Here is a 72089-nt window from a genome sequence, read left to right on the forward strand (position 1 = left end):
TCAAGATGATTTCGAATCATCTGATGTTCTTGTGGTTTCAAGCAGTGACTATAAGAAGGAGTGGATTATGGATTCAGGTTGCACTTGGCACATGACTCCAAACAAAGACTTGTTCGAGGAATTATGTGATCAAGATGGTGGATCAGTATTGCTGGGAAACAACAAGGCCTGCAAGATTGCAGGTGTTGGATCTGTGAGATTCAAGCTCCATGATGAGTCAATAAGGTTGTTGACTGAAGTCAGGTATGTTCCTGATTTGAAGAGAAATCTGCTTTCTCTTGGTGAATTTGACAAGAAAGGATATGTTTTCCAAGGAGAGAAAAGTATCCTAAGAGTCATGAAGGGTTCGAAGGAAGTCTTGAGAGGCGTGAAGAAACAAGGCTTGTATACCCTTGAGGCTGAAGTTGTAAGTGGTTCGACAAATGTTGCATCCACGAAACCTTTGTCGAAAACAGAAATCTGGCACATGAGGTTGGGCCATGTCAGTGAAAGGGGTCTGGTCGAATTAGGGAAACAAAATCTGCTTGGTGGAGACAAAGTCGAAAAGCTGAAGTTTTGTGAACCCTGTGTACTTGGAAAATCTTGCAGAGCGAAGTTCAACAAAGGCAAACAAAAAACACATGGATCCCTTGATTACATCCATGCTGATCTTTGGGGGCCTGCAAGGTGTCCATCACATTCAGGAGCAAGGTATTTTCTATCCATAGTAGATGATTATTCCAGAAAATTATGGGTATTCATCCAGAAGACTAAGGATGAAACTTTTGAGAATTTCAAAAGTTGGAAGACTCTGGTTGAAAATCAGACTGGCAGAAAGGTCAAGAGGTTGAGAACCGACAATGGCCTTGAATTTTGCAATGAGGCATTCGACAGTTTTTGTGCTGCCTCTGGTATTGCAAGGCATAGAACTACTGCAGGTACTCCACAGCAAAATGGTTTGGCTGAAAGGTTTAATCGAACTATTTTGGAGAGAGTCAGATGCATGTTGACTAGTGCGGGGTTAACGAAGGTGTTCTGGGCTGAGGCTGTTTCGACAACAACATATCTGATAAACAGATGTCCTTCGACAGCGTTAGATATGAAGACACTTGAAGAAGTTTGGTCGGGACACCCACCAGATCTCGACAAACTGAGAGTATTTGGATGCGTAGCCTATGCTCACATTAGGCAAGACAAGGTCGAACCTAGAGCTCTGAAATGCATGTTCATGAGATACCCAGAAGGAGTCAAAGCTTATAAGCTATGGTGCCTAGAGCCAGGTCACAGGAGGTGTATCACCAGTCGAGATGTTGTTTTCAATGAAGCTGAAATGGCTTTTAAGAAAACTGATGATGTTGGTCGAAGTATAGAAACATCTGACGAAGAGCTGGAACAGGTAGAGATTCCTGTTGAGGTGGAGCATGTTGATACTGAATTGCATATCCCTGATGAAGTCGAAGAAGAAGCAGAAGATGGTGAGGAAGTTGAGGAAACTGACGATGACTACCTATTGTCAAGAGATAGGTCGAGAAGAGTCATAAAGGCACCTCAGAGGCTTGGGTATGCAGATCTTATAGCTTATGCCTTAATCTCTGCAAGTGAGGTTCTAGACGAAGAACCTAGAGACTATAGGAAGTTATGAGGAGTCGAAATAAGACTGAATGGTTGAAGGCCATGGATGATGAGATGAAATCTCTTCATGATAATCATACTTGGGAACTGATCAAGAAACCTGTTGGGGCAAGGTTAGTCAGCTGTAAATGGATTTTCAAAGTTAAGGAAGGAATTGAAGGAGTGACGTCGAAAAGATACAAGGCAAGGTTAGTTGCAAGGGGTTTCACTCAGAAAGAAGGTGTCGACTTCAATGATGTGTTTTCTCCTGTTGTGAAGCATAGGTCCATTCGAATGTTACTTGCCATGGTAGCACAGTTCGATCTTGAACTGGAACAGATGGATGTGAAGACTGCGTTCTTGTATGGTGACCTAGATGAAACAATCCTGATGAGGCAACCTGAAGGGTATGTCGAAAAGGGGAAGGAAGATTATGTGTGCAAGTTAAAGAGATCTTTGTATGGGCTGAAACAATCTCCTCGACAGTGGAATAGGAGATTTGACAAGTTCATGGCACGCATAAGTTTCATTAGAAGTCAGTTCGACCACTGCGTTTACTTCAGATTTCGACCTGGTAATTCATTTGTTATTTTGTTTCTTTATGTGGATGATATTCTCATAGCAAGCAACAATGTTGAAGATGTGACGAGGGTGAAGGCTGAACTCAATAAGGAGTTCGATATGAAGGATCTGGGAGCTGCTTCCAGAATTCTTGGAATTGACATTCGAAGAGATAGAAAGAAGTCTAAGTTATGTTTATCTCAAGAGACATGCCTACGGAAGATTCTTGAAAAGTTTGGTATGTCGAACTCGAAGCCAGTTGTGACTCCAACAAACCCTCAATTCAAGCTGAGTATTGATCAGTGTCCCAATACTGATGTGGAAAGAGCCTATATGAATAGCATCCCATATGCTAATATAGTTGGTTCTTTGATGTATGCTATGGTTTGTACTAGACCCGACATAGCATGCGCAGTAAGTCTTGTAAGCAAGTACATGGCGAATCCTGGAAAGGCTCACTGGCAAGCATTAAAGTGGATTTTAAGGTACATAAATGGGTCTCTGAAAAGAGTCTTAATTTATGGTGGAGCCTTGGGTGAAGATGGTAAAGCAGCAATTGGAGGATATGTCGACTCTGATTATGCAGGTTGTATGGATTCCAGAAAATCTATTTCTTGATATGTTTTCACTATGTTTGGCACAACAATTAGTTGGAAAGCAACACTTCAAAAGGTTGTTGCTCTATCAACCACTGAAGCGGAGTATATTGCATTAACTGAAGCTGTGAAAGAAGCATTGTGGCTTGAAGGTTTTGCGAAGGAGCTGAAACTTCAAGGTCGAGGTATCACTGTTAAATGTGATAGTCAAAGTGCAATACACCTGTCGAAGAATTCAGCCTATCATGAGCGAACTAAGCACATTGATGTGAGGCTGCATTTCGTCAGAGGAGTAATCGAGCGTGGAGAAGTCCAAGTGCTGAAGGTTTCGACTGAAGACAATGCTGCTGATATGATCACCAAGACATTACCGAGTTGCAAGTTTTTCCACTGTATGCAGTTGCTAAAGCTGCATGAAGAAAGCTAGTTTGTTCCCTTGATGTTGTAGAGTTTGATCCAAGGTGGAGATTTGTGAGATATTGGATTGAACTCTAGTATGGCCGAAGGGTAGCTTCTTGGTTCGACAGGGTTAAGCATGAAGTCGAAGGTTGTTCACATGCTTTTATCGAAGATGCTAGGGTTGTTAGCATGTTAAACTAGGTTTTAGTGTTTAAACCCTAATTTGTTAAGTTAGCTTGTTTATTAAGTTGGCTTGTGTAATGAGCCTTGTGGAAAAATCCCATTAGTTAGTATGTTAGGTTTTATTATAAATAGCATACTAGTCTCTCATCATTGCTAAGCTGCAAATCCTAATTTAGGTTGAGAGAGGTTATTTGTTATTCTTGTAAACTTGTAATCTTGTTTTAAGAGAAAGTAAAAGAATAGCAGTTATAACCAATTATTGTGTTTCTCTTCTTCCTTGTCCTTTATTCTTCCTTGGTTTATACTTTGTTCTTGGCATCGTATTTCACAACAGATTCAAATAATTTTGATAACGATACCTAAACAGAAATAATATTTGTACACGAGAATATGAAGTTATTGATCAAAATATTGATTATTAACGGGAACACGAAGTTACTGATCAAAATATTTTTCAATTAATTATACATTTAATTATTATTTTTTCACGGGTATCAGACATTTTTCTATTAAAAAATATACATCTGAAACAAATGCGTGTTTCATACCAGAAGCCGTGCTTCAATTTTTTTTTATTAATTATACAATCAATTATTATTTTTTCACGGGTACCTGACATTTTTCTATTAAAAATATACATCTGAAACAAATGCGCGTCCCGTACCAGAATCCATGCATTAACATATTTTCTTTATTAATTATACATTCAATTATTATTTTTTCACAAGTACCAGACATTTTTCTAATAAAAAATATTCATCTGAAACAAATGCCCGTCCCGTACCAGAACCCATGCATCAACATATTTTCTATATTAATTATACATTCAATTATTATTTTTTCATAGGTACCAAACATTTTTCTATTAAAAAATATACATCTGAAACAAATGCCCGTCCCGTACTAGAACCCGTGCATTAAAATATTTTTTATTAATTATAAATTCAATTATTATTTTTTCATGGTTACCAGACATTTTTCTATTAAAAATATATATTTAAGGCAAATGTGCGTCCTGTACCAGAACCCGTGCGAACGCATGGGTTTGTTACTAGTTTTAGTGTCAAAATAGCATTCATGTATTTATATATATGGATCCAGATGGAGTACATTGGAAAATTTATTAATTCCATTCAGAAATTTCTCATCATACACCTATTTAAACAAGCCTTCACAGTGCACTTAGGGGAGGAAGAAATACTACAAAACTCTACATAAATTTATCCAACTTCCTCCAACAAACTACTTACTTAGAGTTCTCCATCAGAGACCCTTAGGGCTTCCAATTGAAGAGCTCTCCATCAAAGACCCTTAGCGCTTCCAATTGAAGCTCTAAAGCTTGCTTAAGCTTGGCCTTCATTCCATGTAAATCAATTGGAACAATTTTCCAGAATCTGAGAGTGAATTTGAATCTTACCGGTACTATTTTTGCGTTGGACTAGCTCTAGTGAGGTTGGTGAATTTCATACTTTCCGCGTTATCTTTGTATCATCATGTTCACCTTGTTGCACTGGTCTATATTCCCATGCTAGTTGCTTGATTATGAGTCTGTATGCCATTTAATGTATTTTTCATAAATTAGGGTTGTGAGTTTAAATTGAAAATATTTCTCGTGGGTAATGATTTTGTGAAATTGGGGTTTAGAATCAATTTTAGATTGAAAAATCGAGTGAACTGTATTATATGTTTAGGCCGATGCTTGAACTTTCTCTCCATTTTTTTTCTTTTTCTATTTAATTATTCTTGAAAAAAATAGGGTTTTAGGAACCTTGAGCCTTTTTGGTTTGGAATTCTCTATTATACTTGAACACCAACATTTTGTTTAACACATCCACATCCTTTTTGATTACTTAATTTGATAGCTAAAATGGCGAGTGACAACAACGAATTTTGCCTCGATAATTGACAAGCTAAACACCCTCCTGGCCTCATGGAAGCATAAACTTTAAAATAAAGGTGGAAATTGTGCCTAGCCAAATCGGTTTTGTCTTCCCTGTCGGTTTACGTTATGCAATCGCTATGGCTTCCGGAATCCATTCTAGTTCATTGGTGCGATATCACTTGCCCGAAAATGTATGGTGGACTCGATATTCGAAGGGCTAGGATGAACAATGTGGTGCTTCTTGGAAATCTTTTAGATGATATTATTCGTCATCCGCATAAATTCTGGGTATAGGTATTGTCTCAAAAATACTTGGCAAGAGAGATTGTTTTTTAAGCCAACAAGAAGTCGCGGGACTCGTATATTTGGAAGGGAATTTTGAAAATTAAGGAGCGTTTGGGGAAGGGATTCCAGCCGCGGCTAGGCCTGGGGAATTCTTTATTTTGATATCACAATTGACTAGGGATAGGGAAGCTTTGTAATAGGGTTCCCTTTGTACATATCTCTGACACACAGTTGCAAGTGCATGATGTATGCGGAAATGGCTGTTGGAACTTGGGAATGTTGTACACATTGTTGCCCCCATATACTCGTGATGAAATTATGAAATTTCATATTCCGGCGGAATTCACAGGTGCGGATAGATTCGATAGAAGCATAACGCGGATGGGTCATATACAACAACATCAACTTATTACCTTTTAAAATGATCTAACATAATGGATATACGCTATAACTGGAGGAAGGTTTGAAGCTGTAATGTCCCGGAAAAAAATTAGATTCTTTCTTTGGTTGATTGAGAATGAAGCTTTCCATACCAATGAAAAGCAAAACCGACATCATCTCGCGGTCACACCAGCTTGTGCGATATGTTGAGGAGTTGTAGAAAATCTTGATCATTTATTTAGGGAATGCAGTAATGTGAAATGGATGTGGGAGTGAATCGCTCCTTCTACTATTTGATATGCAATCAATGTCCAGGACTTCCAACAGTGGTTTGCAAATACTTTAAGTTCCAAAAGTTATGTACTGAATCTTGATGTCATGTGGTGGATATGGAGATGGTGTAATCATGTAGTCTTAGGTGCAGGAAATTGGAACCTAAATTATGTTATGAGACAGGTTTGGCAGGACACTAGAGCTTGGAAAAATTGGATTCCGTTACCAGAACATGTAGCAAGTCTGCACGGTGTAATTCGGTCTAGACCTTTGCCACAAAATGCAGGACACACTATGGTCACTCTGATGGTGGACGGAAGCTGGAACCCGAATGTGAATCAGATGAGGGATGGTGCGATTATCCTTGATACAAGTGGACGATAGATCTCGTGAGTGTCTTCTAATTTTGGTGCCAGAATCATTTTCACTAAAGAGCTTTTGGCTTTTGGCTTTGGACATGGGGCTGGAACATGCGTGGTCTCATGGTTTAAATATTTGGTGTGTAAAAAGGATTGTTTGATGGCTACTAAGGTTCTCACCGTAGAGGTGGATGTTTTTAACTTCTGGGATCAAGATCTCATTATTCATATTTGACAAACTTTGGCTAAGGAGTGAACTATCCTCATTGAGCACACTACTAAGAATAGTAACACTACCGCGGATCTCATGGCTCGTCAAGTGTCGCGAGATGTTTCCCTTCGTCAAATTTAGCAATTACCTTCGTCCAATATTATTGCTACTTTGTGTCAGGATTCTGTTTTCTAGTTTTTCTGTATCTTCCTACTTGTACCAAAAAAACTAAAATTAATTAACTTGATTATTTAATTGAATTAAATTTTAGTCGATAATTCTAGATAATTAATTTTAATTAATCTAATTAATTGATTTAATCAACTTTCTTAATCAATTAACTTTGAAACTTAGCCATCATCCATGTGTTTAGTTTTTATTTGTTTCATTTTAGTTTTCATGTGACAGATGTACCCCTATCCTTTGGTTGTATTTTCACACTATTTTATTTTGATTCATTTAAGTTTGTTAGTGTAATCAAATTAACTAAAAACTTGACCCCTTAAAATCAACCTTTTCAAGAATACGAACGCTTGATTCAACGCAAAGCTCTTTCTCGATTCAAATTCAATCAAACGCAACGCGAGTGCTTGATCCAATGTCAAGTATATTTTTTCCATTCATTCAAATAATTTCAAGTCGTGTTTTCAAAATATTTTCGTAATAAATACTAGTCGAAAAAGGAATGGCATGGACGTACTTATCTTTTCCGTTTCTCGAGTACTTGGGTTGCTAGTCGTACCTAGCTTGTGGCCCAATGCTTGTCTTCCGTTTAAAATACATTAAATAAACGTGTTTAAACCAGCGCCTATGGGATGAAAAAGGAATGGTCTAGACGTGCTTTTCCTTTCCCCTTCCCGAGTGTTTTGATTGCTAGCCGTACTTAACTTATGGTTAAATGCTTGTCTCCCTCTAAGTACTTACGAATAAACTCGCCTCACAATTTTTTAATAAAACATTTGGGATGGAAAAGAAATGGTTTGGACGTACTTATCCTTTTTGTTTCTTGAGTACGTGAGTTGCTAGTTGTACTTAGCTCGTGGTTCAATGCTCGTCTCCCATATAAAATAAATCTCAACACATTTAAGCCTTTTTCCTTTTGGGCTTTTCAACTCAAAATCTTTTCATAAAACGAAAGACATTTCGTCCATTACACGATGATGCAAACAACACTTCAACATGAGAATATTAAACATTTTTTGCTCGAATGTGGTGATGGCAAAAATATGAGCTGATCTAGGTTAAGTAATCCATTATTGAAGTGACGCAAATGTTCAATTATCCATGGTTTAGGCAACAATGTTTTTTGTTCTCCAATCACTACTACGGAAAACACATACAATAACAGTAGCGAAACACATATAATAATGCTAGTGCATCCGTTGTTAGGTAGTGTGTGATTGTATGTATGCTGGTTACCACAACTGGCGTGTGATCGGTGTTATAAATTAGTTAGCACACTACTTATAACTCGGTTTACGGAAACAATCGTTATAAATAATGGAAAAGTGTTGGGTTTGAAACTCAACAAGACCATTAGTGAGTTTTATTATTTTGGATAACGCTCTTCTTATAACAGATGGATTAACAACGGTTGTGATATAATTTGTACTTTTTTTACTTCTTTTTTTTTTAATTTGACAAAATTCTCAATATGCAACTTGAATTTACTTTTTGGAGTCTTGTCTCTTGGTGTCTACACTTTACACACCTATAATTTTCAAATAATAATAGTTGTTAGAAATTAAATAACATAATTGGAAATTATAACAAACAATATATTATGAAATAAGAATATAAATACTTGTTTATTTTTCCATATTCCTTCTTGATGAATATTTCGCTTCCAGAAATGATTCTTCGAAGATAACGCGATTGATTGAGCCGCAACTCGGCAGCGGGGCTGCGGTAGGTGGCAGCGCACGAATGCTTGAACGGGCTGCTCGATAGAGCCGACGGCGCGCGGTGGATGTGCGGATGATCTGCAGCAAATTTTTGAGTAATTTTGATTGTAGTGACTTTTCGCTGTTGTTTTGAGTTAGTGTTGAAGGGTATTGAGTAATTGGAGTTAATTGGCTAATTAGAATTATAAATTTAAGTATTTAAGGTTGTCAGTAGAGTTGAGAGAAAAACCTTAAATCATATCAAAATCTTAATTTTTAGTTAAGGTGAGGGTACTTAGAAAAGTCTTGCAAAACCACAATGTTGACATATTTGATGAGTTTAGGGCGAGGTAACCCTTGCCAATGGCCATTTAAGGTGTTACACTTAGGCTATGTTTGGGAGTTTGGAGGAGAATGGAGGGAAGGGCTTTGAAAAATAGGAGGAATTGAGTGAAAAGGATAAAAAGATTTTGGGTGGGAGGGTTTTGGAGGGTTTGAGTTTATTCATAACACCAAAAACCCTATAAAATGGGGGAACTCAAAAATTGTATTGAAGGAGGGTTTTGGAGGGTTTTGAAGGGCTTACATAAATTTTCCAAATATCTTTTAGGTTGTTATACTATTTTGAAAATTAAAAATTTTATAATAATAATAACTCTTATCATTCTAAACAAATTCATTTTTTCACAAAATATCAAATATTTTCCTGCATTTTTTTATTATTTCATTTAGTTATAATTATACATAAGTTTGAATTAATTGAAGTGAGCCGCATAACTTTAAAAATAATAGTTATTAATAAATATAGAAACACTTAAAAAAACAAAAACAAAAAGTCACTCACACAAAACAAAAGACACTTGTTATTTATGAGATACTACTCAAGATAAACAGCAAAAAAAACATTCATCCAGAAACAATAGCCATGACATCTTTTCATGAGCTTACAAATTTTCACAACTACTCACTATATTTGACTATATTTGCTCAGTCAAATATAAATATAGATAATACAGATTCTGAAAAATACTGTTTCGACACAAAGAATTACATACTCTAATGCCGCAGATATATACTGTTTCGACATTAAGAATTACATACTTTAATAATGAAGTGTAAAATGCTCAGCAATTTCACTTTCTTGATGAAGATGATGATCTTCAAATAGTTCAGTTACAGAATCAGTATATTCAGTTACAACCATACAGTTAGAGTCTTATCCTATATACCTATGTTCACGTGCTTACAAATAGCAAAAGCAGAGGTGAACTTTAGTAAATCTAGGATGGGCCTTATATCATTAATGAGCCCAATACATTCATACACAGAATAGGCCCATGAGTTTTACCCCATATATTCTAATACTCCCCCTCAAGCTCAAGAGGGTTGCTGTGCTGAAACTTTGAGCTTGTCACGAAGATCCTTGAATGCTGAACTGGACAATGGCTTGGTCATTATATCTGCTATTTGTGCTGAGGCCGGGACATGCTGGATTCGAAGTTTGTGTGCTGCTACCCGCTCTCGTACAAAATGGATGTCAAGCTCAATGTGCTTGGTCCTAGCATGTAAAACTGGATTGTGACTTAGCAATACGGCACTCAGATTATCACATAGCAGTGTAGGAGGAAAACACTTCACTTTTAGCTCTGCAAGTAGTGATTGAAGCCATAGCAACTCGGATGTAGTGTGTGCCAAGGCTCTATACTCAGCTTCAGCACTTGATCTGGCTACTAGAGTTTGCTTTTTGGAGCTCCAGGAAATCAGATTTGGTCCAACAAATATACATGAGCCAGAGGTGGATCTGCGATCATCAGGGTCATTAGCCCAATCTGAGTCACTATAGGCTCTCATTGAAAGATCCTGGTTAGCTTTGGCTGGTGAGATCAATAGACCAAGAGTGCTTGTGCCACTGAGATACCTTAGAACTCTTTTAACCATGGACCAATGACTGTCTAAGGGATTTGACATGTACTGACAGGCTTTATTCACACAGTAGGATATGTCAGGTCTTGTTAAGGTGATGTACTGCAGGGCTCCAACAATGGATCTATACATCAAGGGATCCTTCATAACATCTATACCAAATTTGCTTGGTTTGTGGTGACTGAGCATAGGAACTGCTACTCCATTTGCTTCTTCCATGTTCACTTTGGCAAGTAAATCTCTGATGTACTTGGTTTGTGTGAGCAGTAGTGAACCATTGAGTTGGTAATTAACTTCGATGCCCAGGAAATAAGATGGTTTGCCAAGCTTTTTAAGAGCAAATTCTTGGTGCAGTTTGGAGATTACTTGATGAATCAGAGTAAGAGATGAGCCTGTTATAAGTATATCATCTACATATACTAGAACATAAAGGTTAATACCTTGATGACTGTAGAGAAAGAGAGAATGGTCACATTTGCTAGCCACAAAGCCAAGCTGAAAGAGTGTTTTGTATAGCTTCTCATACCAAGATCGAGGGGCCTGTTTGAGTCCATATAAGGCCCTGTTCAATTTGCATACTAGACTTTTGTTGTCACTTTCAAATCCTGGTGGTTGGCACATGTAGACTTCTTCCTCCAAAGATCCATTGAGGAAGGCATTATTGATGTCAACCTGTTGGATGTCCCACTGATAGGTTAAGGCCAAGGTAAGGAGAACTTTTATTGTTGCAGGTTTGATTACAGGAGAAAATGTTTCATTGTAGTCAAAGCCAAATTGTTGATTGAAGCCTTTGGCAACTAATCGAGCTTTGTATTTGTTGAGAGTCCCATCTGAGTTTTCTTTTGTTCTGAATACCCATTTGCATCCTATTGTTTTTCTATGAGGAGGAAGAGGAGTTAGAGTCCATGTGTGTTTGGACAGAAGGGCTTTGTATTCTTGTTGCATAGCCTCAAACCAATGAGGTTGTGATAGGGCCTGCTTTACAGTGGTAGGTTCAGTGTGAGCCAAGAATACTTTAGGCTTCAGACTGCCAGTTTTGCCCCTAGTCACCATGGGATGTCTATTTGATACAGGTGGGACATTAGAAACAGGGGTTTTTGAGGGTGACTTTTCAGGCACTGAGAGGGTGTGGGACCTACTAGGTGATGCAGAGTTAGCCCTTAGAGTGACCTCAGGATTTTCCAAGATTTGGGCAGACTCATTTTGAGACAGAGCTTGAGGAATATCATTTGTGTTAATAGGTGTTTGCCCTGCCAGATTTTCAGACATGGACTGTTGGTTATTGTTGAGTGGAGGATCAGAATTTTGTGTAGTGGACTGAGTGACTCTGGTGTGTTGATTTGTCAGGGTGTTTGACTGGGAGGACCTTGACTGGATATTGGTGTTGACTGCAGGATTAAAGAGGCAGCTCTGCTGCAACTTTAGTCTGGAAGATGTTTGTGAATTTGTACTTTCTGACTGGTTCTTGTTTCCTAATAGATTGTGGTATGGAAACTGATTTTCATCAAAGACAACATCCTTTGAGATGAAGATCTTACCTTCATGGTTCATGCATTTATGGCCCTTGTGATGTGGAGAGATGCCTAAATAAAGGCAAGGATCACTTCTAAACTGCAGCTTGTTCCTGTTAAAGGGTCTAAGATGGGGGAAGCAAAGGCATCCAAATGTTCTAATGCCATTATAATCAGGTAAGACTTTGAACAAGGCATGAAAAGGAGAAGAAAATTCAGGGAAGTTGGATGTAGGTAATCTGTTTAGAAGATAGACAACATGAGTAAAGCTATGGTCCCAATAGGTTACAGGAATTTTAGCATGTGCAAGAAGGGTGAGGCCCATCTCTACAATGCTCCTATGTTTTCTTTCCACAGTGCCATTTTGGTGTGAAGTGTGTGGACAAGTGAGTCTATGCACTATGCCTAGCTCATTTAAAAGTTTGGTGAGGGGTCTAAACTCACCTCCATAATCTGTTTGGGCAGCTTTAATGAGTGTATTAAACTGAGTTTGGACATATGTAAGAAACTGTTTAAAGAGACCTAAGGCTTCAGACTTTTGTTTCAAAAAGTATACCCAAGTGTACTTGGTGTATGTATCAACTATGGCCATATAATAAAGGTACCCTTGACTGGACAGTTCAGGAGAGGGCCCCCACAAGTCAATATGCACAAGTTCAAATGCAGCTTTATAGATTGTATTAGACAGAGGTGCATGTATCCTATGTGACTTTCCAATGCTACATGAATTACAGAAATCAATGCATTTATTATTTGTGAAAGAGATATTACACATATTCAGAATAGCCTTGAGAGAAGCAGAATTTACATGTCCTAACCTATTGTGCCAAAGGGGAAATTTATTTACAACAGTATTAGACAAAGCAATAAAGTGACCTTGGGAAGACAAATTGACATTGTTGGAAGTAGGAGAATGCACTTGTTGCTGAGGGAAGCAATATAGGCCACTGGTATCCAGGAATCCTTCTAGAAGAACCTCCTTAGATACCTGAGATTTAACAAGGCAGCTATTAGAATGAAACTTAAAGAACACATTGTTGTCTTTTGCAAATTTTGAAACAGACATTAGGTTTCTAGTGATGCCAGGGACATGAAGCAAGTGCTTCAAGGAAAGATTTACATTAGGAGTAATAGAGGACCTAAGATCTGCTGAGCCTACAGATTTGATGGAAAGGCCATGGCCATTACCTACTAGAACTTTATTTGAGCCAGTATAACTATATGCATTAGAAAGAAAGGAACTATTAGGAGTTAGGTGGTGAGAAGCACCTGAATCAGCAAACCATGCTTGTGACTCCAAATTGGAAGGGATTTGTAGGTCATCTTGGTGAGCTAGGAATGCTGAAGCTTGAATGGAGCTAGACTCGGGTTCCTTCTTTTCCTTTTGAGCTTGCTCAGTTTGAGTGGGAGCCTGGTTCTTTGACTGTGAAGGCTCGAAGGTTTCATCGTATCTATGCCAGCAATCCATGGCAGCATGGCCATATTTGCCACATAATTGGCATGTGGGCCTGTTTCCTGTAGTGTAGTTGGTTCTTGCTCTTCCTCTGGTTCTTCCTCTGAAGGATCCTCTGCCCCTGAAGTGCTGGGAACCACCTCTGGTGGATTTGGGAATGTCAGTGTCAGCAGAGTGAGCTAGATTTGCTGTGGCATTGGTGAGAGAAAGCTCTTGACGATATTTGTCAAGCTGAGCTTCTTGAACATACAACAGGGCTTCAATCTCATACAATGATGGTGGTTCAATTTTGCCATAAACCATCATAATGAATGGATTATACTCCTCAGGGAGCCCTTGAAGAATGGCATCTATTTGATCACGTTCAGATATGGGTTCACCCACCGCGAGGAGCGCATCAGATATAGCACGGATTCGAAGGACGAATTCAGAAATTGACCTGTTTGCTTTCTTTGTGATCTTCAATTCAGCTCGCAACTGGTGAACTCGGGCTCTCATAACAGCAGTGAAATATTTGTGGATTTGATCCCAAATTTGGTACGAGTGCTTGCAGGATAGTACCCGAGGTAGAACGGATTCTGAAATCGTGGATAGCAGCCAAGATCTTGGACAATCCAAGATTCGTATTCATCGGAATGGACATTAGCAAGACGATCTTCGTCTGTTTTGAACATGGGAGGAATCTGCGGATTGACAACAAAGCGATGAAGTTTGTGAGCTAGTATGATACCTTCAACTTGTTGATTCCACAGCAAAAAATTCTTCTCTTGGAGTTTGATGGACAATTTTGGACCAAACACGGTGTGGTTGGACGAGTTTCCAAACGGTGATGGCTGAGTTGCAGTGTTGTGCAGCGTTTCCGAATTTTCCGGTGATGCAGCCATTGATGATGCTTCTCTGAAGCTTGAAGAATGATTCTTGAACTGAAGAAGGTTGATGAAGCTTGCGATTGAGAAATCGATGAAGCTTCGTGCGACGATAAGCAGCGGAAGTTAGAGAGGATCGACGGCGATTGATACCATAATGAAGTGTAAAATGCTCAGCAATTTCACTTTCTTGATGAAGATGATGATCTTCAAATAGTTCAGTTACAGAATCAGTATATTCAGTTACAACCATACAGTTAGAGTCTTATCCTATATACCTATGTTCACGTGCTTACAAATAGCAAAAGCAGAGGTGAACTTTAGTAAATCTAGGATGGGCCTTATATCATTAATGAGCCCAATACATTCATACACAGAATAGGCCCATGAGTTTTACCCCATATATTCTAATATTTAATGCCGCGGATACATGGTAAACCATGTTTGAATGACAGTGAAAATAAGTGCATACATCGTAATGATAAGCGTAATGATACTCCAAGGATCGCCATTGAAAAGAGTGTTATGTAGCAACGTCATCCAAATACGATATACATTATAACACTCGTGTATTTTGGCTTTAACTTCATAATATGTTTCTGGGTTAAATACCAAGTCAGTACTTATGGTGTTGAAAAGATCCACAACTTTCTCATTACTCCCAAGTAAATTCACCAAAATACCTTTTGATCCCAATATCATGACATCTTCAGGATAGTCAATGAGCGAGTGCATGAAAACAACGAATGAACATATTCCGTAGTCATTCTCAAAATCTGAACACATCTCATACGCTGCCAGGTTTAGTAAAGAAGCAGCTGTGGTGTCGTCCACAACAATCTCAGGAAGAATCAGTTTCCAAGCCCATAGCCCTTGCTTCGAGAAATCTACGTCTTTTAGCCTTCGTGTCCCGCTTGATTTAGCAATTATTCCTACTGTACTTAGACTTTGTATGTTCCTGTATGTCATCACCTTGCTTTTTTCTTCCGAACATTTCCAACTAATATCTATCTTATATTCTTCATTGTTTCCTTCAACCTAAGTACAAAACAAATGGATTTCATCATTTTACTTATCATACATAATAAAATAACAAAACTAAATTTTTACCTTGGGATTAGATTTAGTGAGAAGGATTTCACGCTGAAGATCAAGAAGATGAGTTGGTGTTACCGGCTCATTCGGTAAATTCTCTGGCCTCCTCCAGGTCCTCTTAACTGGATATTTGAAAAAATTCTTCATAGTACCTATCAATTCATATTCGTTGTCATTTTTCCACAACAGCTTCAGTAATAGATAAGGAAGTTGATTCTCCAACAAAAGCACATCCTTTATCACAAGAACAAGTTGATCATACTTAATATCCGGATGTTTTGATCGATCAATTTGATCACCCACATACATCAAAATGAACAGCAAAAAACATCCATCCACGAACAACATCCATGACATCTTTTCATCGAGGCAATCGAAGCCTTTTAGAGACTCTCTGGTATCGGCTAAAACATCGTCGGCATAAAGACCCTTGAGTTCATCAATTTTTTCGGCAATCTTTTTGTGTAGAAGTTGTGGATTTTGTTGGGTGTTTTGGATGTATTTTGCTGCCCAGGTAAGCTTATAGTTCTCTCCTAACTTGAGATTTGGATTGTCGTTATGGATGGGACCTATTGGCACAAACTTGGGTGAGTAATGCTTCTCAAATTGTTTTCTATTTCGGAGATGCTCCGGAACCTTTTGGATCTTGGGGCGTGAGTTTTGGTAGGTTTGCTTTGCTTCTACAAGCTCCACAAATTCTATTAATTTGTTTTCAAGGGTAGTGTGGGATGCCATCATGCATGTAATGTGATGAATATGGTCATACAAAGTGAACATATATATATATATATATATATATATATATATATATATATATATATATATATATATATATATATATATATATATATATATATATATATATATATATATATATATATATATATATATATATATATATATATATATATATATATATTCTTTGCCTTATGAACAAGATAACTAAATATGCCTTAAAAAAATCATACGCCTCCACTTTAATTGACATTTATCCGTATCTTCTTCGGTACTAAAGGTTTTATTCTCACAACTAGCTAGACTAAACTTATGCACTTTACTCCATTGACAAGGAAAGTAAAATTCTTAGAATATTGAACATGTTGCTTACAGGCAGAAGGGAAAGAGAAAGAAGAGCGGAAGTTACACTTATATACATGAAGGAGAGAAATTAGTAATTCTGTAAGAAAAATGAAAAGAAAGTGAGCATGTTTGGTAAATTTCTAAATTTGTTAAATCGATGGTATACTATATTTATTAGTATAATAATTATTTAAACAAAAATTAATATCAACTTCACTGCGTCTATCTATAGTTCGACTTATTAGATACTAATTGAGTTACTCCATCTCCATTCTAATCACTACAATGTTTTCAAATACTTCATTTATTTTACTTTAATATACATAGATTCAACAAATTTTAAAAATATTAAAAAAATCATTTAAAGAATTAGTTTTTTAAATTTACTAAAAAACCATTCAAATATTTACAGGAATATTCTTGATGAACAAATTAAACCTAAGAACACTTTGAAATAGAAGATAAGAAATCTATTTAAACTTAACAAGAGATTATGGTTTGATGATAGTTTTGGACACACAACAATATTAAAATTTGTTGACAGAGAGCATTATCGTCCATTGTGATCATTCTCGACTCCTTTTGTGACATTCTAAATTTTTCGACAAATATCAATTTAAAATCAGAGTATTCTTTAAAATAATTAACAAACAATTAGGATGTCACATTTTCAAAACATAATAAACCTGCTCAATATATATATATATATATATATATATATATATATATATATATATATATATATATATATATATATATATATATATATATATATATATATATATATATATATATAACACAAATTAGAGATGAACTAAAGCAAAATCTCATAGTCCTCAACATCAATTTTATTACGCAGGGGAAAAGAATCATACTTGTTGTCAAAACAATTTTCATCATCCAACATAAAACAATGTTTACTCAAATAACATGTAGTTCATAAGACTCCAAACAAATCACCAAAAACAACGAAATAAATAAGCGTTCGTTCCCCCCCCCCCCCCCCCCCCCTCCCCCCTAATGCTACGTATCACAGCAATGACGCCAACTCGAATAAAATGAAGAGCAACCTCTTCCAAACTCCGCAATCTCGAAACTACTCTTGAATATCTGCACGATGCCGTATAAAGCATCATTCTAACAAAAGGGTGAGATATCACAAAGATCGCAACTTTATGTGTCTATTAGTCGGAAGACTGCAAGTGCACAGTTGTGTCGTGTAGTTTTAAAAGATATCGAATCCACATGGACTATGAATCGATCTACCGCTATCTAAAGTTACTATGTAAAGCTAAGGCTAGTGATATTTTAATTATGTTTTAGGGGGAAATAAGACTTAGACCTAGATAAAATATTAATAGGCGGATATCGGTATGTAATTCGTCAAATTTAAGGAATCCGAAGTTCCACTGGCCTAGTTTTTAATCTAACAAAAATTCTTCATTAAAACCGTTAATATAAAATTTCTCTTCTCAAACTCTCGCTCTGTTGAATAAGACTATGATTCTAACTCGTAATGTATGCTCTCGCTATTCCATTAGATTTAAAACCACTTTTTGAAAATAACAGAATTAATAGAATTCCTTTTTCAGAAAATATCTACTATCTACCCATTAATAAGAAATTGACCATACTACCTATTGTACCGTTTCCTAAAAAAATATTTGCACTGCAAAATAGACATTTTAGCAATTAGCAAAATAAGTCTCAACTTTAGCATCTTTTCTGACTAGATGTCCCAAATGTTCATTTTCCATTGGTGCAACTTAAATCTACCTCTCTCTTTCACGGGTTCTCTACAACCTGCTTCTCTTTCTCTCTCTTTCCACAGTTCTTTCATTTTCTCTCAACCCCTTTCTTTTTTCCCTTCAAACCCTAGCGGGTTCGTCACTATCATCGGTGCTTCCTGGTGTTGCACGACTATCTCCACCACAAACTGTCTCCTTTCCCTTTTAAATCGGTTTGCATTTGTTTTTATTTTGATTTTCTTTTGCATTTTAGTTATCGCTTTCGTTTTCGTTATTTGAATCCGGTTTAGGGTTTGGATAAAGTGTTTATTTCATTTATGATTGTTCCTGATTTCAACTTTGTATTTTGAAAGAAGATCTACAAATTTGTTTGTCACTAATTTGCAGATCTACGATTCATAATAATGAATATAAAGAGAAAGGAAAAGGTCTGTTAGAGACATGGATATGAGTTTTCTTATTCAAGTTACTAATGAAGGATAGAAAAACACTTAGAAAGGGGGGGTTTGAATAAGTGTAGTCTAAAAACTTGAACGATAAAAACAATTTGCACAGTTATTTTTATCCTGGTTCGTTGTTAACTAAACTACTCCAGTCCACCCCCACGGAGTGATTTACCTCACCTGAGCATTTAATCCACTAATCGCAACAGATTACAATGGTTTTCCACTTAGCCCATGACTAAGTCTTCTAGAGTATCCTGATCACAACCTGATCACTCTAGGAACAAATGCTTAGACACAAGCTAAGACTTTCTTAGAGTATCCTGACCACCACGTGATCACTCTAATTACAACTGCTTAGACACAAGCTAAGACTTCCTAGAGTATCCTGATCAACACTTGATCACTCTAGTTACTTACAAATTAATGTAATCAATTCTAAGAGTATTACAAATGCTTCTGAAAAGCTATAATCACAACAGTGATATTTCTCTTAACGTTTAAGCTTAATCTCACTAATATATTACAACAGCAATGTAGTGAGCTTTGATGAAGATGAAGTTTCTGAGCTTTGAGTTGAACAGCGTTTCAGCAAGTTTTTCAGAGTAAGTTCTTTCAGAATTGTTAACCTTGCTTCTCATCAGAACTTCATATTTATAGGCACTTGAGAAGATGACCGTTGGGAGCATTTAATGCTTTGCGTATTCCGTACAGCATTGCATTTAATGTTTCACGCTTTTGTCAACTACCTCGAGCCTTGTTCACGCTGTGTCTACTGACGTTGCCTTTAATATCTTCCAACGTTCCTTTTGTCAGTCAGCGTAGCCTGCCACCTGTACTTTCTTCTGATCTGATGTTTGTGTATACAGCGTTTGAATATCATCAGAGTCAAACAGCTTGGTGCATAACATCTTCTTGTCTTCTGACCTTGAAGTGCTTCTGAGCGTGATACCATGAGAACTTCAGTGCTTCTGCTTCTGATCTCAAGTACTTCTGATGCTTCCATAGACCCATGTTCTAATTCTGCTTTGACCATCTTCTGATGTCTTGCCAGACCATGTTCTGATGTTGCATGCTGAACCTTCTAAGACAGAGCTTCTGAGCGCTGATTTGTGCATACTCTTTATATATTTCCTGAAAGGGAAATTGCAATGTATTAGAGTACCACATTATCTCACACAAAATTCATATCCTTGTTATCATTAAAACTAAGAATATTGATCAGAACAAATCTTGTTCTAACAACTAAAAGGTTGTTAATTTATTTTTCTTATGTTGTAGGTTGTAAAAGTTTCATATTTGCTGAGCTATTTACAGTTTTAATGGCAGAACCCCTTTATGTAGTTTAAGTTTTGTGATATTTTAAGAACTTTATTATAAATTTATGGAATTATATTCTTTAATGTTTCGTCAGTTTTTGTACATGATGAGCATACTGTCTATCAATTTCCTCTACATACATAGAAGTGGCTTATATGGCTTGATTTTTGTTTTTCTTAATCTCCTGTTTATCTTGAATATTGTAGTAAATCATTCGTGCACGTCATAGATGTGAAAACAATGTCAGTCAAACCCTACTGTAATACCGTTTCTCCATCTCCAACCGATTCTGTAAGAACGGGCATCATTTCCCCATCTTTCTTATTCGTTTTTTCAAAATTTAAATTTCACTTTTTGTGCAGAAATCGCTCATCTGACAGTTTCAAAATCTATTTTCAATCTCTAACACGGTAAGCTTAATTTTTTGTGACTTAATGGTTTCATTATTCTTGCTAAAAAGTTGCTTTCAAGACCATTTTTTAGTGGCTATCGGTTTAATGACTTTTTGTTTCTTGTCTTGATTTTTCTCTTAAATTTTGCTTTCACTAACATGTTTTAATGACTTTCGGTTTAATTGCTATCATTTTAATGTTTATATTATGCCTATTTTCATTAAATAATTTTTCTTTTAATTTCAATGTTCTGTTTTCCTTTTCTTGACACTAATATGCCTATTTTCAGAAATTGTGTTTCCAGCACTTTTTGCTACCATGACTTTCTACTAAAGTATTCTGAATGTCAGGTTAATGGCCATATTTTTATGCCTTCGGTTCTTCCTATCACTTTTCTTTCATGACCATTATTGGTTATGAATGTCAGGTTAATTGTTGTCATTTTGGTTATGCTTTTATTGTTCTTGCCTTATTGTTCTTGCTCTCATTTTGCTTTCATTCTAATGGTTATATTGTCTCTGTTAATTGTTTCTTATCTTTTGTAACATTATGTTTTCAGAACAATCAACAATTATTTAAGGGAGATTCTTGCTATATCAATGCCCTGGACATGTATAGATTTTGTCTGTCCTTTAGCTTCAAGTATTGATTCGGTGGTCGACGTGGAAGGGAAGCGATTTCAGTTCTCAACAAAGTCAGGAGGGATTAGGAAAAGGTTGACGAGTTTTGTTATAGTGGACATACTGTCAGCATTTCGAGGAATTTTTTCAGGATATCAAAGTCATAGTGTTGTTTGATCTGCCGCAGCCGTAGTAGTAATTGGTCTGGAAAAGGTAATTGAGTTTGGATGTATTGGTTTTTTATAGGTTATTATTGTCGGCTTTAGTGGTTCAGTTAATTTGTTTAGGTTGGTACACTGATAAGATGTCTGGAGCATGGTGTAATTGTGTCATTCAAAAAAGCAATGCCTTTTAGGATTCAAGCGATCTAAGGATCTAGAAGTATGGAAATCGACTACTGGATTCTTCTTCACCTTCTCAAACTAGAGCTTTGCAAATTCATTCAAAACGTTCTAAGAAGCATTTGCCATGAAATAACATAAAAAACAAGGATCATTGAGTTCCATTAGTAAGTTTAAAGTCTCAACTTCTATTCTTGATGAATTTGTTGTTCCTTACCATTACTGCTATAGCCCTGCAGTTTGAGGCAATACATTGTTGTGAGTAATTTTCATTCATTTGGGAGCTCTTAGATTCAATCTATGAACAAGTGATATTTATTTTTATTCCCTAACCACCATTCATTTTGATTACAGATTTGATATTTTCAAGCCAATGCATGAAATGTGGAAAGACTATATTGTGTTGTTGCTTAAATCCATTGGGTATTGTTTTTGTATCTTTGCTCTTGAGGAATTCACAACTTCTAATCTTGATTTTTTTTACCGCTTTTCTTATATCATGGCTTTTATGATAAGAAACCTGTCTATTATTCATATTTCCATTTTCTTCTTTTGTTCAACAGGCTTTATCTGATATTGTTGGGAATTTGACAGGATTCAGAGTTAACTAGACAGTGATAAAGCTTGTCAGCTTTGATCACTGGCTTGACCTACTGACACTGAAAGAGAGTTTTCAGAGTTGGCTTACTATCTATTTGTGGCCTCTTACACTGCGAAGCTTTTCAAAAGGTAGTTTGGATTATGTATGTCCAAATACAAATTTAGCTTATTGCCACATTTCACTGAGCATTCATGTTTGTAGATGGAGAAAACTGTTGACATCAATAAACTAGAATTTAGTAACCATATGTTATAGGCAGACAAGTGAATATGAAATGGGATAGCTTATTTCTTCCTTTTTGGATTCAGGCCAACCTTCCTGATAATTTTCCTTCATATATTGAAGATATAGCTCATTCATTCATATTGACACTAATTGTTTTGCTCTTAAAGGTAGGTTTTCTTTGCACATTCAAACTAATTATTTTTATTATTTTTATTGTCATTCAGATTATTTTGATCTATAATAGGGTAATAGGATTATTTTTATTGTTGTGTTTTTCACTGGGATATGATTTGTGTCTGCAAAATATATCTGATCCATGAGCTGAATGATATGCTCGCTTTGTTAACAAAGATAATTTGGGTTTAATAAATGGTAAAACCTATTACAACTTGAATCATATACATATGCTCATCTATCTCTCTTTCTATTATGTTCTTAACTTGAAGTTTGATACTATGTTGCATCTATTCTTTTAGCAAACTCCTCCTTTTTCACCATGGCAAATATTAGTGCTGAAGTTGAAACCAAGATGCCACAGGAAGCAATTCTTTCTGTTTCAGCCGATGTAAGCTGCATTTGTAATTGTTTCCTTCTTTGAGGGAATCATTCTTTTGAAAAATCTAATAGATGCATTAGAATCTTTGAGAGGCGGTTTTATATGAAGAAATAAAGACGATGTGGACAAAGCTATCTCAATGGATTGCGATTTATGTTCTGTGTTTCTGACTGTAATACAACACATAACATGCATGAATAGTTCGTAAGTCATGATACTATTCTAGCTTTGATAAGTAAAATCATTTTCATAAGTATAATCATGATTTGCAATTACAAGATTAAATTACACTTATAGTAGATGGGTTTATATTTAAACAGAACAACTTTACTATGCCTGCAAAAAACTATCAACTTATGACTGAATGATTGTTTTTCCAAAGTGTGCTTTTAAAGTCAAAAGAAACATATGTTGCTTTGCGAAAAGTAATTATTAATATTTGGATGCTAAGTGTTGTTTACTGTAAAGACTTATATAAACTGTTGGTGTGAAGTCAAAGAGATTGATGGAAATGTCTTTAAAGGTATTGTTAGTGTTAGATGTGAATTATTAGAAAAAGAAAAGATCTCATCATAGAGTCAACTGATTTGTTTGGTGTCTTAGCCAAGAAAAAGAGAAGATTGTAGTCTATGATTTTTTATTATTTATTTATTCTAAGCTAGCTACTTGCATACCAATTTATAGTGTTGAGGTTAAAAAGTTACTCTTACCGGAAGCAAATTAACCAGGTTAAACTTTGGACATGCAATAGAGACCGTACATATGTGATTTTCTTATATTAAACATGCCAAATGGATAATGTAATTTAAATTTTAATATTGTTTGGTTATTTCATACTCATGTTCATGTGTTGTACTATTTCTTCATAGATAAACATAATCTAATATTCATGATGTGGATTACTCTTTCATTGACTAATTTTTATGATTCGTTAACTTTAACTATTCTAATATTTAGAAACAATTTATAAGAAATTCATTTGATGTGATTATTGTGTACCACTCTTAATACCACTCTTAATATATATCTAAAATTGTATTATACAATAAGATTTATTATTTCATATTTTATAATTACATTTAAATGAATTATATATCAATTAAAATGGAAAATTATTCATCTAAGAAGTTTTTACGGGACATTATCACTACAATACCTATTTTATTTTAATCAACAAAATATTTTAAATATTTATAATTAGCATAAACTCATTATTTTCACGGGACACTATCACCACAATACATTTTTTATTTAAATAACAAAATATTATAAATATTTATAATCATTAGTGATACTTGGACATATCTATAGTTATTAGTCATATTTGTAAATATTTATATTTATTAGACATATTAAATTTATCATGTTGGGTGATTTGATAAATATATATTTTTTAAATATTTTAAGTTATTAGTGATTTTATAATAATAATGATTGTATATCACCATCAACCTAACCTTATCTAATTACCTAACATACGAATGACTATTGCATTTCCATGTTTTTTTTTTTTGCATAACTACTATATATAGATTCATTTCATCTATATTATGTTTTGTTAATCTTAAATTAACATTTCTTATTCGAATTTTTAAACTTTTTCTTTGCGTTTGTAATACATTATTCATCTTAAGATTTGATTTACCCGTGCGGGAGCACGGGTCTCTTACTAGTTATTCATTTTAAAAACCCTTATCTCAAACTCTCTCTCTCTATTGACTTAGATTATGCTAGTAATCCCTAACGTACGCTCTCGTTGACCCACTGAGTTTAAAAACACTTTTTGAAAATGAATAAAAATCTAATTAGTTTTAATACGCTCTCGTTGTCCTTAAAACTAATGTCAAGTGTCCACTATCTGGTTAAATATCTCAAACTCTCGCTCTATTGATTTCTAACCAGTAAATCTTTTATGCAGGTACGCTTGTCAGAACCATGGCAGGTAATTCCTTTTATACAGGTACGCTTGTCAGAATCAATGGTTAACTCAAGGCACACTCTCTTAATCAAAGATCTCCTGAACTAGGGTTTTGCATTCTCTTAGGGAAATTGATGAATAAAGGTCTCCAAGGGATTTCATATGGCTCATTAGGTTTCAAACTATCTCCCTGTCAAAATTCAAGCCTCAATTCCAAAGGCCGCTCTTTCAATTGCTTAGATAGTCAACAGTCGGCTAATTTGACCTAAAAAGTCAACTATGGTCAAAGGGCAGTCAAAATTCATGATTTTTGGTCAACATCCTTATTTTAAAGTATCATTCATCATTTGATCAAAGGTTGATCATGATTTATCAAGGAAAGCTTCAAAATCAACAAGATTCAAAGTTGCTAAATTAGGGTTTTTGGTCTAAAAAGTCAACTGAACTTTGACTGGCCATAACTTTCACATGGAGTATCAAAAGTTTCCCAACCAAATCCTATTCTGAGGGAAATTGGATTCTCTTCAACTTTGTCTCTCACATGCCAAGGCCAGAATTACTTCATTTGAGATATATGGTACAAAAGATTACAGGTCCTTTTCAAAAGTCAACCAAAAGCAGTTTTTTGTCAAAGGCCATATCATCAGGATAAAATCTTCAAATGGAAAAAAGACTCCAAAGTGGCTTATAGAGGACACCTTGAGGTTTCCAAAAAGTCCTAGACCTCTTCCATATCTTAAAAATTGAGGGAGATATGCCTTGTCAAAGATGGACAATTTTGATGGCAAAATGTGAAACAAAAGTAGTTCAAATTGGATTTTCTTGCAAGTGGGCCTAACTTTTTAAGATCTAATCTTGATCCACGAGTTATCCAAGTCACCAAATTCATTTTCCACAAATTATTAGGTTTTATTTTATTTTTATATGGTTTTTATTCATTTAAATGGTAATTAAAGTCTTATAAATCAAGTGGAAAGTCAAATATTTGATTGAAGACATCATAAAGATCAATTTCAATCAGCAATTACACAATATTACAATATAATTTCGTGCATAAAAAGATTGGAAAGAGAAGGAGCAATATTGATCAAATTTGGAAAGAATAAATTCAAATTTCAATCAAAGTTTCAATTTCATAAATCATGGATATTTGATTCAATTCTTTAACCTAATTTGTTCCACTATAAATATAGAACCTAGAGCAACGCATTAGGGGACGAATTTCTGGAAAAGGAGCCATATTCAAGAAGCAAAAATTCATCAAGAACTTGAAATCGGTTTTGAAGAATTAAGGCGTTTCAAAAGGATCTTAAGCTGACAAAACGTTCCTTGGATCATCTTGAAACTATCTGGATTGTTGCACTACACCAACACCCCCAGAATCATCTCCATATAGGCCAAGGTAAGTCTCTTTAAAATTGAACTCGATTACGATAATTCATGCATCTCCATTGAATTTTGTTTGCATTGAATTTAATTATTTTATATAATTATACAATTAAAATCTTGATTACTAAAAATTAAATTAATAATATAATAAATATTAAGATTTTATTTATTATTCGTTTCGGTCGAATTAATCGGTCGCGATGGTTAATAATCGATTATTTAATTAATTAAAAAATCTAATTCAAATAGGTTTATTTGCTAAAAGGTTTTAACCGATTCAATTAATTACGATGATTAGTAATCTTCATAAATTCGTTATTTGTTTTAATCAAACCTATTGATTACGATAATTAACGATAATTAAAATCCTTCATTAACTTATTAATCGTTTTAATCAAACTAATTGGTTGCGATGGTTAATAACAAAATAATTCAATTCCCAAAACAATAATCTATTAAAACACATTTATTTGCTAATGATGATAATCGAACCAATCAATTAGAATAATTAGCAATTCTTTATTTAGTTTGTTAATTATGGTGATCAAACCTATTGATCATCGCGGTTAATGGAACATATTATAATTAGGGTTGTACGCCATCTTAAAATACAATTTCTTTTTACAAAATTACAAATTACGGATTTTCAAAACTGCGATAAGGTAACTCAAAATACCTTCAAACAACCTCATATTAATTCTAAGGCGTACAACCCTGCCTCGAACTACGTAGACTCTGATCCTCCATAAGGAGGTACGTAGGCACTTGGATAACCAAGGCGAATCCCCTTCCCCAAAATTCTAATTAGGTTCGAATTTTACCATTCACCCTTGAAAGCATAAACTTTGCCTTAATATTTTTATCCACAACCTTTGCCTTAAACTTAAAACCTCAAGAAAGGGTTAAGGGTGCCTAACACCTTCCTTTGACCTGAATATAATAACTTACCCAGAATTCTCTAAACTTCGTAGGGTTTCCTATTCGCCCTGGTAGAATAGGTGGCGACTCTAAATTTTAATTTTTAGGGCAGGTTAATACACTATCAACTTGAAGGTACCAACATTCATACCTTGGAAGATTTGGCCGCTGCTTTCTACAAGCAATATCAGTATAACGTTGACCTCGCGCCAACTTCTATGCAACTGCAGAGCATGACTATGGGTTCTAGTGAAAGCTTCAAGGAGTACGCCCAGAAATGGAGAGATCTGGCAGGCAGAGTCCAACCTCCTTTGGCTGACCGAGAGATAGTTGACATGTTCATGAGTACACTGACTAGTCCTTTCTACAGCCATCTACTTAGAAGCTCCTCATATGTTTTCACCGACCTCATATTGACTGGGGAATATGTTGAAAGTGGTATCCGAAGCGGAAAAATTCAGGTGGCTACATCTTCCGGTCCTGTAAAAAAGCCATACAATGGGAAGAATGAATCCAACACTGTTGGAGCAGTCTTGGTCTCTAGTCAAGGGCCAGCGTAACAGCAACAGAAAGATCAGCGTAAACAACAGGGTGGCCAACGTACTTGGAAATACAAACCTAAAAGGCCATTTACCCCGTTGCACATGCCGCTATCTCAAGCTTTGCAACAACTTCTCGACCCGAGTCTAATAACTCTTTTGCCTCCATACTCAGCTCTAGCTAACCTCGTTCCTGGGTACAAGCATAATGCAAGATGTGCTTATTATTCAAACAGTCCTGGTCATGATGCAGAGGATTGTGGGCTGTTGAAGCATAAAATTCAAGACTTGATTGATGAAGGGATCATTGAATTCGGCCATCTAGATGAGCCTCAGAAAGTCTAATGCAATAGACTGTGCTTTTAAACAGACTGTGCTGACGATTTACATGCATTGTTTCAATTCCTAAACAGTGGAGATATAAGTATGTTCATCCCTAGTCAACCTCTTTGAACCTAAGGTGTAGAAGTTTTCCTTCTTGTACAGATTAAAACCCTTAATCATAACCTAGGGCAGGGTAGTTACTCAGTTAACTTAGTTATGTCAGTGTTTCTTTTACACAATTAGAGATGAGTTCCTGTAATCATTAAATCAGGTAGTCAGTATCTATCAAAAGGAAAAAACTGTTAAGTCAGAACCTATGAAGGAGACTTACCAAAAATCGAGACATCCCGCTGACTGTAACCTCAAAATAAACAATTCAGACAAAAGTTAGGGATAACCAAAGTTAAAAAGAGGTCACTACAAACCCTCAACAAAAAAAGAATATTACGGAAAAAAAGGGAGAAAGATGACTACCTTTTAAACAAGCTTTAGGTTTTTGAACCATCACCAATGTCATTGTTACAACTTTAAACTCTGCTAGGACTTAAACGCAAGGTTAACTGCGCATAGGACCGAAGAACATCACGAATATTGGGTTGGGTACAAATATACTTCAAGCCATTATCTTTTTTTCTAAAACCGTGAACCAGGCCACGTTAGAACCCTTAAAAGTCCTAACTGAAGCATGGTTAGTTTGAAAGCGTACTGTTACAAAAAGGTATCCTGACTCCTTAAGGTTTGCCATAAATCCCGAGTTGATATCACGTTTTTACAAATATCACTTTCTTACATCTTTTGTTTTAAAAAAATTTTAAACTTTAAGATGGACATGTGCATCGCATTTTTATTAGTGTCATTATAAAACAATTTTGTCTACATAATTTCAAATGTTTGGCATCAAGGAGAATCTGCATGAGATATGACTAATGACTAAAAGTCCTCCCAACGGATAAAGTTGCTTCGAAAAGCAGAAACATCTCGTACGCCTATTTTAGTTGGCTAAAGGCTTGTGTATACAAGAGGCATGGCATATTATTATCCCATCTACCAGGGGCAATCTGGTCGTGATTCAGAGAATCTCTCAAAAGCACTGAACAACCATAAAGGCTAGTCCATCACTGGGGGCATGTTGCATTAGTCACAAATATCAGCCAAAGCTATTTAGCTACTAGTATCAGATGGTGTCAGTATCAGTCTCTCATTCGAAGTTCCAATCATTTCAAGCATCAGGTATACCAGGCTACTGACCCTAGGGGAAGGTAGACTCCCACAGGAAAAGGACCATATGTGGTTAAAAAGTGTTTTCCAACAGCAAGTACTCAAAGACATGGGTCAATGAAAAGTTGAAATCTCCGTGAATATTCCCCACAAAGCAGTTTTCACAATATATCCCTGTTGCACCCCAAAATTTGCCCACTTATTTATTCCCCAATTGGCCTTCACCTTACATTCATGTGCATACCTCAACTAGGCCATTTATCCATTACATTCATCCATATCATGGTTATTATCCAGAATTGATAAGAAAAGAGCTTCTGCAGAAGAAATTCCTGATCAAAAATAAGAGAGGATTTGAAGTCTGATTGTATGGCATCATTTCCATTGACATACTCCTAAAATCAGGGTTTCATTCTCTCCAAGTCAAAGCTCTGGTTAAAAGATACAAACCTCAGGTTCATTAGGATTTTCGAATTAGGGTTTTTGACCAAAGTCAACCCTGATGACTTTTTGGTCAAAATTTAATCAGGAGGTGATTTTGAGTGTGAAATGTGGTTGCCTAGAAGAAATGTTCATTGGAGCTTCTTTGGTTGAAGATTGATTGAGAATTGGTTCAGAAACTGATTAATCGGGAAATTCAGCTAGAATCCGAAAAATCAGGAAAAAGTTGACTTTTTGATCAAAGTCAAAGTCAACTGCTCAATTTTGAGTGTTGGTGGAGAATCAGTCGAGAAAAGTCATAGAAATAGATAAAATCGAGAGTTTGACAAAATTTCCAAAGAAATGAGAAGATTCCAACACTTATAAATTTTTTTGAAGCTTTTGACATTGGGTGAGCAGTCCACTTTAACACTGATTTACACGTGGCAAAATACTTTTTTTGGACAAATTTCCAACATCAAAGTTGTTCCCCTCATAGAGTAGAACAACTTTGTAGTTGGACACTTTTCCATTTGATGTTTGGTTGAAGAGTTATTAAGATATGAAGTTGAGGTTTTTCTTTTGAATCAAGTCATAATGGCAAGGCAAAATTCTGGGTAGCGTGACGCATTTGATCAAACACGTGGTGCGCCATTTTCAAATTGAGTTTTAGGGAATTCTAAAGATCTTTTGAAAGCATTATTGAGGCCTTTCCACTATTTGTCATACCCTCTATCCATTGAAACAAGAAGAAACCAAATTGAGTGTGTATTGAATCACTTATGAAGCCTTAAACTCATGCCCTCGTCAAGTCACCACTGCAATGGCAAGCTGGGCAGAAATCCAGGTCACGCGTATGCATTTTGTCAAACACCTGGCGTGTCATTTTGAACATCAATTTTAAGGATCTAAAAATGTCTATTGGGATCATACTTGGTGTCAAACTACTCCTTGTCATGTTATCTTTCAAATGGCACAAGAATCAAAGATTTTGGGTAAGCATGGAATGAGATACTAGGCTTAAAGGTCAGCCACTTGGAAAAGATAATTTAGCCAAGACCTGCCCAGTTCTAGCCCTTGCTTGCAGTCAGTTACGGAACATGTAATCCCATGCCACTTTTAGTGCATTTGCGATTATCGTTTCAAGTATTTTCAAACATCAAACTTCTCATATCCCAAACAGGTAATGCTCACTCTCTTTTCTCAGCATGTTAGTAATATGTTTAAGGCATTTTCATATGGCGCGCTCCTCACACCAAGGAGGCTGGAGCATTAGGCTCACATGTTTTCGGTGTTGTATGCTGCATCTTGTATGTGAATCTAGTCTTGTGATTTTATGGTTTATACATGGATTTCCATGGGCTTAAAGCTGGTTCTTGAATTCAACCCGAGCATCTGAGTGTTTTGCTACTATTTCTGTGTGTATTAGTGGATCTCTTGAATGTTAGGGTTTACAATTTTGTGCTCAGTTTACATGATAGAAATAAAATTAGAGAAAATTAATGCCGGATTCGTGTTCTACGTGCAAATCCGAATGGACCGGTGGTACTGACACTGTTACTTTCCACACCCACAGGTTTAGGCCCAAAAGGCGCTTCAAAAAGAATTCAGTTCAATACCTGATTGCTAATATACCCCCCTGTTCGGCAGATTTTATGGAAATGATAAAAATTAGCTTTCTTTTGTTTTTGTTTGTTAAATCCTCTTTTCTCCAATAAAATGAATAAAAATGATAAAAAGTATTTTCTAATTAATTGTAATTCATAGATTTTGTTTTAGGATTTACTTTAATTGTTTGGTTATATTTTCCGTTAATTTTTGAGTGGTTCACCATAATAATAAATACATAGTTTTAGCTTTAATTCTTGAAAATAGTTTTGAACATGAATAAAAATACAAAAAATTTCTTGTGAATATTTTCATTTTTTACTTTAGATTTTAATTCTTGTTTTTGTGAATATTTTCGATACCTTGTGAAATGTCTAAAATACCCCTAGTTGTTAAAGTTGACTTTAGTCTACTTAAACAACTCTCTTCTTAGTGAACTTTCCCTTAGATTTTAGTTTAGATCTCAAATAGGAATTAGAATAACTATTAGATTAGAAAATAGGTTAGTTCCCCTTTCTCATTTCTTTTTCTTTTTTTCAACATTAAAAAACTTAATAAATACTGATATGGATCATACCGTTACTTTTTTTTCGTAGTAGGAAAGAAATGATTGGGGCGTAGGCCCCGATGTATGTTCTTTCCTACTTAGCGGAAGAGAAATGATTGAGGCGTAGGCCTCAGTGTATTTCTTAACCCCCATTTAGAGAAACGATTGTGGCGTAGGCCTCGATGTGCATTCTCTAAATATTCAATAAAAAACTCCTTTTTTGGTATGATCTAAGTCACAAATAGATTCCCTTAAAAAACACCAACCAAAAAATACATAAAACACTTAATAAAGGCTCAGACTTAAAACAAAGTAAGGAAGTGATGCGAAGCCTTGTAGTGGGTTTTGTCATTGTGGAATTACAATAAAAGACACAAACCAAAGTTCATTCTGCTGCTAAGAACATGTTAAGTCCTTTCCAGAATAGGCGTATAAGTCTCCAAAGGTCGAGCATCATGGATTCTGATCTTAACCGCTGTTCAACTAAAAAACACAAAACAAATGAAAACTATTGAGCCGAACTACGGTCGCTCTGATTCCTGAAAAGGATACGTAGGCATTAGGTCACGGGGCCTAAGCGGGCACACTTGTAAATAATTCCTTCTTTTCCCCGTATTTCTTTTGCATTCATTCGCATTTAGGTTTTAGACATTAGACACCCTTTAGATAGAAACAAACATAGGTGGATACCATCGAGTACGATGGGCGTGAGGGGTGCTAACACCTTCCCCGTGCGTAACCGACTCCCGTACCCTGTTCTCTGGTCGAAAGACCTTGTTCTTATTCTAAGTTAGGTTATCTGGTATTCCTTTCCCTTATGGGATAAATATATTAGTGGCGACTCTGATCCATTTTTCGCGGTAGCGACAATCCCCACATAGCAATCCTCGAGAAGTTATCTTCAAATAGTCTCTTCCCAACAAAGATGTGGTTCCCCAACGGAGTTTACATCTCCAACACTTCCGGTTCTCCGACACAATCTTCTTCTCCAATAAGGTTTGTTCAGACTTGCTATCCCCATTAAATGTTGACACTCGCAGTTGAAACTTGGTCAGATAGTACATCAGAAGATTATTCTTCTCTCTTGTTCCCAATCAGGATACATCAGGATCAGATCACTCAAGTTACTTTCATTCCCAAGAGGAGATCAAAAATCCTCAGCTGGATATCTTCGAATGGAAGACGAGAATTCTCAATCCCATTGTCATTATCTCCAGCAGCATGCAAAGATTTATTTTCTCAACCAGCAGTTTCTATACAGAGTTACCGATGTGCTTTGACTATATATTTCATCCCTGCATCATTCATAAAACATACATAATATACAATATTCTCAATTGTATCAAAAGAACTATCAAAAGACGATTGAATCAAAAGAACTTTATCATCCAAATATGGTGCAAAGACGATGGTATCAACGATTTAATCTTAACACTCAGCCAATATACAAGTACAATCTTGATGCTTATTTTTGGGTTATACTTCAGAGATAATTCAGAAACAATCAAAGAACTTCTCATGCTTTCTAGGAACCTCTTCAGGTAATCTTCTTCAAGACATTTCCCATTGCTCATCCTTTCTAGGAACCTCTTCAAGTAGTCTTCTTTAAGACATTTCCCATTTTCTCATCCTTTCTAGGAGCCTTTCTAGGTGGTCTTCTCTAAGACGTTTCTTTTCCTTTCTATGATCCTTTCTAGGTAGTCTTCTTTAAGATGTTTCTTATCCTTTCTAGGAGCCTTTCTAGGTAGTCTTCTTTAAGACGTCTCTTATCCTTTCTAGGAGCCTTTTTAGGTAGTCTTGCCTAAGACGTTTTTTATCCTTTCTAGGAGCCCTTCTATGTAGTCTTGTTTAAGACATGTCCCGTCCTTTCTAGGAGCCTTTCTAGATAGTCTTCTCTAAGACGTTTTTATCCTTTCTAGGTAGTCTTGTCTAAAACGTTTCATATCCTTTCTAGGCTAGTCTTATTTAAGACATATCTCAACATTTTTAGGTAATATTCTATAAAATATTTATCCAATCTTTTCTATGACATCTCTTACCCTCCCGGGGAACTTCTTAGTTAGTCTTATCTAAGACAATTCTTCCCGAGCTTTGTTTAAGGCCTAATCTTATTTACATCAATTTTCTATCTTTTTTTTTGAACCTGTTCAGGTAGCTTCATCTAAGACGTCTCTTATCACATTCTTCTTTAAGCCAATGGTCTACCCTTTTTAGGAACCTCTTCAGGTAGTCTCCGTCAGAATATTTCTTTTTGAGCTTCGTTTAAAGCGCAGTCTTGTTCATGACAACCCCTACCCTATTCGGGAACCTTTTCTGATAGTCTTCTGAAAGATATTACTTCATTTTGATGAATCTCTCCTCTTCAGCGAGCGCAAATTTTTGGGTATTTTAGTGTTCAATCCTCTTCCACCTCCAGATCACGAGTGGCGAACATGTCAATCTACCTCTTCAGGTTTAAGAAGATTGAAAAGGGGCAGCTGTCATACTCCAAAATTTGCCCATCATATTTCAAGATATTTTGACTCAAGTAGTCTCCTCAGACTCATATGATCTCCAGATACTCAAGGCCACACAAGGATGGGGCACACACATCTTTCTCCTAAGCAATAAGTCTCTAACTAAGGTTTTGTTTCTTTTCAGGGAAATGGGATTTCTGATACCTCAAGTGGACTTCATGGCTTCCCTTATGCTTCAAAGAATCCTCATACCAAGTTTCAAGCCTCACAGTATAAGTTTGCTTAGTCAAAAGCTCAAATGATCAATAGTCGACTAGTTTGACCTGAAAGTCAAATGTGGTCCACTTACAGTCGAAACTCCTTACTTTTGGTCAACATCCACATTTTGAGGTTATGTTCATCATTTGATCAAGGGTTGATCATGATTCACCCAGAAAAGCTCCAAGATCATCAAAGCTCATGGTTGCTAAATTAAGGTTTTTGAATGAAAAGTTAACGCAACTTTGACCAACCATAACTCTCACATGGCTCATGAGAAAATTTCCAACCAAAGCTCATTTTGAAGGGAATTCAATTCTCTATAACTTTGTCTCCCATAGAGCTAGGCAAAAAAGGCTTCATTCGGAAGATATGAGTTAAAAAATTACAGGTCCTTTTGAAAGTCCACCAAAAGCTGTTTTTTGTCAAAGCCAATATCATCAAGATAAGATCTCCAAATGCAAAAAATGTTTCAAAGTAAGTTATAGAAGACATCTTGGGCTTTCCAAAAAGTACAAGAAAATCTTCATAGGATTAAAATGGAGAGAGTTATGACTTGCTAAAGTCGAGCAATTTTTGAGAAAGTGCATGAAGCAAATATTGTCCTTTGGTCTCCAGACAACTGCTTTCCTTTCCCAAGAGCAGTGATGTCCATGGCTTCTGTAGCAACCTGCCTAAAAATTAAAACTTAGAGTCGCCACCTATTCTGAAGGGCGAATAGGAAACCCTACGCAGATACGAGATTCAGGGTAAGTTATTATAATCAGGTTGAGGGACGGTGTTAGGCACCCTCAACCCTTTCCTAAAGGCTAATATTTCAAAGATCAGGGTTTCATGGCAGGGTTCATAAAGAAAGGTGGCAAACAGAATTGTATTGATATGATTAGAAATTTAAAGAGGGGGACTCGCCTTGTCGCCAAGTGCCTACGTATCTCCTTAGGGAGAATCAGAGTCAACGTAGTTCGGGGAAGGGTTGTACGCCCTTAGGATTAGAATTTGATTTGGGATGGTTTGAAGTTGTTTTAAAATGCGAATGTTCGAAGGTATTTTGAATTACCTTATCGTAGTTGTGAACATCGCAGTGTTGAAACACTGTAGTATCGTGGTTTAGTGTGTTTTAAGATTTGGGCGTACAACCCTGATTTGATATGGCACTATTAACCGCAATGATCAATAGGTTTGATCACCATAGTTAAGAGATTAGGGGGTTTGCATCATTACCAATTCAAATCGATTGATTCGATTATCACTAATAATGAATTAATGTATTTTATTATTTTTTATGAATTTTATCTTGTATTGTTACCCCTCATAACCGATTAATACGATTACAAATAATAACAAATTAAACTGGGAGGAAAGAAGGATTAATCATCACAACTAATAAAATAGTTGCAACCATTTAACCAAATGTGATTCGATTGCATTTTAATTAAATAAACATTTTAATTAAAATTATTGTTGACCATAGCGATTAATCGATTTAATCGGCACGAACAACAAATTAGAACTTTTAATATAAATATCATATAATAATTTATTTGTAAAAAATAATTATTATATAAATAATATATTAAAAAGAATTAATTAAAACATATAATTAATTAAAATTAATTTAGTTTATTGGGAATAGGATTCAGTGTGGCTGATTGTATGGTGCATGGTATGGGTGTTCATCCTGGGACGTTGGATCTAAGCTGGGAGGAAATCCTAAGGATCAGATCTGAGAGTGCATGATGCGTCCTAAGTTTGCGCATGCATAGGATTACTAAAGAGATTTTTAGAAAAAATATTATGAGGGCCAGGGATCGAACCCTGGACCCTGGGATTACCAAACGCGCGCTTCACCATACCAACCAACTTGCTTAGTCATTCTCAGCATGGAAAACAGATATAATATACACTCGTTGCCAGCTAACCCAAAAAATAGGCGCGTGAATTCAAATGGACCAACCAGGCGTTGACACGCCATCATCTTCCCCAATGAACCTGTATTTCTTCTGCAGATGTGCTACGAAATAGCTAGGGATTGCACCATAGCAAACCGAACCCAGAAAAATAGCGAATCGATCCCTCCTTCACATAAACATTTCGCGACCTCTCCATTCTCCTCGTCTGGGCCATGCGAATCTAACCACACACCCAATTGACCCTAATTTTACTTATAATCTAAACCCCCAAATTGAAACCCTAGAGCTTGATTCAGCCTTCAATGGCGGATCGCGTATACACGCACAACCATCCAATTAACATTCCAGAAATAATCACAACAATCAATCAAAGCAAATCATGCAATTAAATCATCATGGAGATGCCTATATCATGCTAATCGATCCACGTTTCAGAATGACTTACTTTGACAAATCGGAGACAATTCTGGGGTTGTTGATGCTATGCTAATATCCAGACACGTTCCAAACCACCTGAAGAAGCTTGTGAAACCTTTAATTCTTGTTGACATTCACGAATTCTTTGAAAACGATTTTGAGTTCTTTGGTGTTTTTTTTTTTGTTCTTGCAAGTGTGCCTCCCTTCAGAAATTCGTCCCCTAATCCTATGCTTTAGGTTATGTACTTATAGTAGAGTAGAATTAGGTTAAAGTTTGGTCCAAAACTCCACTAGAATCCAATCTTGCTTCTTTGAGAAATTGTTTTTTTATTTCTTGAATAAGAAGTTTCTTTTTTTTGCCAAGATTATGTATCAATCTTTTCTCATTTGGTTTGTCACGAAATTATATCATATTTTGCCATTAATATTGATTGAAATTGGCCTATATGAATATTTTATCATAATATTTAATTTTTCATACTTAATTAAATCATAAAATGAAATAAAAAAATATATTAAATCAATTAATATGCTAAATTTCGTGCCCTTTTGTTTTGGACAAGCTAATGGCTTGTGGATCAAGTTTGTACCATAAAAACATAGGCCCATTTGCAAGATTTCTCAATTTGAACCCTCCTTTTTCATGTTTGGCCCTCCAAAATCACCTTAACTTTGATCAAGCATATCTCACTCAATTTTTAAGCTATGAGGGAGATCTAATACTTTTTAGAAACCTCAAGAGGTCCTCTATAAGCCACTTTGGAACATATTTTCCATTTGGGGATTTTATCTTGATCATGTCCTCTTGGACAAAAAACTGTTTTTTGAAGGATGCCTGAGAATGACCTGTAATCTTTTGCTTTGTACCTCTCAAATGAAGCATTTCTAGCCCTGGCTTGTGAGAGACAAAGTTGTAGAGAATCCAATTTCCTTCAAAATAGGCTTTGAGTGGGGAATTTTTGATGCTCCATGTGAAAGTTATGCCCAGTCAAAGTTGGGTTGACTTTCTCCTAAGAAACCCTAATTTGAACCTTTTTGTATTCGTTCATCTCTGAGTTTCTATTAATGGAATCATGATCAATCTTTGATCAAATGATGATTATGCTTCACATACTTGATGTTGACCAAACTTGGGAGGCTTTGACTATGCTCTGATTACGGTTGACTTTTAGGTCAAACCAGTTGACTGTGGATCATCTGGACTTTTGAATGAGTAATCTTTGGGACTGGATCTTGAATTTTGAATCATTGTAGGTGGAATATGGGAGGGAAAATTTTGGGGTATGACAGCTTCCAAATTGCTCTTAACCTTCCCCATAAGTTTCCCATAGAACTGCATAATTTCATTAGTGATGTCCTCATGGTTGGTCACAACAGTTCCATCATCTCTGCATAATTTGTGAATATGCACCTGGCTCTGCTAGCTCTTGACACTTGCATGGAAATATGCGTTGTTTCCGTCCCCAAGTCTAATCCACTTAACTTTTTCTCTTTGCCTCATTATATGCTCCTCAGTAGTATTCAACTCCAAGAGTTTTTCAGTCAGCTGCTTTTCCCTCCTAGTCAGATTCTCATTGTGCTTATCATTCACAATGTGAAGCTGGATTTCCTGGAGGTCTGCTCTAGTCTTATCAATCCGTCTTTGAATCCCTTTGAAAGGTTTACTAAGATTTCTGATAACTGGCTTCATTTTCATCAACTTATAAGGATGTGTTTAGGATCCCTACTCCAATTGCTATCAATCTGAGACTTGTAATCATCCATCTCTGTAACTTTGATTATAAACTTGAGCATACCCTTTCCTTTCCTTTGCTGCACCTCATTTTTTACACAAAGCATAGCATGGTCAGAAATGCTAGGTTCAAGCACATGAACCTCTCCATTCATCTGATGGTACCAATCCCTGTTAGAAATTGCCCTATCAATACATGAGTAGATAGTCCCTTGAGTGTGCTTATTAAACCATGTATATCTGTCACCTTTCCTATCCATCTCACCCAGCCCACATTGAATCATCATATTTTTCAAATCTGTGTATTCTCTTTCCTGAACTGGTTTACCACCAATCTGTCAGCTATGCTTAACACATTATTGAAGTCCCCTATGATACACCAAGGCCCCTTTTGAACATTATCAATCTTCTCAACATCTTGCCACAAAATCCTCCTTTTTTTCAAGTTTGTTTGATGCATACACAACAGTTAACCATTGTTTGAACTTTCCCCTACATCATATACACCACAATGAATCATTTGATTCGTACTAAGGCATCTTTTTATGTCCACTGTATTCTTGTTCCAAAGAATCCACACTCTCCCATTATCATGGTCAATGTAGTTATCCAGGTAACTCCAACTATTCCCAAACACATTCCTAACTTTATCTTTTTTTCTTTGTTTTACTCTAGTTTCAACAAGAATAGCTATAAACATGTGACACCCACAAGGGTGAGTTTAGGGTCATTCAAAACATCTAAAGTCTCAAATCCATTTAAGCAAAACAAATTGTTACCTGGACAGTCCATGCCCCTCTTCTTGCCTTCTTCTCTTTTCCTTCGCACCTCAGTCCACTTTCCTTTATCAATATCAGTTGTCATCTCATTGGTAGCTGCCTCAACCTCCTTATTCTTTGGCTCTCTTGCTATTATATCTTCCTCTGTGTCTTTCTTTCTTTCCTCATTGTTTGTCTTACTCTGCTCTGTAGCAGTGGTTGTGTCTTTACGCTTCCATGTTCTCATAGTTATCCTTCCATTTGAGCACACATGCCCAACTTTTTGACATCTCTCGCAATACTAAGGTCGCCATTCATATTCAAGCTTTTGCTTCCTAATCTTTCCTCCATGGTCTTTGATAGTTATCTCTTCATACAGCTTCTACGTGACATCAACCTCCACAAGTAAGCGAGCATAACTCACCCTCAATTTTCCTACAGTGCATTCGTTAGTAAACAAGGGATTTCCTACAGCACTTCCAATCTTTGCTAAGCTCTGCATTCCCCATAGGGGAAGAGGAAGGTTTGGAAGCTTTATCCATATCGGGATCGTTCGCAGCATATCCTTCGCCATAGAGAAATCTTCTCTCGATTCCATTAGAACCATGGGCATGTTCTGAATTGTGTATGAGCCTTTCATCATAACTTCATCTCGATCTTCCCCATTCATGAACTTGAGGATAAAGAATCCTTCATCATTGTAGTCTATCTCTGGGAGAGTGACGAAGTTCCAAGATCTACTCATGTAATTTTTAACCGCATTCATACTCATATTTGCACCAATCACATACATGATCAATGAGTTTTCCCAAAACCTAATCTCAGATTCCACATCCTTTTCTTCAATTTCAACTTCAATTTTCCTATCAACAACATTAGGAGCTACAAATTGGAGTTGCATACCATTGGTTGTTCGTCGATTTCCACTGATAACATACACCCATAGTCTTCTTTTGTCTTCATTCTTCTTCGTCACACCTTGTTGTTTTTGAATTTTAGGATTTTCAGAATCCCCCAATTTCACCTCACTGTCTGCAATTTTACCTTCCAACTGTTCCGCCTCCTTCTCTTTACTATCGTATTCACTTGCATTCACCGACGTTGTCACCACTGGCGCTGTAGGCTTGTAGCACCACAGTTTGTTCCCAGCATTTGGATCACCTCTTTCGGCGGTCTTCCCCTTCCTCGAAAGCTTCCCATAGCACCATGGTTTGTTATAAAAAAAATATTTATAACATAAGAATTAGTAAAAGTTAAAATTTATTAAATATAATCGAAGAAAAAATGGAAAAATAATAATACACTAACAAAAAATACTTTTTACAATACATTTAAATTATAACATCTGACTCATTTTTTTTACATTTCAAATACTGTTAAATTATCAACTACTAGTTCATCAAAAGATATTTACATTATAGTTCAATTTAGTTTTTTGAACTATATTTTCTTTGTGTTAATTTTTTTATATTTTAAATAAAAATGAAAACAATAATAATATAATTAAGATTTAATTATATATTTGAGGTCTCTATTTTACCTCATTCATAAAATTAGTCCCATACCATTTCAAATTTAACCAACTTTAATCCAATTTGACATTTATATAGAGAAAAAATTGATGTTGTTTTCATTTTTTTAACAATAGATAACTTATATTTTTATTTTTAAAGTTTATAAATATTTTTGTATGATAACTGGTTGGTTTTGTCATGAATAGAATAAGGATACCATTACCTCTTAGTCTTTGGATTGCATCATTTACCTTTTGTGTTTTATATCCTCATCAAACAAAATATAATATAATTGTTTACAATAAAAACAAGACACGTAACAATTATTGGTGATTGAAAATTAATTAAAATTAGTGTTTTCTAATATCAACAACATCAAAATAACAATAACTATAATACACTAATTATAGATTTTTTTTATACCTCAATAATTTTAACACTGTTTTTTTAAAATTAGTTATAAGTGTCCGTTTAGTGCACAGGATATGATTGAGACATGATAGGATATCAAACAGGATAAGAATAAGATATGATATAAACAAGATAAGACTTATTCTATCGTGTGTGTGGTTCATAAAATATACTTCATAATATATATATATATATATATATATATATATATATATATATATATATATATATATATATATATATATATATATAATAACTATATTTCTTCTAAATTATTTTATAAAATATTTTAAAATTTATAAATTGATAAAAAAATAATACTTTTCTATAATTAAAAAAAAATCTCAGTGACACTATTGACTAAATAATTTCAAATATAATATATATATATATATATATATATATATATATATATATATATATATATATATATATATATATATATACACTGTTGTAAAACAATTATATATTTTTTAAATTATTTTGTAAAATATTTAAAAATTTATAAATTGATAATAAAAATAATAATTTTTTATAATTAAAAAAAACTCATTAACACTATTGAGTAAATAATTTCAATTATATATATATATATATATATATATATATATATATATATATATATATATATATATATATATATATATATATATATATAGTATGTAAATGATAAAAAATAAAATTAGTATTCATATATTTAAAATTTTAATAATTATTTTATTTTTAAAAATTTTAATTTTATATATTTTATTAAGTTAAAAACATATCCTTATAACATTCATACATATTTTTTAAAAATTATTTATTAATATTTTTAATTTAATATCAAATTAATTTTTATTTATATTTTGTCATATTTAATTTTTTTATTTTAAATTATATTTTATAGGAGTAAATTAGTAGATCATTTTCTTATCCTATCCTGCCGGATTCTAACCGATCTCATATTCAGGATAACAATTTGAACTCCTGATAGGTTAAGTTTCAGGATTAACTTATCATATCTTATTGCGTCAACAAACACTGATTTGAGATAGAATATGATACATTTATCATATCGTGTCTCTTATTCCTGCGCACCAAAAGAATTATTGGCACATTTGAACAATTAGTTGATTATTAAAAATCCTTACAATATGATAATTAATTAAAAAATCATATAAATTAGTTTATTATAAAATTATACATTTATCAAATGATTTGTAACTAAAAGTTAAGTAAAATTAGTATATTTTAATATATCTAAATAAAAATGAGAGCAATTATAATACAAAAATTAATTTATTTTTATATTTGAATTTTATTCTAATCACTTAAAATAAATGAATGAGAGTTTACACAAGTAAAAATAACTCACCTTCATTCGATTTACAAAAATAAATGACATAAAAATAATAAATGAATATTTGAACCAAAGAAGCAAATTATTTTTAAATTTACAAAAATTAATCCTAACAATTTAATATATTATTTAAAACAAAATCATCATAATCATAATCATAATCATTCCATTAATTATTTCAAATATTATATAGATATTTAATAAAGAATATATTAATTACTATTTATATTGAAATTAAATTGATTAATTAATTTTCACATTGCATTTATTTAATTAATAAAATATATAATGTTCTTTATAACTTATTTATATTCAGCAACAACATTTATAGCAACCCTTGTGGAAGCACGGGTGTTTTTCTAGTTTATTTTCAAAAAGATATTTATATTATGCCATTTATAGTATTTAATGCTTTTTATTTAAGGAAACCTTTTATGGTATTTAATGCTTTTTATTTAAGGAATTATGATAAAGGACCAATTTGTTTTACCATTAAAAAAAGATTTTATCTATCAAGAAAAAGATTTATTTTTGTATTTTTAAAAATATTATATTTATTTTTATATTCTTTTTTTCGAAATTAAAAATTATTTTTGAAATCCTATAAGATAAATACACATTAATTAATTTTTATGAAACACTATTTGAAATAGTTTCAAAATTAATTTATTTTTTGAAATTTTAATATCTAAAAAAGTTATAATAAAATAATAAAATATCTAAAATAATATTTTAAGAATAACTATTCAAGCCAATTTTTATTTAAAAATGAAAATTTTCTTTGTAAATTTTTTTTATACAAAATTATGTTACATAATAAAATTATTATTTAAACAAAAAAGCCAAACAGGTCCAGGATTTTTTAAATATAAAAAGAATTCAAAAAACATATACTAAGTAATGCTTTTATAATGTGATGAGATATAATCTCCATTTTTATTACTAGAGATTTGATATGCTAGCCAAGTAAACATTTTTTTCTAGATATGCTTTGTGTGGCCTCCATATTTAAACTTATCACATAATGCATATTAAGATACATTTAAGTTTTATTTCCATTTTTATATAACTGTAGAAGCTATAAAAGGAATAACCATATTTCTTTCCTATAGTTAAACATAGTATATATTATATATCCTTTCCTAATAACCATTATTTTTTAACTTTTATAAATTATTAATACATTGGAAAAACAACACTCAAAGAAATAACATTGTCAATATCTTCAATTATGTGTCAAGTGTTTGTGTCTTTTATAATATTTCTCATCATTTTGGTTTCAAAAGGAAATGCTAGACCTTCACCTGACCCATATGCTGGTGGAGTCAGTATCATAATTACCAATGGTGGTGATGATACAATTTGGCCAGCTGTGTATACAGAAAGAGGGGAAAGAGTGATTCCCACTGGTGTCAAATTGGAGTTTGGAGATCAATATGAACTCAAGATCCCTGATACATGGGCAGGAACAATATGGGCTAGAACAGGTTGCAGTGGAAACCCTAATAGTACTTTCCATTGTGCTGTTGGAGATTGCGGTACCAATAACATTCATTGCCATTACAGCAAGCCAAAACCTCCTGTGACTCAAGTGAAATTTGATTTGGTTCCAAAAGGTGGTTGCAGTTCCTATAAAGTGGACTTTAGAGATGGCTTCAGTGTGCCGGTTACATTAACCCCGATGGAAACCAAATGCGCGAAAATCATGTGCATCACAAATATGGACGACGAATGTCCTGATTGGTTGGCAGTGTATAGTAATGAAGGGAGAAAGATTGCTTGCAAGAGTCCATGTTATACTACTGGAGAGCCAAAGGATTGTTGCACTGGTGAATATGCTTCACCTGGCATGTGTGCATTGAATAAGTACACAGAGCTTGTAGAGAATAAGTGTCCAAGTGTTGTTTCTAATGCTTTTGATGAAACTCATTTTACTTGTTTTGAAGGGACTAGCTTTTTCATATTATTCAACTGATGAGTCTGATTGAGGTGGCTTTTTTATTATACCAAATAGCAAGGTGTAGTCAAAGGTAACCAATAGATGATCCATTGGGTATGACACAGATGATAAGAGAAAATGGTAGAGATGTAATATGAGATATAGACATTATGTTGTGATTGATATGTATTTAATAAAAAAAATATTGGCTTACGTTTTATATAATTATCGAGTGGAAAGATATGTTGCCATATATTGTCCGATGTAAGACTCTTAACAAGATATAAAATATTTATATTTGAATTTCAATTTGTGATTGTTAACTATGTTTTCGTGATTTGCTCTTAATGTAATAGATTGTTACTTGCTTGGTGATTGGTGATGTAACTCTTTTTTTTTCTTTTTTCATGTATGATATGAGGTTGAGTAATGTCACTCTCCTTATGTAAATTTGAGACTACTAGGTAGATGAATATTATTTACCTAGTCACATAACGGGCCTTTAGAGGACAAAGTTTCGGAGAGACTATGCTTTAGTTATATGAAGGCTTCTTCGTATTCATGGTGCCATTCAAACAACACCTCCTTCCTTAGGCTTTTTGTAGAATGGAAGGGTGTGTTGGACAGACCTGGAGATAAATGAGAGCGATGATCATAGGGTTCAACTTCATTATTCTTTCTTTGATGGAGAAAGTCTCCATCTTAATAATGACAACACACTTTTTTAGAATTTCTTTAAGGGTAATGCTAACGAGTGCCCCAGGGGCACTGATTAAGAGATTAAAAAGGTAAGTTGAATATTATTTAATAAAGTAAAAAGATATGTTTTTACCTAAAATATAAGTATTAAATGAACAGAAAATATAAATAATTAACTTTTTTAAAAAAGATTAGGTGTATTCAATGCATTGAATCTAAAATATTTTGTTAATTTGGAATGCTTAACCAGTGCCCCTGGGGCACTCGTTAGCATGACCCTTTCTTTAATTCCTCTTTCAATGAGTTAGAGTGTAAGGAATTTGTTCATCATCCAACACTACTGGGAAACCCGTGTGTTCGCACGGGTTCTGGTGTGGGTTGGATCAGATTTATAAAATACATGTAGTATTAACTATTAAATAAAAAAATTATAAAATTGAAATATAGATGTTGCATTGTTTAAAATAAAATATTTATAGAAAATGGTATAATATAAATAAAAAATAAATGTTATAGGTAGATTTCACTTACTAAACATATATAAGAGAAATAGTCAATTCAATATATGTTAAAACAATTAAATAAAAAATATAAAATTGTAGAATCAGTTTATATTATATCAGAAATTAAAATCAAAAATCATGATAACCATTCTTTAACAGAAACCAACTTTTTTTTATAGGGATTAAAAACAAAAATTGATAATTTATAGAGATCAAAAACATATTTAACCTTAACAAGTTTCCCTTTGGAGTGAAAACCGAAGAACAAAAACCCCCAGGAGCTTAGTGAATACCGTCCCATATGCTTGGTTGGGAGTATCTATGTTGAAAGAGTATTGTGGTGTACTTTTCGTTATTATCGTATCCACAGGGATTATTGCGATATCACCGCCGTTCTATAGCCTATTTTGTCTTGAGTTAATGTTACTTTAGTTTTAGGTTTGCAAAAGATCATTCAATTTTAGTAGCAAAGAGTAAATTAATGAAAGTTCTAAGTTAAAGAAAATGTATCAAGATTCGATTTCATCGACCTAAATTTGTATGTCTCCTTATAAATATACGTATATGAACATGGTAACGATCAACATAATTACGTATCGACGCCTATATCATCCGTGTCCGCAATGATATAGTTAGATTTACCGTATTGTTTAACCGACGATTTCTCCATCCTTTAAACAATACAAATAACGTTTTAAAACCGATACTAAGTAAACATCAAACGCTAAATCCATGTCTGCAATTTATAGTTTGATAGATGATAAAGTTAGATCTAGATACAAATATTGATGTCTCAAACACTTATACCAAAGAAAAAGCTTTAATAAACAAACTAAACCATCTATATTGATCATCACTTGTTCATACACATATATTCACAAGAAAAACATACAAAAGGCTAGGAAGATTACATCTTATCTCGATACAAAAGGGGTTTAGCTATCCATGAGAATGGTAGCTTGCTCAAGAAGTAAAGGATGAAGATCAACAAGCATCAAAGGCGATTAATCGACGATCAAGGCTTCCAATCTTCAATTCTTAGTTTGCTACAGTGATTAGGGTTTTTGAGCTCTTAAGAAAAAGGTCCACACATCCAAAAATCAGAATTACTCTTTATATAGTAAAACCATTTTCTGTCCAGGGCGCGTCGCGCCCTCCAGCGCGCTTCGCGCCAATACACTTAAGAAATTAAACCGCCCATGCGCGTGACGCGCGCAACTCTCTGCTTTGAAACTCCAAAAAATCTTGCCCAGGGCGCGACGCGCCCACATCTCCGCGCGACGCGCGCTTACTTCTGCCAGGCACTCTCTTGTCAAGCTCAAAACAAGCTCCAAACTTCCCCAAAATTGGCTAAAACCTACAAAATCATAACTAAAACACATATTAACATAAAATGAAAGCTTAATATTATAAACTATAAATAATTATCTAAAACTTCAGGGAATTGTACGAATACCCGATAAAAACGGTCGAAAGGTGCCATTAATTAAACTAAATATAAACACAATTTGGCACCTAACAACTATCCCCAACTTAAACTCTTGTTTGTCCTCAAACAAAACAACGATGAATTACCGGGAACACAAAATATCACAAATGAAAAAACAAGGTAGAAACAAGAACAATTGAATGGTTCAAATTCCAAAAGTACACAAAGATCAATCCTTACCAGTTTTCATCAAAGTACCATGATAACAATGCTAATCCTATATACAAATTCTATGTCAGAAATTCCACAAAGCAAAAGAAGTTCAAGAATGAATCACACCTACGTATTTCTCTACTGAGAGAACAAAAATGGAGGATCCTAACACTCACCAGACAATGACGCAAACATACCGAATTAATTATAAACTCATCTAAGCACAAGACATATAAAAAGTGTATAAGCATGAATCACTAAGGACTTTCGGGTTGTAGCTTGGCTTGGTTAACAAGGAAGTGTCATATCTCACGGCCATTGAAACGAAAGTGTCAAAACCTAAGAGAGCATTCAAGTTCAATTCAATTATCACAACCCAACAACCAAGTTCATCCCATTATTCTTTACTTGCTCAAGGGTCACAAAAATTTTTTATTTCTTTCTTTTTTCTTTTTTTTTTTTTTCATATATATATATATATTTTTTTTTTTTATTATATACATAAATATATATACCCCTTGAGCACTATCTTTTGATTTATCCTCACCAATGTACACCTTTATTTTATTCTCCCCTACTTGTATATTACCAAGACATCACTAAGAATGCTCCCTATTCTAAGGCAAAAAGGAATCAATCCTTATCATATCAAATGGAAACAGTTCAAGGTAGAAAGAAAAGAAAGTCATCAAGATTCTATCAAAAATCGGTATAGAGATCTATATACAACATAAGCTTAACCGATAAGAATCTTGGCAAACGGCTCAAAGTGGTTAGCAAAAACTCACACACTCACCGGGTAGGTTACATTTGGATTGGAAGTTTTTCTCATAGTGCAGAACAAAACGCCTTGATCACTTTCATGCTTAACACAATTTAATAATAATGCAAGATTTAATCATAATAAAAACGAGTTAAAACGCACATTGCTGGTATCCAGCACAATTTATATATATACACAATGGAAAGTCTCCTCACAACTACAACTAGGCTAAAGTGATTCACAATTGAACTAATTTTATCCACAGAAATTAATGACAACTAATTTGTACAATTAAAAGCATCACAATCAAAGGTACTTGCTAAATAAAACGATAAAGGATGTACCTTGCGCGTACAGTTTTCAACTTATATCATCACCACTCAAATTGTGTTGCATCATCCAAATTCATCGTGGCAACAAAAATTCGTGTTCCAGCTAATTAATCATCAGGACAACTTATCAAACCATTATTTCTAAAATATAAACACTAAACTAAAATAAACTACTTAAAAATAAATAAATGCAAAAATAAAATAAACTGAACTTATATAAAATAAAAACCACACCAAACGGGTGTTAACTATCCAAAGGCGTAAACTTAGCCTTTCAAAGTACCTCATCCAAAAGGATGGAACAAAACTATAAACATTAAAAACAAAGTAACTAAAAATTGTTCTAACATAAAACTAAAAACAATAAAAATAAAACAGTAAAACAAAACTACTCCTCATCAGAAGTATCCTCATCAGCATCAGCCATCCCCTCCTCAGGATCTGGCCTGCCCTCAGGCCATGAAGCATAAGCAGATAAATCATCCCTGGAACCAACAGGCTGCTGCAGAGAAAGCTGCCGGATAGAATCCTGCAAAAACATAAACGCCCTCTGATGCGCCATATGCATCTGATAGTTCCAATCACTTGCATCACCATACTGAGGACCAGCAGGCGGTGCAACAGCAACCGGAACAGCTTGAGAAGCATCGGGAAGGTCAGATGCACCAGCAGCAACACCAAAAGGACGACCTCCAGGCAAACAGTACCTGTTAGCAAAAATATCATCTATAACACCATCCATGGGAATCCTACCACCAGGTGGAAACCGGACATCAGCCTTCCTGCACAAACCCATTATTAAACCAGGAAAAATCAACCTACATTTCACCCCATCTCCATGAAGAGTCCCATTCAGGGCGACTCTTTTCAGCTCGTTCGCCACAATCCTGGACACATCAATGTTATCACCATTCAAAATACCCTGAACCAAACCTGCCGTATCAATGGTGAGGGAGGAAGTGTGACTCCGTGGCCTAATGTTGTAAAGGACCACCGAAGTCACCAACTGAGCCTCCTCCGTCAACTGACTACGAGTAAAAGTCTTTGGCAGCCCAACTTTAGTCAGAGTATAGGTGAAACCAGTCCTGCAAATCCTCTCCCTAATACTCTCCACGTCCCAGTTTCCTCTATTCAACCTGGGATGGTACTGGCATTCTTCTACCAAAGCAAGAGGGTTATCCAGAAAATCAAAAATAGCCTCTTTGCTAAAATCAATGGCCTTACCTCTCACCCATGTTTTAAACGGGTAAGCTTCAGTACCTGACCAACCGCTCGGAGGCAAGGCATTTGCGTAGAATTCTCTGACAATCTCCACCTGATAGAATTTTGGTGGAGCGAACAACTTGTCCCAGTATGTTTCAGACAAAGCAGTCCACGCCCTTTGGAAGAGGCCGTGGTCAATAGGAACCACAGTGCGTTCACTCCACACAACTCGGCTTTCGAGCTCATGATACCTCGCCTCTTGCTCCGGACCTAGAAACTTCGTCCGATCAAACCTGCCAGCTTGTGAGGAAGATCCCTCACCAGAACCAGTCTTCTTTCTCTTTAAAAAGGGTGCCATTCCTGCACAAATTCAAATCAAACCAAAACACACAAAATTGAAACAAAGTTAGCATATGCTCAAAATTAACAGCACAATTCAAGCCACAGTCATCATCAATCATCAAACAGACCCTATCTACACCCCAAACAACATAAAAAAAAATTCAAAAATGAACCCAGGGCGCGACGCGCGCTGAACAGGGCGCGACGCGCGCTCTGCGAAACCCAGAATAAAACTTCATTTTTCTGCAAAACAGAAGAGAAGAACTCGCTTCTCCTCCCTTCTAAGGGTTCCAGCAGGCAAAAGATACAGCACATGGTTGTTTCTACCCTAGTTTTTCAAAATCTATCAAAAATTCCTAAATCTAAAAACCTAAACTTCTAAAACTTAAATTAATGGAAATAGAAGGGAAGAGAGAACATACCTTTGATGATGATGACAATAAAGCAACGAAAATAGTGAGGGAATGCAGTATAATGCAAGAACAAGGTGGTGTTTTGTTTGAACTTTCTTGACACAAAGAGGAAAAAGGGTTTGAATGGAGGCAAAGACCTCCAAAAACCCTACTAACTCTTCTGCCAACGAAACCGGGTCGGGCCCAGCATGGGTGGGCCCAAACCAATTTATTTTTTTTTTCAAAAATATGTACAGCGCGCGACGCGCGCAGAATTGGCGCGACGCGCCCTCATCTCTGCCAGGAAGGGGTTCTTGAATTCACCTAGCGCGCGACGCGCGCATATGGGTGCGACGCGCGCTACACCAGAAACAGCAGAAAAACTGCATTGTTTCAGCACGCCCAAAAATACCGGTAGATCGTTTCTGGCTCGACGACAACTCAAAAATCCCACCTGCAAAAAGAACACAAATACAAGTGAATATATACAACTTGGGGTGCCTCCCAAGAGCGCTTTGTTTAACGTCGGTCAGCTCGACGGTCAAAGGCAATCAAGGATCGCCAAACGATAAAACGCAAGTTTCACGATTAAAATCGCTTCCTCGATAAACCTTCAACCTCTGACCATTTACTACCCACTCTTGGTTTGATTTTAGGTCCTCTATCACAATAGCCCCTTGGCTTCTCACTTCTTTGACCAAAAACGGTCCGGACCATTTAGACTTCAACTTTCCCGGAAAAAGTCTTAACCGGGAATTGAAGAGTAAAACTAATTGCCCTACCTTAAAGTCCTTCATTCTAACCTTACTATCATGATAGAATTTGGTCTTTTCCTTGTAAATCGAATTGGACTTATAGGCATGCAATCTCATCTCTTCCAACTCATTAAGTTGGATTTTTCTTCTCTCTCCACACAACTTGTGGTCAAAATTCAAAAGCTTCAAGGCCCAATATGCCTTATGCTCTAGTTCTACGGGAAGGTGGCAACTTTTACCATACACCATTTGGAATGATGTAAGACCGATCGGTGCTTTGAAAGCGGTCCGATACGCCCACAAGGTTTCATCTAACTCCATTGACCAATCCTTCCTAGAGCTAGACACAGTTTTCTCAAGAATTCTCTTAATCTCTCTATTGGTCCTCTCAACTTGCCCATTAGTCTGTGGATGATATGGAGTAGCTACCTTGTGCTTTACTCCATATTGCTCCAACACTTTTTCAAGCGGAGCATTACAGAAATGAGATCCACCATCACTAATTATCACTCTTGGCGAGCCAAACCGCGAAAATATATTTTTCTTCAAAAACTTTATCACGGTCTTACCATCCGCTTTGGGTGAAGCAATCGCTTCCACCCACTTAGACACGTAATCCACAGCTACCAAGATGTATTCATTTGACATTGAGGAAGGGAATGGTCCAACAAAATCAATGCCCCAACAATCAAATACTTCTACTTCTACAATACTTTGGAGGGGCATTTCCTCTCTTTTCCCAATTCCACTAGTTCTTTGACAACTGTCGCATGAGGCAACATGGTGGTAAGCATCTTTGAACAAAGTAGGCCACCAAAATCCCGCTTGAAGGACTTTTGTGGCCGTACGCAAACCATTAAAATGACCACCATACGGCGAATTGTGGCAATGCCACAAAATGCTTTTTGTCTCCTCATCCGCGACACATCTTCTCAAAAGATTGTCACTACTCAACTTAAACAAGTGAGGATCATCCCAAACATAAAAATTAGCATCGTTTAAAAACTTTTTTCTTTGATTCCAAGTTAGATCCTCCGGTATCCAGCCAGATGCTTTGTGATTAGCCATATCTGCGAACCAGGGTCTAACTTCTTGTACCATGTACAATTTTTCATCTGGGAATTCTTCCCTCACCTCTTTTTCATTGTTTGTCACCTCGGTATTCACTAACCGAGACAAATGATCCGCAATCAAATTTTCTGTACCTTTCTTATCTTTCACTTCAAGATCAAACTCTTGAAGCAAAAGAATCCACCGAATAAGCCTCTGTTTTGAATCAGGCTTGGTGAGAAGATATTTGATTGCGGCATGATCAATGTAACACACCACTTTAGAACCAATGAGGTAAGAGCGAAACTTTTCCAATGCAAATACAATTGCGAGCAATTCTTTTTCGGTAGTGGCATAGTTAATCTGTGCCTCATTTAAAACTTTGCTCGCATAATGTATAGCATGGAATTGTTTGTTCTTCCTTTGGCCTAAGACCGCACCAACTGCATAGTCACTCGCATCGCACATGAGTTCAAACTCAAGCGACCAATTAGGAGCGACAATTATGGGTGTGGTGGTCAAATTTGCTTTAAGTTCTAGGAAAGCTTTTAGACATGATTCATCAAAATTAAATTCCATACCTTTGTTGAGCAAATTACTCAAAGGCTTTGCGACCTTGGAGAAATCCTTTATGAATCTTCTATAGAACCCAACATGTCCCAAGAAGCTCCTTATGCCTTTCACATTCACCGGAGGGGGAAGCTTTTCAATAACTTCAATTTTTGCCGGATCGACCTCAAGCCCTTTTGAAGAAACCTTGTGGCCAAGAACAATCCCATCCGTCACCATGAAAGTGCATTTCTCCCAGTTGAGAACCAAATTTGTTTCAATGCATCTCTCCATCACCACATCAAGGTTCTTCAAGCACAAGTCAAATGACGACCCGTACACAGAAAAATCATCCATGAACACCTCAATGCTTTTCTCGATCAAATCTGAGAAGATAGCTTGCATGCACCTTTGAAATGTTGCAGGAGCATTACATAGTCCAAATGGCATTCTTCGGTATGCGAAAACGCCAAAAGGACATGTAAAAGCAGTTTTCTCGTGGTCCGCCGGATTCACTGATATTTGATTGTATCCCGAATAACCATCCAAGAAACAATAGAAATTTCTTCCGGCTAACCTCTCTAACATTTGATCCATAAAAGGTAATGGAAAGTGATCTTTTCTTGTTGCTTGGTTCAACCTCCTATAATCAATACACATACGCCACCCGGTCACCGCTCTCGAAGGAATCAACTCGTTCTTCTCATTTCTCACAACTGTCAATCCACCCTTCTTAGGAACCACATGCACCGGGCTCACCCATTCGCTATCGGAGATGGGATAAATCATCCCCGCCTCTAATAACTTCACAACCTCTTTTCTAACAACTTCTTTCATGGTTGGATTCAATCGCCTTTGAGGTTGTGCCACGGGCCGAAAATCATCTTCTAACATAATCTTATGCATACAATAGGCCGGACTAATACCCTTCAAGTCGGATAAAACCCATCCTATTGCTTCTTGATTCTTTGTCAACACTTCCTTCAATCGATGCTCTTCCTTGTTAGACAAACCACTATTAATGATAACCGGCTTAGTAGAATTGTCACCGAGAAACACGTATTTCAAGTGAGACGGTAACACATTCAACTCCACCTTTTGCTCTTCAACTTTAGGTTCATCCTTCAACTCTTCAATTTGAGTTTCAAATGGATTCATCTCCTCACAAGCCTCTAAATTTCTCAAGCAATCTTCAATTTCCTTCTCTTGATCTTTGGTGAGAACTTCGAGAGCTTCCATTAAAGTCTTCTCAAGAGGATTCGACAAGTGCATTTGATTCTCCACTTTCATAATAGCTCTTTCGGTAGCATCGATTCTAAAACAATCATCCTCATCATTAGGATGCTTGATGGCTTCAAAGAGATCAAGACATAATTCTTCATCTTGGTACCTTAATTTCATTAAGCCATCATCAATATCTATCATCATTCGGGCCGTCTTCATAAAAGGCCTTCCTAAGATCAATGGAATCTCAGGATCTTCTTCCATGTCTATGACAATAAAATCAACAGGATACCAAAATTTGTCAACCTTGACAAGCAAGTCTTCCGCAACTCCATGAGGATGAGCTGTGGATTTATCCGCTAATGATAACGTCATTCTTGTCGGCTTCAAATCGTTGATTCCTAATCTTCTCACCATAGACAATGGGATCAAATTAATGCTAGAACCGGTATCTACCAAACCTTTGCCTATGTGAACATTTCCAATAGACACCGGTAAGGTTACCCGCCCAGGATCATTTGATTTTATCGGAGTAGTGCGTTGAATTAACGCATTACAACAAGAGCTCACCGTTACTACCTCCGGATCCAAGAATCTTCTCTTCTTAGTGATGATGTCTTTGATGAATTTTGCATACATCGGCATTTGCTCTAATGCCTCGGAAAAAGGAACATTAATTTGCAACTTGCTAAAAATATCCAAGAACCGAGCATAGTGCTTTGCATCTTCTTTCTTTGACGGACCGGGAGGGTAAGGTAGTTTCTTCACTTGAATAGAATCTTCCACCTTCTTCTTTCCCTTCTCACTCACACTCAATTTTTTTCCCTCTTTTTCTACAACTTTCTCAAGAGTTTCTTTTTCCACTAATTCTTTCTCTTTCTCATTTTCAACTAAATCACCCTCAACATTCTTTTCTACTTCAACCACCCTATCTTTTTCACTCTCACAAATTTCCTCCTCAACTATCTCTCCTACACCCATATCAATATTTCTACCGCTACGAGTTAGAATTGACTTACAATGCTCACGAGGATTTTCTTGTGTAGTAGCCGGAAAGGGACCTTTGTTTTGATCGGCAAGTTGCTTTGACAATTGCCCGACTTGAGTTTCAAGGTTCTTTATTGCGGCATCCGTACTCTTTTGGCTTGCAATTTGCAATTGCATGAATTGGCTAAGAGTGTCCTCGATTGAAAGCTTTGTTTGTTGAGGTTGTTGATTGTAACCGCCTTGATAAGGATTTTGACGATTCGATGGGCCCGCTTCCGGCCTCCATCCTTGTTGATAACCTTGATTACCTCTTTGTTGGTAACCTTGGTTATTGTTGTAAGGTTGTTGTTGTTGTCTCCCACCATAAACTTGATTAGGATTAGACACATAATTCACCTCTTCACCCGGTGGAGGACAAAAACCTGTTTGATGGTCACCCCTACACAATTCACAACACATCACATGTTGATTTTTAGAAGGGCTCCCATTTATCTCTTTGATTTGTTGAGGGAGTTTTGACATTTGTTGAGTGAGCAATTCTACTTGTTGTGTCAACAACTTGTTTTGAGCAAGTATTGCATCACTAGTATTCAATTCAAGAACTCCCGGTTTTCTTTGAGATGCACTACGGTTGTGTTGCCCTTAATGATCATTCAAAGCCATCCTATCAATGATAGCAATTGCTTCAGCAGCTGTTTTTGACATCAACGAACCACCCGCGGTAGCATCTAAAAGAGTTTTTGGTTGAGGTTGGAGTCCATTCCTAAAGATATGGATTTGAGACAATTCATCAAACCCATGACCTTTGCATTTTCTAACCATGGACTTGAACCTCTCCCATGCTTCATTGAGAGATTCATTCGAACCTTGAGAGAACACCGCAATAGAAGTTTTCGCTTCCATGAACCTATTGTGAGGAAAGAACCGATCCAAGAACTTCTCTTCTAACTCGTTCCAATTTGTCATGACATTATTAGGTTGATCAAGGTACCATTCCTTAGCTTTTCCAATTAAGGAATGAGGAAAAAGTCTCCTGAACACCTGTTCTTCTTGGTCTTCCGGAGCACCAATTGTTCCGGCGATCTCGTAGAACTTTGTTAGATGAGTAAATGGATCCTCGTGATCTGCCCCTGTGAACGGATTTTGGTATAATAATTGAAGTAACCCCGTCTTCATTTCGGAGTTTCTTCCATTGGCCTGATCACGAGCAAATTGTGCATTGAGACGAGGGCTGTTAACACATGGCCCTCGAGCTGGAACATGAGGGATCTCTCCTGCCATTTCTCCCTCAACTAAGTTTTCAACCGGAGTTGAAGAAGAAGATGCCTCTTGTTGTTGCCTTCTTTCCCTAGCTAGTTGTCTCCTCCTACGAGTTTTGCTATTCTCTCTACGAGCAGTCCTCTCAATCTCAGGATCAAAAAGGAGTTGATCTGTAGGTATACGTCCTCGCATAAACTGTAATCTGAAAAACTAACCAAGCAAATTAACAAACACAAGGAAAATAAATTTAGAAACAAGAGATTAATTTATAAGACTCAATACAAAACAAACTATTGCAATGCTTGCAATATCTAAACAACAATCCCCGGCAACGGCGCCATTTTGTTGAAAGAGTATTGTGGTGTACTTTTCGTTATTATCGTATCCACAGGGATTATTGCGATATCACCGCCGTTCTATAGCCTATTTTGTCTTGAGTTAATGTTACTTTAGTTTTAGGTTTGCAAAAGATCATTCAATTTTAGTAGCAAAGAGTAAATTAATGAAAGTTCTAAGTTAAAGAAAATGTATCAAGATTCGATTTCATCGACCTAAATTTGTATGTCTCCTTATAAATATACGTATATGAACATGGTAACGATCAACATAATTACGTATTGACGCCTATATCATCCGTGTCCGCAATGATATAGTTAGATTTACCGTATTGTTTAACCGACGATTTCTCCATCCTTTAAACAATACAAATAACGTTTTAAAACCGATACTAAGTAAACATCAAACGCTAAATCCATGTCTGCAATTTATAGTTTGATAGATGATAAAGTTAGATCTAGATACAAATATTGATGTCTCAAACACTTATACCAAAGAAAAAGCTTTAATAAACAAACTAAACCATCTATATTGATCATCACTTGTTCATACACATATATTCACAAGAAAAACATACAAAAGGCTAGGAAGATTACATCTTATCTCGATACAAAAGGGGTTTAGCTATCCATGAGAATGGTAGCTTGCTCAAGAAGTAAAGGATGAAGATCAACAAGCATCAAAGGCGATTAATCGACGATCAAGGCTTCCAATCTTCAATTCTTAGTTTGCTACAGTGATTAGGGTTTTTGAGCTCTTAAGAAAAAGGTCCACACATCCAAAAATCAGAATTACTCTTTATATAGTAAAACCATTTTCTGTCCAGGGCGCGTCGCGCCCTCCAGCGCGCTTCGCGCCAATACACTTAAGAAATTAAACCGCCCATGCGCGTGACGCGCGCAACTCTCTGCTTTGAAGCTCCAAAAAATCTTGCCCAGGGCGCGACGCGCCCACATCTCCGCGCGACGCGCGCTTACTTCTGCCAGGCACTCTCTTGTCAAGCTCAAAACAAGCTCCAAACTTCCCCAAAATTGGCTAAAACCTACAAAATCATAACTAAAACACATATTAACATAAAATGAAAGCTTAATATTATAAACTATAAATAATTATCTAAAACTTCAGGGAATTGTACGAATACCCGATAAAAACGGTCGAAAGGTGCCATTAATTAAACTAAATATAAACACAATTTGGCACCTAACAATCTACAAGATTTTGGCCAAGCTTTTAGCTAATAGATTAAAAGGTGTGATTGGTAACTTGATTTCTCCTAATCAAACCGCGTTCGTCCCGAATAGAAACATGATGGACGGAGTTCTCTTGGTCAACGAGATTTTAGATTGGTCGAAGAGAAAGAAGACTAGTTGCGTGTTGCTAAAGGTCGATTTTGAGAAAGCCTACGACTCCGTCTCTTGGAACTATCTTAGGTTCATTTTGAAGAGGATGGGCTTTGGCAAGAAATGGATGTCTTGGATGGAAGCTTGCGTGTTCTCGAGTCACTTGTCCATCTTGGTTAATGGAAGTGCCACAAAAGAATTTTCGGCTCAAAGAGGATTACGTCAAGGAGACCCGTTGCCGCCTTTCCTCTTTGTTATGGTCATGGAAGGTTTAACTTCTATTGTCAACAAATCGATCGAAGTGGGGGATTTTAAACCTTTTAGATACGGTGCAGCGGAGGGAGAGGTTGTCGACATTATACAATTCGCGGACGATACCTTCATATTAGGAGAGCCATCTTGTGATAATCTTTGGAGCTTGAAAGTGATATTGAGAGCTTTCGAACTAGTGTCGGGGCTGAAAATCAATTTTAACAAAAGCAATGTTCTAGGAGTTAATGTGAGTGATTGGATTATGCATTCGGCTACTTCGTTCCTCGCTTGTAAAAAAGGTGGTTTTCCTTTTAAATTTCTAGGCATTTTGGTGGGTGCTAATCCTAGAAGAAAAAAGTCTTGGAAGGATCTTATTTCAAACATCAAAAAGAGATTATCTTCTTGGAAAGGGAGGAATATTTCTATAGGGGGAAGGTTGACTCTAATTAACTCGGTTATTAACGCTATTCCAACTTTCTCCTTATCTTTCTTTAAAGCGCCGAAGAAGATCATTCAAGAAATAAGAGAGATTCAAAGCAATTTTTTGTGGAACGGTGATGCGAATAAAAGGAGTATTCATTGGGCTAGATGGGAGATTGTGTGCAAGCCAAAGGATAAAGGAGTTTTAGGGATTAGGGACGTGAGCGACATGAACAAAGCGCTTCTTCTCAAAAGGAAATGGCGCATTCTTACGGAGAAAGAAACTATTTGGAGGAGATTCATTGATTTAAGATACTTTAATCCAAAACTCAAGGTGCAAGCGAATTTCGGAGATTCCCTTACTCATAATGACTCTTTATGGTGGAGAGATGTCATGAGTAACAATGTAAACATAGGAGGTTTGGAGGAAGGCTTCTCAAGTCTTGTCAAATGTCGTATGGGAAACGGAAAAAACACGCTGTTTTGGGATAGTTCTTGGTTGGGTAATCAATCAATTCGAGTCTCTTTTCCAGATTTGTACGACTTTTCATCAAATAAACTAGCTTCGGTAGAGGATTTCTTTCAGGCTCAGGGAGAATATCAACATTGGAATACTCAGGGGTTGTTCAGTGTTTTTTCTGATATCCTGCAGGGTCCGGTTCTGCATGAGGCCACTCAGTCTCAGTCGATGCCTGCTCCCAGCAGTGTCTCTATGCTTAGCCAGTGGAGGGAGTTGCAGGTCATGTTGCAGCCGATAGTGTTGGATAGGGAGGAAGAGGACGAGTTTGAATGGATCTTGAATTCAAGTGGCGTGTTCACAGTATCTTCTATTTCTCGGCAGGTGGAGGAAGCCAAAGAATCTGCTTGGTATCCTAATACAGTCAGATTGATGAATGTTGTGTGGTCTCTGAAAATTCCGATCCGCATTCAGGTTTTTTCTTGGAGACTTCTCGCGGGAAACTTCCTGTTAAAGACCAGCTGTTCCGTAGGGGAGTCTCAAATATTTCTTCGCCTGCTTGCTTGTTTTGCGAGGACCACCCGGAGTCTCTTAATCATTTGTTTTTCGAATGCACGGCGGCCATAACTATTTGGCGCAAGATTTTCGTCTGGCTGGGAGCAGACTCTCTTTTGTCTTTGGCAGAGTTCATGGATTTTGGTACCATCCTTGACAAGGTCAAGAGGGTTAGCTTCAAAGACAAGATTCTCTCTATTTGGATTGCAACAAATTGGAGTATTTGGTGTATGAGAAACACCATGGTGTTTGATAACAAACCTTATAGTTTCAATTGGGTCTATAATAATGTTATTTTTTCTTCTTGGAGGTGGTTGTTCTCAAGCCAAGCTTTACCCAATTTTTATGATTGGTATAAGGCTCCCTTAGTTGGCTTTTGATCCGTTTTCTTTAGGGTCGTTCTATTTGTAAGGGTTGCACCCTTAGTGCATTTCATATAATCAATTGCTTATTGAAAAAAAAACATATTTAACCCGAATATATATATATATTTTAATTATTTATATATTATTTTAAAAATTATTGTATTTTGGATTAAAAATTATTTAAAATAAATATAGTAAATACATAAATAATGAAAAATAACATATTTTCTCGTGTTTGGATTCCTACATTATCTTATATATATATATATATATATATATATATATATATATATATATATATATATATATATATATATATATATATATATATATATATATATATATATATAATTTTATTTTCTTAAACTACTGGCGTGTTACCTATGCGTTCACACAGATTTTGGTCTAATTACGCGTGCGTTCACACAGGTATTGGTGTGGATCGCGAATTTGTCGCTAGTTTAGTTTTGAATTTCAAATAAAATAAAAAATATTTAAATTTAATTTGTAAAAAATAAAAAATAAAAAATACTCAGATAAATATATAAGTTAATGAAAGATAAATATTTAAATGAAATTAAAAATAAAAAATATATCAATTTTCAAATATTTAAAAGACATCAATAAAATATTTTAATTATTTATATATTATCTTAAAAATTATTGTATTTGAAATTAAAAATAATTTCAAATTAAAAAATTTAGATACCCGTGCGTTCACACGGATTTTGGCCTGATTACCCGTACATTAACCCGGTACTCTTGTACTACCCGTGCGTTCACAATATTTTTGGTCTGGTTACCCGTGCTCTCACACGTGTACTCCTGTATTACCCGTGCATTCACACGTGTACTCCTGTATTACCCGTGCAATTATAATAATTACCCGTGGGTACTGGTATATTCCATATTAAATTTTAATTAATAAAGATATCTTCTACATGGAAGTATTTGTTAAAAAGAAGGGTTTTATGGATATTTACTGATAGTGTAAAATAGTTTTACACTGTCATCTAATAAAAACCATCAATTTACTATGTCATTAAAAAATATTTTAAAATAAAAAAATGATTTAATTAGATACATGGTTGTGATTGGTTGACAGTATAAAACTCAGTGCATCATCCATTTTCTCTAAAAAGAAAATGGTAATAGATAATATATCTATTTTGTTTTCATTTTGATTAAATTGGAATAGAAACTGCTATGAAGTTATCACTACAAGAAAATTGCTGATTAGCTGGGTGAGTTTGCCAGGTTACATACACCTCGCAAATTATTGTAGTTGCGGGGTGCAAACCACCTCTCAAACCAGTTTATAATATATATATATATATATATATATATATATATATATATATATATATATATATATATATATATATATATATATATATATATATATATATATATATATATATATATATATATATAAGTGTATTTCCATCTCGCAACAGAGGGAGGGAAATTTGAAATTTTGGGGAAAAACGTTGCTGGGTGTTAATCACCTCGCAACAATATTTTAAAAAAAATTATTGGAAAATCAAATATTACATTTATTAAAAAGTCAGGGTGGCAGGTGACCGTTTGGAGATTTTACTGACACAAAAGTTGTGAAGTGCAAAACACCCCGCAACTCTCAAGGCCTTTATGCGTTTCGGGGTAACATCCACTTCGCAAGTTTTTTTTTTTTAAATTTAGAGAAAAATAAATCTGGAAATTAATGATGGCACAGTGTAGCAAGGGTTCTTTGTCAGACACATAGTTTGCGGGGTGGAGTGCACTGCGCAAGTTTTCTAATAAAATTGGGGGAAAAAATAAATCTGGAAATTAATGATGGTACAGAGTAGTGGGGACATGTGTCAGACACGGAGGTTGCGGGGTATTTAGCACGCCACAAGTATCAACGTCAAAACTATTTGTTGGGGGTTTCTCACCTCGCAAAATTTCTTCAATAATACATTTTTATTTTCGTCTCCCACATTCATCGTCACCGTCTTCACCCCCATAATATCTCACATTCCCACGCTGCAAAATTTCTCACCCAAAAAACCCAACACCACCACCGTCTTCACCCCAACACCACCACCGTCTTCACCCCCAACACCATTGTCTTCGGTACTCACCATCAAACCACCGAAAATCTCAGTCTCTCTCTCTTTTTCCCTAAAAATCATTGTTTTCAGTTCAGCTTAATTCCATTTTTCTGCAAATCAACACATCAAAACAGCTTGTAATGCCTTGTTGGATTTGTCTATCACCACCTTCGCTCAACAACAACTTCTCAATTTCGAAGCAATACACAAATTAATGTAAGTTATTGCACTTAATTTTAGGGTTTGTTTGATTTCACTTATTTGAACTCATCTATTTGCCTAAGCTGTTGCAATATATATTCATAATCTCTTTAGGATAGTTTATGAAAACCAATTGTAGCTTATATGAAAATAGTTTAACTGTATTTTATTTTGTGTAATTGAATTTTAGATTTGTTTGGATGTTGTTTTCTAATCACGTTGTTGGTTGAAGCATTAACAGAGCTTTTAAAGAAGTTCTGTAATTCAATTGAAGCTGATGGAAAAATAAGCAAGGTACTTAAGCATAAGTGACAAGGTTTTGCACTGTGTCATGTTTCCTCTAAAATGCTCATCCATGATCTTTCTAGTTTCTACAACATTTTGATTGTGATTACTTTATCGTTTTGTTGTTTGAGTTGGATTTGGTTTTGGGTTGATAATAAAAATTGCATTTTTTTTAGGAGGGTGACAGAAGAAGCTCCAACAAAATCTGTACCTTTTAGGAGTTCTTCAAAGAAAAGTGGAGCAGCAGAAGTTCATAATTTGTTTGAAAAGGTTTGTGTTTTGTTTTTGTTTATTGATGTTTGATGATTTTTAGTGTTTCTTATGGAATGGATTTTTACTGCTTTGGTTTTTTGCAGGCAGCTTTTCTCTCCCAGTTGCTTAAGTACTCTTTATTGTGTTCTTCAACTTTGTTTGTGAAGAGACCAGATAGCTCTTGGTTTAGATACCGAGAAGTAAAAAAGTTGGCATCTCTTTCAGGAATTTAGCTAAGGGTATGAATGTTCATTTTTGTATGTGTCTTTATTTTCTACTGCTGCAGCTTATGTGCCTTTATTTTCCTGAGCTTATGTGCTAATTTGTTGCAAAGTATCTTATTTGTTGAAGATTTGGCATGCTGCTCATGTATCCTCTACAACCTACAATGTTTTAACCCAATTGTTTCAAAAAACACTGCAGATTTCAGTATGAGTACTAGTTTATAAACAACATCACCAAACATTTCAAACACCTCAATGAGTTTCAATGCGCCACATACTATTTCATTATATATTTTGCTATTGAAACTTCCTGCATAATCATAAAAAACAAAAATGTATTTTTTAATGAGCAATTTTGTATGTTGGACTTCATGGTTCAATGAAATAGAACCATGGTGAAATGCTGGTGTGCATTAGTTGGCTTCAGTCCCTAAGCTTAAGTGACAAGGTATTACATTGTGTCATGTTTCCTCTAAAATGCTCATCCATGATCTTTCTAGTTTTTACAAAATTTTGATTATGATTACTTTGTCATTTTGTTGTTTGGTTGGGATTTGGTTTTGGGTTGATAATAAAAATTGCATTTTTTTAGGAGGGTGTTGAAGTATTGACAGAAGAAGCTCCAACAAAATCTGTACCTTCTAGGAGTTCTTCAAAGAGAAGTGGAGCAGCAAAAGTTCATAATTTATTTGAAAAGGTTTGTGTTTTGTTTTTGTTTATTGATGTTTGATGATTTTTAGTGTTGCTTATGGAATGGATTTTTCTGGGATTTGATGAGTAGAGAAAGAGTAGGATCAATGAGAAAATGAAGGCTTTACAAAATCTAATACCTAATTCTAACATGCTGCATATGTTTTTTTTAACCTTTGGTTTCTAGTGTGTGTCTATTTAACTTTTAGTTCATTATTATATTGTTATTCTTACTGTTGTGGATTGTTTCCATGTGTGTGTGACAGATCTGTTACACAGCTAGATGAAGCTATTGAATAAAAAATGTTAACAAAAATGCTAAGTAACATATTTTAAAATGAGGATTACTATGATGATGGGGATTACTATTATTCTAAATGATTAATACATTGATTACTATTATTCTAAAATGATTAATTCATTGATTAGTTCATTTAGAAAATGCATTTCTTTCTTACCCTACTTATTTCTTAAAGGGTTCTTGGTACTCTGTTTTGTACAATGCAATGTTGTTCATATTTTGATGCACACGCTGAATGAATTTTTTAAGGTATTAGTTTTTCAATTGTGTAAGCTAATGTGTATTTAGTGTGAATTTATTGAGAAGAGGGAATTTAATTATCTAGCTATGGTTTTTAATTTTTCTTATACTCTTAAGTGTGAAACTATTTTAATGTTCAATGGAATTTAAACATTATAGAAATTAAATATCTAAAATAAAAACCTATAAAAAAATGTTTACAATAATGACTTGACATCTCCTTTCTTTGATGGATATGTCATTTATGGATAGTCTCTCGTGCCTTGCTATAATTGACCAAAATTCCCGATTTGGTCAATTGATTAAAATGTTGTGATTATTATAATGGATACGATATTGTAAACTTGCAGTATGGAAAATTACAAGTTCTATCGGAGTTGGATGTACGATCGTATGTATGCTGGGAGACGAGGACTTAAACCACTTTTTGAGGAAGGAGTTCAATTGTTTATTACATGGGCATTTGATCAACGTAGAGCATCAGAAAGGGGTGCCGCTAATCATAGAGCCGGAAGCATTAGTATTGCTGATCATGCTGAACGGATGGTAATATATTTTCATCTCACTACTTTTTTTAAATTATATTCTTAATTGTGTTATATTTTTATTGGAGTTCTATGTGTATTAGGCCGTGGCTAAGAGAAGAACTCCATTGATGCAAGAGCTTCACGAGAGGACTTATCGGGGAAGAGATGGAGAGTATTGCGACGACTGTGCTAGAGATACTCAAGTAAGATGATATTAGTATTTTTTCTCTTTGTGTTAATTTAGATCTCTGGTTAATTTTACTTCCCATTAGAGATAAAAATTACAATTATTTATAATGTTAAGCAATGATCTGGTTTGGAAATAGTTGTGTTGTCTTGTAATCTGGTCTGGTCATCAACATCAGTGGTAAGATTTTGGTTTTGGTGATGATTATGATGCAGAGTAGTAGAATGTGAGTGGTTTGGAAATATGTATGTAAGGTGTGCCAAAACAGAATCCTTATGGTGTGCTAAAACATAAGCCTTATAGTGAGTTATATATGTTGAATCTATAGGGTATTAGTCTGAAGCTATAGGAACTTAGTGTGTGCTTAATTATTAGGTCCGCCCTGTTTCATTCAAATATATAATTTCAAAAAATATATCATTTTTAAAAAAAAGAGTGTTTCCAATACAGTGCCAGTGAGAAAAAAAAAAGTGTTTCCAATATGTATGAATGATTAACATGAGCCATAACACAATATGCTAAAGTCATTTCTTATTTCTTACTATTTCTAGGTGACAATTTTTCAAATAGCTACTGTACAACAAAATTGCATTCTATATTATGTACATGGAGTTGAAAACACTTTATATTTGCATAATATAATGACCAACTTAAAAATAGTTTATCAACTCAAAATTGGAGGAAGTATATGAATTTAAAAATGAAAAATTTGAGACTGTTTGGTAGATTTTGAGACTCTGCTAAGAAATTAGTAATTTGGTAGTTAGCATGATGTATTGGAGTGAATGGTGGTAGTATGTGCATATGTAAATGTTGTTTTTGTTTTTGCATACTGGACATAAATGTTATTTTCTATTACTATTTTTTATTTTATTTAATTTATTTACGTATTTGTAGGCGGAGTACCAAAGGTTGAAGGTGGAGCTTTTAGCTAAACATCCTGAGTTAGGTGGTCGACGGGGGCGACATCCTCTTGATCCAGCTATTGATTAACATTTGTAGTTGAAAGCAAGTAAGGGAAAGAATAGAAATGGAAAAATTGATGCTACTGGACCTTTAACTGGCAACTACAAAAAAGGGGATAGGTGTTCTTTATTTAGGAGAATTGCAAACGGGCAAGGGTCTTCATGTCCTCCAACATTAACCCCTGAAATAACTGAAACAATTAGACAACTAGCTCAGAGTGAAGCAGCACGTGGAAATGAAACATTGAGAAAAAAACAAACGGAGTTGGAGGAAGCATTGAGACTTTCACAAGAGCAAATGATGCTTACACAACAACAAATTCAACAACAAGTGCAACAACAAATACAACAACAAATGCAACAAATCCAACAACTATTTCAACACCAATATGGTGGTGGTGGATTTGGAGCGGTTGGTAACCAGGGAGTGGTAGACGAGAATGATGAAGTAAACAAAAATAACGCGGACATCCCAGATCCTCAGTGAATATTATTTTGAATTTAAATATTTTAGATTAATTATAAATTTCTTTATATTAAGTATGAATTTAAATAATTAGAATTAATTATAAACTTGCATTTTAAATTTTTTTTGAATTTAAATTATTTATTATATTTATATTATTCTAAATATTAATTTTAATATTTAGAATAATATAAATATATATTTTTATTGAATTTAAATTATTTATTATATTTATATTATTCTAAATATTAATTTTAATATTTAGAATAATATAAATATATATTTTATTATTATCTGCGTTACATTTTGCGTAGTGCATGTTACATGGTATCTTAAAATATTTGCCAAGTGAATTTCACCTTGCAAGTTTTTGAATATTCAAATATAGCTAGGTGAAATTCACCCCGCAAATCCCCTAACACTGCTCTGACTCAATTGTTATACCTGCTCTGAACGAAACTGTCACATGGAACGAAGTTCGGTGAGAAGTCTTGGAAAGCGTGTTTGCGGGGTGTTTTTTACCTGGCAATGTTGCGGGGTGAAAACCACCTGGAAAAGTTGCGGGGTGTTAATCCCCTTGCAAATATTTGCGTCTAACATTTTTGCAGGGTAAACAACTCACCTCGCAATTACGGTGTTGCAGGGTGATTTTTGCTTTTGCGAGGTGAATTTCAGCTGGCTAATTGCAGTTTTTTGTAGTGTATGAAACCGTCTATTTGTGGACTACCCTATATTACCATATATATGCAACAATTTTCAAAAATCAATATGTGTAATGGACATTTATCACGCTCATCTCATCTTTGCCACTAATGAATTCTCTCTCTATCATAATTCTCACCAATTAATCGGATATAGAGAAGACAAAATATCTCACAATTCCCACTTATAAAATGCATATTAAATGATCACGAGTATATTCATTACAATTACAAATCAAAAATATGATGGAAATAAAAACTGAAAAGGAAATAACAAATAACGAACATTTTTACGAAGTAGCAGTGAGGACATTACATTACTCAATATAAAATACAATACAATTATATACAAACCAACCCACCCCCACTGCCTACAACAGCTTATTTTAAGAAAAATATAATATTGACACTGCATTCTTCTATATACAACGCAATACAATTATATACAAAGTACCACTGCATACACCAGCTTTTTCAATATGCAAGCTGACGAGGCAGTAGATGATGCTGGAGAATCAACATTCTAAGTTGAACGACTTGTAAGTCTTTAGGTCATTCAGTATTATACTGACAATTGAGCTAAGAGAAGCCATACCTTGTACGCTAGGGCATAAAAGACTTATGATTTCCAACCAAATCCTTTTAGAACTTTATTTTGGGATCTGTTTCTACACGAAATACATCTCCACTGAGAAAAAAACTGTTAAAGACAGGCTGAACATATACTTGGTATCCTCCTAATTTATGGAGAAACCTATATCTTTTTTGAAATTCTGGTGTAGCGGACCTAGATGTCGTAAAGGATGTCGAGACATCAGGTCTGTCATGCAAAAAACATGCAAGATATAAATAGTTTCGCAAAGTACTAATAAGTAAAGAACACAATCCATTGTTGACACAGTTCGGTAACAAACACACATACTCTGGGGGGCTACCAAGTTAGGAAGAAGATTCCACTATCAGTTCGGTGACAAAAACACAATCACAATACAGTCACGAAACGTCACAATTATGAATCACGTAAGACACATGGGACATGACTCATGTATATGCATGTGGTACCAATCGGAGCTTCAGCCCCCGTCACCAATTTCCCAATTCAGAGGCACAAGGCATAAGCCTTCGTCACTAATTTGTCAATCCAGGCCGTCACAATATATATGCAAATGTATGCGACTCGATGAACCGAACATCACACAACATCATTATCATCATTTAATTCACAAAAGAATCGTCATAAGGCACACACCCATATCACAACTATTATCGATTATTAAGGTAATAACACTTCACGCATAATACAACGACTTCATATAACAACGGAACAATTTCGATAATTCATCCAAATCAACGGTCGATACCATTAACAAATGAATCACAAAGATATTCACAACAATCACATTTACCGTTAAATTCACAAGATACCGTAATTTACCGCTAGACCGAATAGTTAATCTAAGTTTAAGTTTATTCCAATTTAATGGGCTTATTAAAAATTAATTCAACTATTAATTTAATCGACCGATTAATATCCCAATTTCGACAAAAGAACACCACCACATTAATGTACTAATTAAAAGCTACCACGTAAATTTTCATCAAATTCAGGACAACTAATTATACCGCTTAATTCGGCTATTTCGATCAAACGCGACTGTTTTGCATTTTATAATAATTACTACTATTACTAACCAATGGTTCCATTATTATCATATGCACTGCTACTGTAATACATAATGATTCTATTTAACATATACTACCACATATATACATCCCATTAAGTAAAAGAAAATAATGTAATTAGTGCTTATGTGAAACTGCCAAGAAATACAGAACATAGGGTTGCGTCAAAACAAAATGATGGAGTAGGCAACCTTACTACTAGTGTCATCCGTCAATGGACCATGGGAGTGTTCCGTCCGTCCTAGTGTATTCAACACTCCTATATGTATTCATTTTCACACTCACGCTAACAACACAAACACAACACACCACAGTTCCAGTAGCATACGAACATGAACACAAACAAAAGCTTATAAGCATGAACATAAACAGCAACAATCACCACAACGGAAAACAGAGAATTTCTAAGCTCCGATAACAATTAACTCAGTAAAAACAAAATTTAAATCCCTAATCCCCACATACAAATACTCATAAGCCCCATTATAGGAAGAGAACCCCACCCTAACCTTGTTGGGATTGAAGAAAGTTCTACAAACCCTAGCACTTGGATTGGGACTCCTCTTCTCCACTTCAAGACCTAGCTTCTTTTCTCTCCAAATGGTTCTCTATATTTTTCTGGTTTGCTCTACTCTATCTCTCACTCTAACACACAAAAACCTATTCTTAATATAAAATTTGGGCTTAAGAGTTAACACCCCCTCAATATTCTTCACTTGATCAAAATAGGCCCAACTAATATCTATAATTATATTTCATTAAAAATAAAATCTACTTAATCAAATATACCGAATTATTACTCAATGCTTCATATTTCCGGTCTAATTTCACTTACTCGGAAAATTCCCAAAATGCTAGATATTAGCTCATTAATTAATATTTTTAATGCTAAAAATATCAAAATATCCGACTAAATATCGATCCGCTATCTCGAACTAATACCGACTAAATCGTCCCGAAACGCGAAAATTCAATAAACATCACAAATGTTAAAATCAAGCAAATAATTATTTTTCCGGGCGTTACAGCCGCTAAGGTAAACTAAATTTTTTATATAAATATAAAAAGGGACTTGCTAACCAGTGTCCTCAGGGCAATGGTTAAGCATTCCTAAAAAAGAAAATATTTTATAGAAATTTTAATATTTCAATTTCCAAGGTATTAAATACGAAGATTACCGAGATAGTTACTATTTTTAAAATTTTAACCAATGCCGTGAGGGCACTGGTTAGCATTTCCCTTAAAATAATTTGTTTTGTTCAATGTCCTTATAATTTATGATTATGTAAATTATGTAAATTGTGTGAAAGTATTTTGGCTGCATTTATTGTTTAGTGTACTAATTGATTTAAAGTATCATTTTTTCCGGCTGCATATAACATAATATGTTTCTCAAATGTGTGTAGTAATTTTGAAATAATTATTAAGATGTTGTATATAATCCTATATTCAAAATTATAGGGATTTGATGCCACTCAAATGATGGTAAATTTTTTATATGACCATCATATTGTTTCATGTGAAACTATATCTTTAATGATATAATTTGTTTATGTGCAAAATATGTGGTAGAGTTTGTTAAACTCTAATGATGATATATTATACAACCACTTCTCAGTGTAGTTTTGCACTAAAAATAAAATTAGTACCTCATTGTATAATCAAAGTATTTAATACTAGTGGATTCTGATAAATGTATATCCTATTTTTTTTATGTTGGATCAGTGGGCGTGCATTCATCTGTACACAAAATAATAATATAATCTGGAAAGAAACTTAGATTATTATTCTCATATTGTCATATATTCTCACGTGCACTATAAAATATGACTTATTCTAAGAAGACTTTCAAATATTTAATAATTCGAAGAAGTATTATTCTATTATAGTGAGATATATATTATTCTCTTAATCTTGAGAATCATCATAATTTGATGTTTATGTCGATATTGAAAAGGCGCAATAATTCTTTAGCATGCAATAATATTGTGTTATTCTATCTTCAATAGTCCACTTTTATCAGGTCATATAAGTAAATATCAATACTTCTATCGAATATGATATTGTATTATGAAGGTACTTATGATTAAATGTAATTACTCTCGTAATAGGGTATGCCTATATGTAATTACTATTCGTAGACCTATGTGGATATTCTGTGACCTATAATTTAAAACTCGTTAGTATAATCACTACCCAAAGACTTATACACAGGAGTAAGTCTTTGATATTTTGGTTTAGTGGAAGTTTATCAATAGCATTTCATAGGCTTGAGCCATTCTTTATAACATATTACTCTTCACTTAAATATGTTACTTTAAAATTCATCATTGTTTATATAAGTTGTGAGTTTTAACTTGTATGATTTGTCTTCCCTATCAGATATAATTTCTGCAGCATTGAAAATTACTTCTCTTTTGATTGATTAGTGATTTGACCATTATTGATATTCTAACATTAAAATTAATATTTTTAATAATTAGTTATTATCATCCAAGTGGGAGATTGTTAGATTAATTATTTAACTAATCAAATATGGATTGAAATATTTAATTATTAATTATATTATGGTTAATATTATTAAACACTAATTATTGATGAATTATTTGATTGAGTTTTGTGTTTGGATGGATCGAGTTATTCAGTTAAGTCCAATGAAAGGTCTCTCTCTGCCTTTAGCCGCTATTTAAACATTGCCCTATTAAACATTAAGATACTCTAAACTTCTAAACAACAATGAGGATAATAATCCTCTCATACTTAATCTACTTAATCTACTGATGGTCTCACCAAATCCTACAAAATACGTGGTTCATGATTTAATTCAATTATAAAATGTTTGTTATAATTTTGTATATAATACAAGCCCGGTCTAAGCTATAGGCAAACTAGGCATATGCCTAGGGCCTCAAAATTTAATTTCATATGTACCTACTATTACTATTTAATTAGAGATCCTGTCAATGAAAACAAAAATTAATAACTTTCATTTTAATAATTTGTTTCTTTTCGATACTCCATTGATAGAATAACTACACTTTATTATCATTAGAGGATCTATTCACCTTTTTCAAGTAAAATCACGGTATTATTGCTTATCTAATAAATTCTCTCTTGTTAGTATCATATTGTTATATTATTAATTTTTTTTAATTAATATAAATTCTCGCTGTCAATTTTTTTTAGAAGTGTTCTCCCACTTTTCTCTTGGACTAGAAAGAGAGAAAAGATATTGCACAAAACATAACTAGATTTTATTTATTTAATATTTTTAATTAATTTTAATGTAAAATCTTTATATTTATTTAATTATTTTATTTTTGGTAATTTTTTATATATGTGTTCATTGTAAAATATTTAGTATTTTATTTTAAATCATATTAAAATTTTGAATAAAAAATTTAAAATTAAAATTAAAATAGTTGAAGTTTTATTTGAAATATTGAACAA

At 34.9% G+C, this 72089-nt stretch overlaps 2 protein-coding genes and 1 long non-coding RNA gene across 8 annotated transcripts; 2 read left to right on the forward strand and 1 right to left on the reverse strand.

Annotated features, from left to right (window-relative positions):
• Nucleotides 1-14538: 14538 nt before the first annotated feature.
• On the reverse strand, nt 14539-16206 carry LOC131599016 (UPF0481 protein At3g47200-like). The gene is made up of 2 exons (XM_058871539.1): nt 15467-16206; nt 14539-15394 (listed from the first exon to the last, which is right to left on the reverse strand). Exons 1-2 carry the CDS (start codon nt 16187-16189, stop codon nt 14771-14773), a joined length of 1347 nt encoding a protein of 448 aa, XP_058727522.1. The 5' UTR covers nt 16190-16206; the 3' UTR covers nt 14539-14770.
• Nucleotides 16207-19972: 3766 nt separating this feature from the next.
• Nucleotides 19973-23484, forward strand: LOC131599017 (uncharacterized). Of its 6 annotated transcripts, XR_009282490.1 has the most exons (7): nt 19973-20333; nt 20405-20452; nt 20994-21267; nt 21342-21562; nt 21750-21818; nt 21990-22124; nt 22305-23484. It is a non-coding gene; the product is annotated as an uncharacterized LOC131599017 (long non-coding RNA). The 6 variants fall into 6 exon arrangements; XR_009282488.1 differs by having other exon boundaries at nt 19973-20452; XR_009282492.1 differs by having other exon boundaries at nt 19973-21267; nt 21342-21653.
• Nucleotides 23485-43687: 20203 nt separating this feature from the next.
• On the forward strand, nt 43688-44431 carry LOC131596976 (thaumatin-like protein 1b). The gene has a single exon (XM_058869699.1). The coding sequence runs from the start codon at nt 43688-43690 to the stop codon at nt 44429-44431; it is 744 nt and encodes a 247-aa protein (XP_058725682.1).
• Nucleotides 44432-72089: the final 27658 nt, after the last annotated feature.

This window comes from Vicia villosa, linkage group LG4, assembly GCF_029867415.1.
Source record: "Vicia villosa cultivar HV-30 ecotype Madison, WI linkage group LG4, Vvil1.0, whole genome shotgun sequence".
Taxonomy (NCBI): Eukaryota; Viridiplantae; Streptophyta; class Magnoliopsida; order Fabales; family Fabaceae; genus Vicia; species Vicia villosa.

What these genes read in the sequence shown, in the direction of transcription:
- LOC131599016 (XM_058871539.1), bottom strand. Translation starts at nt 16,189, where the DNA reads ATGATGGCATCCCACACTACCCTTGAAAACAAATTAATAGAATTTGTG. An exon ending in TCACTAAATCTAATCCCAAG is followed by an intron (nt 15,395 to 15,466) that starts GTAAAAATTTAG and finishes TTTTGTACTTAG; the next exon opens with GTTGAAGGAAACAATGAAGA.
- LOC131596976 (XM_058869699.1), top strand. Translation starts at nt 43,688, where the DNA reads ATGTGTCAAGTGTTTGTGTCTTTTATAATATTTCTCATCATTTTGGTT.